At 36.9% G+C, this 72,089-nt stretch overlaps 4 protein-coding genes across 8 annotated transcripts; 1 reads left to right on the top strand and 3 right to left on the bottom strand.

Moving 5' to 3' along the window:
• Positions 1–1,310: 1,310 nt before the first annotated feature.
• Positions 1,311–26,224, top strand: LOC103707526 (hyperosmolality-gated Ca2+ permeable channel 2.1-like). Its single transcript, XM_008792053.5, has 10 exons — positions 1,311–1,952; positions 5,840–5,986; positions 8,102–8,165; positions 8,274–8,483; positions 12,591–12,785; positions 20,013–20,311; positions 21,380–21,656; positions 22,431–22,706; positions 23,271–23,504; positions 25,941–26,224. Exons 1-10 carry the CDS (start codon positions 1,522–1,524, stop codon positions 26,157–26,159), a joined length of 2,352 nt encoding a protein of 783 aa, XP_008790275.5. The 5' UTR covers positions 1,311–1,521; the 3' UTR covers positions 26,160–26,224.
• Positions 26,225–26,382: 158 nt separating this feature from the next.
• Positions 26,383–37,645, bottom strand: LOC120111139 (uncharacterized). 5 transcript variants are annotated; one of them, XR_015967125.2, is made up of 5 exons: positions 37,396–37,645; positions 30,299–30,396; positions 27,622–30,156; positions 26,924–27,355; positions 26,383–26,837 (listed from the first exon to the last, which is right to left on the bottom strand). XR_015967125.2 is itself a non-coding variant. In XM_039127655.3 (3 exons), the coding sequence occupies exons 1-3, from the start codon at positions 37,450–37,452 to the stop codon at positions 26,619–26,621; spliced, it is 732 nt and encodes a 243-aa protein (XP_038983583.3). In that variant the 5' UTR covers positions 37,453–37,624; the 3' UTR covers positions 26,383–26,618. The 5 variants fall into 5 exon arrangements, 2 of the variants coding, with proteins under 2 accessions (XP_038983583.3, XP_089780267.1); XR_015967123.2 differs by having other exon boundaries at positions 27,622–30,396; XR_015967126.2 differs by lacking the exon at positions 30,299–30,396 and having other exon boundaries at positions 27,622–27,862; positions 37,396–37,622.
• Positions 37,646–45,958: 8,313 nt separating this feature from the next.
• LOC120110971 (transcription factor MYB1-like) lies at positions 45,959–47,697 on the bottom strand. The gene is made up of 3 exons (XM_039127005.2): positions 47,358–47,697; positions 47,131–47,260; positions 45,959–47,029 (listed from the first exon to the last, which is right to left on the bottom strand). The coding sequence occupies exons 1-3, from the start codon at positions 47,590–47,592 to the stop codon at positions 46,327–46,329; spliced, it is 1,068 nt and encodes a 355-aa protein (XP_038982933.2). The 5' UTR covers positions 47,593–47,697; the 3' UTR covers positions 45,959–46,326.
• A 5,387-nt stretch (positions 47,698–53,084) lies between these two features.
• Positions 53,085–64,309, bottom strand: LOC103707528 (branched-chain-amino-acid aminotransferase 3, chloroplastic-like). Its single transcript, XM_008792056.5, has 10 exons — positions 64,058–64,309; positions 62,994–63,082; positions 61,100–61,274; positions 59,951–60,127; positions 59,729–59,860; positions 59,375–59,473; positions 57,558–57,674; positions 56,183–56,278; positions 54,836–54,948; positions 53,085–53,484 (listed from the first exon to the last, which is right to left on the bottom strand). The coding sequence occupies exons 1-10, from the start codon at positions 64,190–64,192 to the stop codon at positions 53,367–53,369; spliced, it is 1,251 nt and encodes a 416-aa protein (XP_008790278.2). The 5' UTR covers positions 64,193–64,309; the 3' UTR covers positions 53,085–53,366.
• Positions 64,310–72,089: the final 7,780 nt, after the last annotated feature.

Here is a 72,089-nt window from a genome sequence, read left to right on the forward strand (position 1 = left end):
GATATAATAAGGCAGCCACCACTCATATTGATTCATAGAAATTAAATTGAGCTTGAAGGAGATTCATGGATGGCGAGGTCAAGCTAACAATATACCATCCTTTCCTCAAGATTGAAGATAACTCGTTGGCCTTCAGCCACCTAACTCTGCATGGAGAAATTTTTGCTGCAGATTTTGTGGCCAATCTCGACGTCAGAAAGGCTCTTCTTTAAGAAGTCATCGCAAGCATCTCCAACGGTGAGATCCCTCTCATGCAGCCTTTTTTGGTTTCCCTTTTGTTCTGAACCCCTTAATCAGGTGTTTGGAAGCTGACAACACCTTATCTTGTTTAGCTTGGGTTCTTCCGTTAAATCAGGTGTTCAGAAGCTATCATCAACACCTTAAACTCGTTTTAGTTCTTCCCTTAAATAGTTTTGGTGTGTTACTTTAGCTCGGTTCATGATCGTCTTACATGTTGTGGTTTCTTTATTCTCTTCTCTTGAACTTCTTCACCTTACAAGCAGATCACGTGTGGTGGTTCTTGCTTCTGTTGGTCCGTGCTGCGGTAGACTTGAAAGAAGGACGCACCTTCCTTCATGCTTGGAATCCGTCGGATCATCCACTGCACGGCTCTCAAAGCGCTCCCAACTCCGTCACTAATCCATCTGCACAAATCTCAAAGCTGCTTAATTGACTGACGCCGTCGGCCCGAGGAGGCGAAGAATAGCAGGCCGGACCGGTTTGACGAGTGCATCATGCGCGGAATCACCCTTTGGGCTTCGGCCTGGTCGGCCCACGGGCATCCCCGGCTTCGTCAAGTCAGCAGTTATAGGCGGTTACCGAAGGCGTCCAGCCTATGGTCTTCGCGATTGGCGAATCCCTTCTAAATACAGATCTCAAAGCGTCGTGTGCCGCCGTCGAATCCTCAACCGCAACAAACCGCGCAACCCAGACACCCCTCTTGGCTTTCCAGCCAACGGAGGGACGACGCGTGTCCTCTCTAGTTGAGACCAACCGTGTGCGTACCTCCCTCCCCGTCTCCGGGAGTCCCTCACCCTCTCTCTCTCTCGGCCTCTCTACCCCCACTTCCTTCTCCGTCGCGGTGCCGAAAATCGGCATTGCCCTCGTTTCCTCTCCAATTTCGGTCGCTCTTGATCTCACTCCATCTTTTTCGTTTTCTGGTAATTCTTTTCCTTTTCGATCTCGATTTTAATCCCTGATCTCTTTCTTTGAAGAATTCATTCATGATTTTGATCTCGACAAGGGTTCCATGGTTCATTCTTTATCGCGCATTTTTCTTTTCTTGTACGGAGACCAAGCGAGGCTTCTTGATCACCGTGCATTGCATCGCAATGGGCTTCTTGACGATGCAAATTGCGATGATTTTAGTAATAGCAATGCGTATTCTATCAAAGAGGTCATATGCATTTCATTCGTTCAGTAATTTGATGAATATCTTGAGTCATTTTCCCCCAAATTCGGTAAAAGAAGAACCTTTCTTGAATTATCTCATATATTTTTTCTTTATGTTAGTATGCACTGATGGATATATATTGTTATGCTTATCGTATTTTCACTGACAACGTTAGATTTTTTCCTTCTTTTCTACAGAATCCAGTGATGTTCGGTGCCGCCATGGCTCCGTCACCTGAAAATAACAAAATCGATGAGCAGAAGAAGGATTATTTTTCTATGGATTTGTCTCGTCTTCTGACTTCTGCAGGCATAAACATAGGTATCTGTGCACTGTTCTTATCGCTGTATTCGGTCTTCAGGAAACAGCCAGGGAACGTTTATGTGTACTTCGGGCGGAGGCTTTCCCAAGAGGATGGTGAACGCCGGAACATAAACGCTTTGGAAAGACTTGTGCCCTCTGCTAGCTGGATAGTAAAGGCTTGGCAGATTACAGAAGATGAACTGCTGTCATTTGCTGGAGTGGATGCAGTGGTATTCCTCAGAGTACTGGTTTTCAGGTGATTGGAACTATACATGTTGTCTCATTTAGTTTCTTTTCCTAATTATTACTCGTATGCTTAAATAATATATGGAGAAACAAACTTTTGCTTCTTTTCACCATGTTTGAAGTCCTTTATTAATCTAATCCTGCCAGATTACATTTTTCCCGAGCATCTGCTCTAAATCCTCCAGGGTTCTTATCGACATACATATATATTTCCTAGATATGAGTTATGCACAGTTTGTGAATCAAATGTGCATGGGGTACCAGAAGTTAAGAATAAGGAGAAATGTTTTTGACTAATATAGCCACCATTTCCTCTAAAACAAACAGATCGATGTCCTAAAATACATAATTATAAATGTTTTTTCAGAATGCAGACTGCATATTGGTATTAAGGGTCCTGATTGTGATTTCGTACATATCGAGGAAACACCCATAAAGTCCTAATCTACATTGTTTATTAAATGATGCTGCCCATCTACTAGAAGCCAAAGATGAGAGATTTCATATCAATTTTGATCAGATTTGGAACTGAACTAGTTCACAGAAATAACTTGTGTATAAGAGAAAGCAGAATAAAGAGATGTACAGAAGAATTGGAGGAATAAGGCCAAAAGGACTTGATCCAGCTGGTTGGTACCCCTCTCCTTGGTGCATGCACCGGGGATAGGTTCCAACTTTGATCCTGGAAGGTGGCATTCCAACCATATCTCTTGGAAAAAATAAAGGCTGAAGTGACAAGAATTAGGATATGAAGAATAAAGAGGGAGACATAATCCAGCTAGTTTCTGGAATAGCACTAATATTCACAGCAGAAAAAGGAATGATGAAATTTGTAAAACAGCAGTTTGGTTATCTAAATTACATTTGAACCTGTAAAGAAATTACTGTTTAACAGCAACAAACGTCACAGCAGGAAGTAGGGGAGAAAAGAGCCACATAGAAGAAAGTTAGGTGAAACAAGCCAAAAAAAAAAAGAGAAGGCAAAATTCAGGAGAATAATGACTGTAGAATAGAGAATAAAAAGGGAGAAAGAAGAGTAGTGAGAGAGAACACTTTAAACTTTAGAAAAATCCTTAACTGTTTTGCTTTTTTCCTCCTTTGCTCGGTATAAAGTTGTCTCACCTTTAAGCGGGTCCCTGTTTCACAGGCTTTTATAAAAGACTTTGTCAAAAAATTTCATTAAATGGAGTCCTTCTATGTTTCTACCAATTTGGAAAGACAAGTAAACCATGACTAAAGTGTTGTGCTCTCGAATCCATGGATTATTTTAATAATAAATAAAAAGTAAAAAGCTAAAAAGACAAATATCTGCCTGATAGCTACTACTGATTGGCTAATCAGTTGGCCTGATTTGCTGTGCCAGTCACAAATAGATGACACTTTTGCTTCATACAGCAAACTGGTAACTATTTTATTATTTGCTGTGCCAGTCTCAAACATGTAACAAGTTTGATTGTAGTCATAATCTCGCTCCATGGCTGGCTGCATCATCAGTTTTGGTGCCCACTAAATAGATGTGGTAACAATGCTTGATGATGTTAGAAGATGTCTTATTTTGTAGGGGGAAGTCAACATGGGAGCATTTTTTTCTTTCTATTTTTTCATAGGAGGAGGATGAAGGAGTTTGTAGAGGAACTAGCCATCATCATGCCTTTTGTTGTAATATTTTTTTTATTGGTAAATATTGGCCCCAAAATTGTGGAAGTTGTTTTCAATGAGATCAAGGACTGGGTGTGGTTTGTAATAAAGATATAGTTTGTGGTTCTAGCAACATGCTGACTTGTCTTTCATTTAGATGATTATGACATTTTCTGGATCCTATGGGAGGCCCTTTTAAGTTGTCAGTTAAAAATCCATTGTGATTAATTATGATATCAAGTGGTGTCAGATTTGATAGAGATGTTGCTTGTGAAAGATGTTCGACTTGTAAGTCACTACAAAAAGTTGAACTGCAGTATATTTTGTATGTGGTTTACCTAAAGTGAGTTGTTTTGTTGAGTTATAGATGCATGTACTTATTGGTAGCTGTTACTATTGAAAAATTGAATTTGGGTTCGGTTGAGTTTTTTGTTTTCTTTCTAATTGCAGTACTCATTTTCAATACAAGTCATCTTGTAAACTAGAGCAAGGTAGACAAATTACTTGTTAGAATTTGAGTAGTTGGTTCTATTTTCTAGGTCCAGCAATATGGATTTTATTTTTCATATTGAACTTGCAGTCCCCTGAGGGGAAATTTTGAGATCTGCAATTTATTGGAAAAAATAAATTAAAGGGTAAAAAGAGAGTGAAAGAATAGATGATGGAATAGAAGTTTCTAGATTTAACCTTTACTGGCTTGGGGCATGCCATGCCATGTCAACAAATATGCCCTGCCATTGTGAAACTAGAAAAGGAATTGAGAGCCATTTGGCTTCACATTGAGCAGTACCAGGCCTTATTGATCTGTTTTATACCAATATTACTTGTTATGGACTAGCAGTGCAGAATACCAAGCAGCTCTCTTGGTATCCTATGCTGACCTGATGCTGGTTGCCATTATTAGACTAGCATGATATATGTCATCCAAGAAAGTTACGGTACCTATTTTGTACCAGCTATGCGACTTTGTAAAGCTGAAAACAAGTGGGATATGGATCGGATATTGGTGTATCTATATTTGTACCTATTTATATTTTATGAACACGGATATTATTAGAATATTAATTGGATGTTAAAATTTATATTTATTTTTATTTTATATGTATTTGGATAATAATTGAATATTGACAAATATGGATATAAATCAGATAGTTTAATTTTATGAATAATATGTTATTATATATATAAGCCTATCCTAATAATTCTGCTAAATTACATAACTTGAATTAAAAAAAACTAATTACCTAAGATGTCATCCAACAAATTGAAAATGTCATTATATGGAAGAAGATTAAACCAAAGATATGCTGATGTTTTAGCTTATTCTGTTTGAAGTTTATGACAGCAGTACAAAACTAAATAGAAATTGCAAATCGAACAAGATATTCGTTTATGGATCAAACACTGGTGTATCCATATCCATATCCACTTTTCTTTGATGAATACTGTATTGATATGGATATTAGTTGGATGTTGTAATTGTTATATATTATGAGTTAGATTTGGATAAAAAATGAATCTGGATGGATAATATTTGGTCCATTTTTATCACTAACACTTAGGGTAGGTTTGGGGCAAGGTTTGGGAGCAAGATCTGACGCCTTAATTTTTACATATGGTGTCTATTTCCGGTGTTCTTTTTCCCGAAATTGGGTATTGTAACAAAATCTACAATATTCCAACCAGTTTATAGGCTTCCTAAGGTTGTGAGGGTCATTATTTGAGTTTGTTAGAGATTCCAAAACATAACAAACTCGTTTTGATATTTTCGAAGTATAGGCCGTGCACTCTTTAGATGACCTGAAATACAAAGTCAAGCTCATTTTACTATTTTTAAATAGGCATTGTTTAAAGCTTATCTCCCAAGGTTCATTGAATTGATACCGGGTGCCATACCAGTTGGCGATTGATATGGTACAATACTGATTCGGTCTGTATTGAAGCATGGAACGAGATGGCATTCCAATCATCTGACCGATACACAATTTTCTTTATTTTTTTATTTTTTATTTTTTACTCTAAGTTTTGTATGTCAATCATTATGGTTGGTTAGTTTATGATTTTGATGTTTTGATGTTTTTTGGTCATGAAATGAATTTGAAGTACAATTAAAGTGCTTATAAAATCGTAGTATTTCTTTATGTATTGTTAGTAAACCTGCACTGTTTTAACTTTCATGTGCTTCAGTACCATATAGAATTGTATTATTTCTTTATGTCATATTTGTAATTAAATTTTTTGTATATCTGATTTCTGCAGCATCCGTATCTTCTCCATAGCTATGGTGGTGTGCATATTTGGAGTGCTTCCTGTCAATTATTTTGGCGAAGTAAAGAAACATATGGCCATTCCTCCAGAGGCATTATTTGTATTTACCATCGCAAATGTCAAAGACAAGTCTCAGTGGTAAGATTTCAAATTCTTCTGATAAGTTAACCACAGAAGAGGAAATATGATTGTTGCTGCTTCTTGGCGTTATTATTGCTGAAATTGAGAATGACTAATTCTCTTGAAAATTTAACCTGTTGAGTGCATGCACATTCTTAGGAACTACATGTTTAGTGAAAAGGAAACAATAACTATGTAAAAAAAAAACCATGGTGCCTGGCTGCAGACGCACTTGGTTTGTGCTATTGTTCAATTTACATTAGTGGCCAGGTGGAGCTTTTAGTATGGTAGAAGTAGTGATATATGCAAATTTGCATACTTGCATTTATGCATGTTGTATGACTTCCTTTGTTTTAATTTGTTTTTTGGTGAACTATGTATCATATTGCCGAAACAGTCTTTTCAACTTAAGATTTTTCTTCATTTTTGCATCCTTTGTCTTGCTGTGCATTACGAAATTTCTCAATCACAATGTCACATGCCTATTTTTATCTATTAATATGCAACTTCATTCATGAAGTACATAAGCAAGGGATGCTAAAGAATAGAATGACACTTTTTTAACTGTTGTAGTTACATTGTTGGGATGCTGTTGCTGTGTCATCTCTTTCCAGCCTTCAGCTTGTTGGCTCCTTTAAAATTCCTCAGTCATGGGATTTTTAGGGCATGATTGGACTCTGGATGTCTGATTGCCCTCTTTTTGAAATACTTTCTCTGTGGTAAGAGTTGCAAGGTAAGGAAAGGAAATCAAGAAATGGCAGGAATTGACAGTCTGTTGCTCCCCCAATTCTTTCTGGGATATCCAAGTCCACCTGAACTGATGATCATCAGTATGCTTAAAATTTGGGATTGTGAGATTTTTGGACTCCCAACTTTCCTTAGACAATTTATTCTTCCGCATCATTTTTTCATACTTTATTGTATGCATGGGAGATGACATAGGGATGAGCTGGTTGTCCATCCAAAGTGTCCCATAATTTATCTTTTCAGTACTCACTTAAGAAGTCCATCATTCAAGAGACTTTCTTGTTGTGCTAACCTGTGGTGCATGGTGTATTATTAGTTTGAGTCACAAGTATTGTATCTGTTTTGCATGCCTATGTTTTGGGATATGTACCCTAATGAAGTTGATACAGCAATAACACCATCTCTGATGGCATTATGTCATGTAGTTCAGAGAAGGAAACACAAAACATAAGAGGATATCATTTGATTTTGACGCATATATGGATGGCTTTTCGAAGATGACCATTTAGTTCATTCTTAAGCTATGGACTGAAATGGTGGTTAATTGGTATAGTGAGCTGTAAATCAACATGTATTTTGTTCAGAAAATCATTCTCTATGAAACAATGAATTTTTAAATTATCGTATGGGCATATTTGCATCCATGGAGAGTAATGAGGCTAAGATGCATAAGTTGCTGGAACAAAATCAGTAACATGCAGGTATGATCATATTTTCAGATTACGAAAGCTATAATTTGCTAAACACATGGTCTCAATGAAACATGATTTGGATGATGTTTTCAAGTTCTGTTGTCATTGATCTTGGTAGCCACTTGGTTCAAGTAGGTATAAATCAAGGTCCGCAATCTCGGTACCAGGTACCGTATCAGTACCTTATTGGTTTGGTATGGTACGGTATGGTACACTCCAGTATCGAAATAGCTCTTTAGCTATTTTTCTCAAATTTTTATCTCGGTATGCCTCGATACAGGCTAGTACGCCTCGGTACGGGCCAGTATACACCTCGATACGGGCCGGTATGGGGCTTCTACCGACTTGAAGTTAAGTTTTGTACCGATTTTTTTCCGAAATAGTATGGTACACCTCGTACCGGGCGGTACGACAGACCAGGGTATAAATGTTTATGATTTAGGGACCCTTTGAATTTGAAGGAGGAACATTTTCAAAGAAGACCTTTACTATGAACTTAAAAGGTGGTTGTTGCTGTTGTTGTTGTTATTGTGTCTTCAACTTGAATTTTAAGAAATACCTTTTTAAAAAAATGCATGTAAGTAAAGTTTCATTTTCAGAAGAAACTGAATTCTTAAAATAGAAAATTTCCACCTTGATGTCATTCCACATTGGATAATACATTTAAGAGATGTTTTTGTTTCTTTTATTGCAGGCTTTGGGTTCACTGTGTTGCATTATATATTATAACCCTTTCAGCTTGTATTCTTCTTTATTTTGTAAGATCTTGCTTCTGATATTTTCACATTCCTTTTGAATGCATCTGTTAGATTGAATTTCTTAAGTATTTGTTAGATATTTCTGATATTGATTTATGGCGGCTTCAGGAATACAAGAGCATTTCTGGAATGAGGCTTGCACATATTACTCAATCTCCCCCCAATCCTAGTCATTTTTCTGTTCTTGTCCGTTCTATCCCAAGGTCTTCCGATGAATCTTTGGATGATGCCATCAAAAACTTCTTCACAAATTATCATGGATTAAGCTACTTATCACATCGAACAATTCATCGAACTGGGAAAGTTCATAAATTTATGGTGCGATGCTTAATGCTTCTAGTTTGTATCATGTGTGAAGTGATTTATTTCTATGGCAAACTGCGCATTACTACTAATTATTTTCTTCTATGTTAGACATACTGATTTTATATACTGTTGCTTATAGTTATGTTTTCTAGCTAGCCTTTGCAGACTCCTTATGTATAAGTTGTATCTTCTACGTAATGGATTGGTTCATCATGATCATCCGAGCCTTTTCCCATCAAATATGGAGGAAGGTTGGTATTAAAATTGTAGATACTTTGTTTATTATAACCAAAGTAGACTGATTGTGATTGCAACATTTTAACACCTCACCTCAAGTTGCATGGCATAGTTGGGAGACAATTCTCCAAATTCGTTGTGACACTGAATTGTCTTTTGTTCTTCAAAATGGTAATCTATGCCTCTAGCTAGAGCCACACTGCATATTGGTCTCTTTTATCTCTCAACATGTTTTGGTTACTTTTTTCAAATGATAGCTATTAGCCAAAATTCTCATGTTTTTCTATCTTACACATGCCAGTAAAAACAATTCTAGCAATCTTGCTGACTCTAACTTCATAATTTAGTTTTCTTGTGCTGTTTGGACTCCTCACAGATGGCCATAGGATTGGGACATGCATGTGCAGGAGTGCTTTGCAGAGCATCTCAAGTTGTCCCCAGTTTTTTCCTTCTTTCTCTGCATTTTTATTATCATATAGTGTTATTGAACTCTGACTTGTGTAACCATTGACTTGGCCATCTTTTCTTCCCTTTGTTTCAAAGGCTGTTCCAATATTACTTTAGTTATTTTCCAGTCCTCTGGCATTTCTCCCCTTTTTCAACTTGTACAGCTGCTGGTTTGGTTCGAAGCATTTGATTCTCATGAAGCACATATGCATGTGTTCTGCAAAGACGAAGCACTCTTACATATGGAATCTGCTATTGAACTCTGTCATGCTTAAGTGATGGCTATTTATCTAAACCTCACCATTTTGGTCTGCATGAGATGGAATCTAGTAAAGATATGCTGGAATTCGATGTAGTTTCTAATTATTTGGGTCTTGTTTCCTTTTATTCAGTTCAAAATCTTGCTAATATCATTTTATCTAGTAAGTTAGCCTATGGAAAGGTATATAGGCATTATGTTTTCTTGATTTCATCGAATAAGATTGAGGCATTATATTAGACATTCAAGCTCTGCATTCAATTATTGTTTGATTTTCAGTTGGTTTCTCCCATTTATTGATTAGAACAGAGGGAGATATCTTGTTTTCTTGGCTTAAATTGATATGACAACACCAATAACTATTTAGACCTGTGAGATCTGCATGACTGCATTCATTTTTTATGTTTGGTTTGTCCTTCCAATTTATTGACTAGAACTATGGGTGCCATGCTATCAACCTTGTGCTTTGGCTCATGGATCAAAGTGCTGCCCCCTACAAGCCATGCCATAGTCATGCTAGTGCTGGCATTGAGCATGCATATATGCCATGATACCCTGCACATTGTAGGGTTCAACCTGTGCTGTCCTGTATAGGTGGAAGCGAAGTCTAGCAAGGGGTGAGGGCAGAGGCATGGCCCCCATATAACTCTAAAGAGTCTGTTGTAGATGCTCACCTTAGGTTGCATTCATTGGGCTCCCCTAGGCTCCATGTAATTGCATTACAAATTTTGCCCCTTAGACCCCACTACTTGTCCACCAAGAACTTGAGACCCCTTCTCTTTCTTTCATCTTTTACCATAGTCATCTCCAATTCCTGTTCCCCCAATCTCACTCCTCATTATAACAATGGACAATTCTCAGGGCATTGTGTTTACTTGAACAGCTGTATAACAGAAATAACTTATTTTTGTTTCTTGAAAGACTCCTGCTCGCTACCAAGTGACAACTGCCATCGGCATGCCAATCAGGAGCCCTCTCTCAAGAAAAATTGTGTTGAACTACCAATCTTTAGCATAACATTTCAAGACAGAAAAAAGAAATTCTAACTAAATCACGTCAAATCATGAACATGAAGATCATAAACATCGCCATCGGAAATCTCATGGTCCAACTTTGTTTTCCTTATCAAACTATTTTTCTCTATTATCCACTCAAGTTGTAACTACTTACGTCATCTTCTCCCTCCAATCTGCCACAAAATGACCACACACCTTCTATCTGAGGTTCTTGAATAGTGGTTCAATGGGCATAGGGGCCTAGTCATGCATGCCTATGCTTGTTTCTTGGTTGTGCTTCTTTGCAGGTCCTCTGCTTTTTCTTTTTTTTTTAAAAAAATAATTTTTGATAATTTAAAAAACTTAGTTTGATCATCATAACCATTTATCTGGAATGCAAAATCCATTTTACTTTTCACCAACTTGACTATTACAGAAAAAGTTAATTTCTTATATTGAAGAAAACTTTGATTATTTATATTGCAAAAAACATAACTATTAAAGGGTGTATACTTGGAATATATGCATTTTTTATTAATATTTTGTTGATATTAATTTATGATAAAATTAATAGGATGAAGTTATATAACTTCAGCTTCTCTCTGCTCCTGTTGGACTATGCTGGTATGAGTTGATATGGCTCAGTATTTCTTTATGTCGAGCATTTTCTTTTCTGTCTTCTATTTATTTATTTATTTATTTATTTGTAGACTGCATGGCATGTGCTGCACAAGCCACTGACCAGCATGCCTCTGGCACCACCACTTGGATCCCTACTCCTTTCTAGTCACAAACATTATACAGCCAGAAGGCAGTATTGAGACTAATGTCCGTTGTGCCGGTACCAGGCTCCGTACTGATTGCCCGATGACACGGGTCGGTACAGCCCTGCACCGTATCATGTTGGCCCAGTACCGACACAGTAGAGGTGGGGGAGAGGGAGAACGGGAGAGAGGACGAGAGAGAGAGGGGGAGGGAGGGAGAGGGAGAGGAAGGAAAGAGACACCGGCTGGGGCCGGCCGGCGAAAGCCAAGGAGCCTCCACGAGGAGGTGGAGGCCGAGGAAACGTGGAGGTGGGGCTCCACCTCCAGTCCGTTCGAAATAGGGGCCCGGAGGGGGCCCCTTTTGCCAACTTCACTTAATTTTTTTTAATTTTACAGGTGACCGGAGGTGGAGCCCCGCCGCTACATCTCCCCGGCCTCCGCCGCCTCCGGGCGGAGGCTCCCCGACCTCCGCCGACCGGCCCCGGCTGGCCTCTCTCTTCCTTCCTCTCTCTCTCTCTCTCTCTTTCTCTTTTTTCTTCTCCTTCTCCCCCTCCGGTGACGGGGTCTCAATTTCGATGACGAAACTGTTTCGGTAGGAAGAATTTGCAAATTGATGAAATCGGGTGGACGAATTTTCCATCTTCAGGGGAAAATGCTATTATCCCCTATCAAATAAATTCCTAATTCTCCTTTTGGGGCTTCTACTCGGTACGCTCCAAACTGGGCGGTTTAGGGTGGTTCCACCGACCATGATTGAGACTCCTAATGTTGATTCTAAATAGCTAAGTAGGAATTCATTACAATGTTATAATCTATGTATGTATGATTTTAAATATAGCATCTGTTTGGTGAGGATTTTTCTTATACAATCTCATCAAGGTAAATGTATAATCATGCTGATCAGATCTATGAACCCTGGAACATCTTTCTAGTGCTGGTTGAAATATAGTTAGGTGTGTAGTTTATTGCAACTAATCTAAACTATGTTGTTTATTGCAACTGATCTAAACTATGTTGTTTATTGCAACTGATCTAAACTATCTTTCTGTACTTGTAAGCAAATGGTTGTTGGTGAGGATGCCCTATAGTTACTTCCATCAAGATAAATATAGAATTGTCTTGTACCTCTACCAAAATATTATATCATCTTGCAGGATGCATGCTTTAGAAGTTGTGGAAAACAACATATTTTCATAGGACACCAAATCTCTTTGACAACTCTCCCTTCTCCTCCCTTTTTGTTCTGTATAGTAAAATATCACTTATTCTCTCACTGTTTTCAGTAAATGATCATTAGTATGACCATACGGAAGAAAATGTGGCTTTAATATAATTCTTATATTATGCAATCATTGACATGCTTTTGATGGTGCTATAAGAAACTTTTCTTATTATGGCTAAACTTTTCTACTTGCAGTCTACTGCAGAGAAGGTTTACAAGAAGTTTGTACGTTTAAAGGTTGCTCAGTTTGACCACAAATGCAGACCTAATATATACAGATGCGGCCTTTGTGGAGGAACGTCTAATTCTTTCCAGCTGTACCACAATGATTTTGAGCTTGATGCGAAAAAAAAAGGCCATGATCATTCAGAAACAACTGATGAGAAAAAGGTGACTCTTCTAGACTTCTAGTATAATCTGGGTTTCTATAATGAAGTTTCTCCTCAATGCAACATATCCTTTTAATGCTGCATACTTGAATGCTTTTGCTTTCTCTCAATGTTGTTGATGCCGATTTGTACTTTAGATTCTGTATCATATGAACAGTTTTCTTGGTCAGTTTCAAATATTTTTGACTTGACAGAGTTTGGGTTAACCCAAATCTGACCAGGTCAAGAATCAGTTGTGTTCTCAGTCAGGTTAGGTAGCCAGGGCCCTGATCTGATCTTAGGGCAAATGAGCGGAGGGAGGAGGGTGTGGTGAAAGGGAGGGGACAAGTTTGTATGGATTGGATTGCATCATAAATCATAGAGGGTATCGGATCAGATCATGGATTGGTTCACAACTTGTAGATTCTTTCTGATTTCTCTGAGTCATTTTAGTGAAAAGGGTACAAAAATATGAAAAGCATGAAGCATGATTCAATTGCAATATGAAAAGCAACCATATAAGGGCATAACCTCAATTTTTAACAACCATAAGCTCATACGTTTCCAAGAAACAAAGATAATATTGGGTCATGCAACATAGTTGCATGCCACCAAATAAATCCATAGATATATCTTGAATTGACCTAAACAGATGTATGGAGACATGGGCCACTTGAACCAAGAGAAGGATGCAAAATACCTTCCTAAACAAAATAAATCCTGATATAAAAACATAAAACAAAATATACAGTGAATTAACTTAATTCACCTTTAAGTTAAAAGATTATAGAAGCAAAAGAAATCCAACTTTTCAAAAATGGTAGGGGAGGTATGAAATCAATTGCAGGTTGTAGCTTCTAAATAATCTCTTTTTCTTTAGAAAGTTTGAACCTGAAGGAGATAGTACCATTTTTTTCAAAACTTAATTGATTGATAGGATTCTTTATTTTTCTAGGATTAGATTTCTTCTTTTTCAGGTTTGTCATTATGCTTTCCTTTCTAAATTAGTCCAATTATCTAGGATATCCAGTTCACCTAGGATTTATGTTGTTAGTCTTGTTGGACAAGTAATTGGTGCCTAGAAATATGTAGTGTACTAGGGGCCACAATCTAAAACAATGGAAGTTAAATTAATTAGCCTAAAGGCTCTTGGAGGTCCCAATGATCAAATTTTCAGTCTCTCTCTTTTCTATTTTCCATTTCTTTTAATTCAAAATATTCTTGGTAGAAACTTGATGTCCTATTAGCTTGGTATTAGGGTGACTTCAAGGAGTTCATCTCAACAAGAATATGATGGTCAGCTTAAGGGCCAAATTGCTTCAACTTATTAGCAACTCATGGAGTTGAAGAAGGTGACCAGTCTTGCCCAACAAATTGTAGCTTTAAGTGTCAGTAAGGCAAGGATTGTCGAACCGGTACCGGGTGCCATATCGGTCAGCACCCGATCCAGTTCGATATCGGTTCGGACCGAACCAAACTGGTTGGCTTGGTTCGGCAATCCTTGGCCTGGTTCATGCATCCGCACGCTGTATTTTTTATTTTTTTAAGAGTTCTCTTCCTTTTCGAACTTTTTCTATAAATTTAAGTCTAATTTGATGTTTTTTTTGTTGTTTTCTTATTTTTTTGATGTTTTCTGATGTTTCTATGATTCCAATTTAAGCTAGATGATGCCTCTTATTGCTTTAAAATGATACAAATCATAAAATAAACAACATAAAATATCTTCAAATCAAGATACAATCAATTACATACTTTTAAGGCACACTCGGATATCTAAAATCGGATCGAGTAGCGATATCTTTCGTAGATATTCGGATCATCAGCATAATAAGGAGGTAGATCAACCCACCCCTCTAACCAAGCGGCGTTGTAGTCTTGTATGCTCAACCCATGAGAAACATACGTCGGGTTATAAGCACTCTTGGATCTCTTGCTGAAGCTCTGGCTCTGAGAGGTGTCTTCTCGCTGTAGCAAAATTAACTAGACTCAGTGCGAACCGATCGGTTCGCACCGAGTCCTGTCCGAACCAGACAGAACCATCTGGTTCGCTCTTGTACTAGCCGGTTCTGGAACCGTTTTCCATGCACGAACCGACCCGGCCGACCCGGCGGCTCGGTTTGGCCCAAACCAGGCGGTATGCACCAAAGTTATGCCTTTTCTCTCTTTTCTATTTTCTATTTTCTTTTTCTTTTAATTCAAATATTATTGATAAAGTTCTGGGTTCCTATCATTGATGATAGCGGATCATAAAAGTCAAAGAAACTAATGAATCCAAAAAGATGGATGATATAATTGTTTTAATATGTTACAAGATTATCTGGATTTGGATCTTATGATCGAATGAATTGTATGATCCGCATTTTGGTCTTTAGGATCCAAACTGATCCTCATTTGAGGATTCGATCCAGGTTGTCTATAGATATTTTGATCAGACTATACAATCCAAGCTAGGGATCATTAGGTCCCCTCAGTAATGGATAGGAGGAGTATTAGAAGAGGAGAGGCAAAAGGGGTGACAAGAGGGAGGAGGGGATGGGCAGTGGAGGGGAGGGCTCGGTCAATGCTGTCACATGACTAGAAGGATTAGTGGAGCTGGGCTAGCTTGGGGCACAATCTCAAGTTTAATTGGGTGTTGTAGAACAGAAGGGTCATCTGGGCAATGAGAGTAAATGGGAAGGAGTGCATGAGAGTGTGGCATAATAGGGATAGAGATGGGGGGTTTAGGGGGTTATATGGGAGATTGGAATTTTCTTTTTCCATATTTTTGTTTGCTCTCATTTTTTATATTAATATAATAGTTTTTTTTTTGTTAAGATAGGCAATTCACATTGTTTTGGTATGAATGTATTTAGTTTTTATAATCATTGTTGGGTTTATTAAATACAACCAGAACCTAGATATATTAGGCATCAATCTACATATTACTAAACCATAGTCAAGGTTTGGTTTGAGTTGCCCTGAGCCACCTACATCACTAATTCTTATTGAGTTATTGTACTCATGAATAGGAAGCAAGGAAGTATTACGATAAGAGAACAGCAAGATCACAATAATCCATTAATGGAAAGAAAAAATTATGTCATTTGCCAATTCTAAACCTTTATACACATGACAACAATGCAATGACATTTCTATATATTTTCCTAAAGTAGATTACAAGTTACAAAAATGGGATTTTAACTTAAATTTGAAGCCTAGCGCGCATATAAGTTTCACTTTGATCGTGGATTGGCTGCAAATCGATTGGGTTGGACCATGGGATGCTTGACACAGACCCAACTTGGTTTCATGTTCGGGTGTTGATTTTGGACTCGGACCTAACCCATTGCTTGATTTGGTCGGGTCAGGTTAGGCCTATTGAAGAGATTTAGAACCAACGGGTCAATTGGTTCAGTTAGGGTCAAGTATGACGTAGTCCCAACCCAAAATATTCAAGTTTGTGTCAGGACAAGGTTGGATTGGGTCTATAGTTCTGGTCAAACATTTTCTATTATTTTATAACTAAAAATTATAATAGTTGATAATAATATAAATCATTAAAAAATTTTAAATAAAACTACAAGCCAACTTAAACTTGAATTTTTATTCAGAAGGCTTTTTTTTAATTTGATATAAGAAAGTTATCATTCTTAAGATACAAGTTTACAAATTATAATTTTAAAATAATAAATCTTGATAGACTTGAGAATATTATAAATAAAAATCTATGAAAACGACTATTGAGTGTTCAAATATAATTAAGTGAAAGTAGGTGAGAAGAGATGGGATTGTTTAGATGAACAAAGAGCGACTAGTTTATGTAAGGTTCATCTGATGAATTTAAAAGATATTTAGCATGAAGGAGAAAGGGTTTTATATAATTTAGGTTTCGGGACAAGTTGGATTAGGTCAGTTGGCTTAGAAATACAAAATCTAGAACTAACCTAATTTCCAAATCGAGTTCAATTTTTGACCCCGATCCAACCCACAGTCTCCCAAAATAGATAAGGTCATATCTAATTGGGTAGGACTAGAGTTGATCGTAGACCAGGCTTGGGTATAGAAAATGTCAAATTTTGAATAGGCCTAGCCTGAAGCTCGACTAAAAATGAATATGGATTAGGCCCGAGGCTCAGCCCACAATTAGCTCTAATTAGGACCAGGTAGGGTCATGCAATAGTACTTCTATATATTCCTAAAGTAGATTACATGTTACAAGAATGGGATATCGAGTTAAATTTGAAGCCTAATGTTATATGTAAATCCCCAAATGCTCCATCATAATTCTAATAGGGAGCACCTTTCTGTAATTCCTTTTCCTTTACTCTTTTCATCCCATATAAATTACATCCGGAAATGCCTAACATTGCTTGGTGGCCTTACCAGCAGATCTGACTGGGAACAATACAAAAGTAACGAAATTGTGCTAATCGACTGGCTGGTTGACATCCCTAGCCTCTGATGAACTCACAATCCGACCACCCAAAAGACATTTGCATAGGTGACTTATGAAATTAGAACAGATGGGATTTGGTTTTAGAGGTTTCACATGTTCATACATAAGATATAGCTCTATGGTGATGTGCCTAAGAGATGAACCCGATTCCCTATTTAAAATCTTGACTTCTTCGTTCTCTATTTGTACTCTTTGCTAAGTTTAGGAGGAATGTTTCTTGGTTGCATTAGCTTAAAATGTTAACTTGCACAACCGGAATGGTGAATGGCCTTACTTGCCAAGTAGCCTCCAAGGCTTCTAGGTAAGCCTAACCAAGGTCCGCCATACCGGTACCGGTCCGAACCGGTCCCGTACCGGTTCTTCAACAATAAACTACCGGTATCGAATTCCACACTGATTCGGTACCGGTCTCAGGCCGGACCGGTACGGCAGACCATGGGCCTAACTCTTATCCTTTTTGTTAGTTGTTCAATTATAGAACATTGAGAAAATATTGAGAAGCAATTGTATACATTCTCAAATTTTAACACATCATACGTTGATCAAGCCTTGATGGGATAAGGCTTGTTGTTTTCTATTGCAATGTACTACATAGGCCATTCTAGTTCAAACTCTCAAGAGGTGCCTAATTGTGTTAGGAGGTCTATAGAGAAGTTAGGGACTGTCAAAGATAATGTAGATGAAAGTATGATGGTTTGAGGAATCTTGAAACCATAATATATGACCATTAATGAGAGTATGTGATAGATATTTATTTATTTATTTGAGATGGAGGGCTAATCCCCACTTTCTACCTTATACACAAACCACCCCTCAAGTGCTAACACCAATTGGAATTGAACCCCTGTCTCCTTACCGAAGTGACAAGGGGGATACCATCCAAGCAAGCACTCAATGGTGATATTTAGATAAGATTTGAAATTTTTTGCTTTTTTTTTTCGATCATTGTTGCACTCAAGAAATGTTGAACTGGCCCGTACCAGTTGGTTCAGCCCGTACCGAACCAGTACCAGCTCTGACCGGTCTGGTTCGGTGTTCAAAACTGGCACCGGCCTGTACCAGTCGATACCGGCACATACCAGCCAACCTACTAGCCCGTACCGTTTCAAATTTTTTTTGGGCTTTTGGATGCGTAAACCAAGCCGAACCAGTAGTACCGGTCCGAACTGGTACCGGCGCCCACCGGTACGTCGGTATAGTTGGTACAGCGGACCTTGTTTACACCTATTTGAATCTCTTTTATGTGGGTCGATATCATTGTTGGTCCTATTGATCAGTCCCATCTAGGCAATGTGTCTCTTTGTCAATTCTAGTTGAGGCACTTGATTAATCTTTTTTATGTATGTGGGCGCACTTGATACTATCCTTGCTTATTTTCAATCTTAGAAATTTAGCAGCAAAAATCTATCAGATGTGTCTTATTTGGTGTAATTCATAAGGTAACAAGTGCCTTTGTTCTATCACTAGCTGGGCTTACATATCTTGACATGATTCTTTTGAACCATTCCTTTATCTACAGCGATGTATTGTTGCCTTGACCAAGGGAAGTTGAGCATTGGTCCTTTGCATCATGGTTCCATCTTTCAAACTCACTGCACCACTAGTCTTCCCTGTCAAGAACAACAAGCATTGATTTAATGCTTGCTACAGGAAAATCCATGTATCCAACTTGCCAAATTTCTTTCCCTTTGATATTCACCCACTTTCTAATATCACTTAAAGGCAATTGCATTAACAATTCCAGCCAGGATTCACTTTATGATTTGTCTCGGTATTGTGCCAGTTTCTAAAGGATAAATTTGCCTTCCCATAGGTGACATGGTTTTCTTTCCTTATTCTTCTCATTGTTTTAAGTTCTAGCTTCTAATCTGGAGTCTCCCATTTCACTATTGCTGTCAAATATGAGAGATAGAAATAAACCATGGATGAAGAAACTACTATTTTGCATCTAACTTCAGTTTGGTTCGGAATTCAAAATGTGAGTTAGGGTATGCGATTGATTGTTGAATTAGAGAGTTTGTGCAATCATCAACTAGTTTATGATAATCTTAAAATGTGAGTTAGGAAATGCAATCGTGTATTGAATTATATACTTGCACAATAACCAAGTTTTGCTTCTCTCTCTTTCTTTTAGTTGGATAGTTTGTGAACTTGACACAAAAAGGTTTTTCTTCATGGTTATCATTAAAAGGTGTACATTTGCCAACCATTGATAATGAAACTCCTATCATGCATCTTGATTGTAAACTACATGACTAATTTATTAGCATAAGCAATCACACGGAGCATGGTCTCCTTCAAGGTTTCCTGTACCAGGCATACTGTACCATATAGGTACCAGACTGGTATGGGGTACTATACCATACCGGCACTCGGTATATTGAATCTTACCGTATCGTACCGCATACCGGCACTGTAATAAAATGATAACGGTACGGGGTTCAATACCGAGAAGGTGAACCTTAGTCTCCTTGTTTTAGATTTACCTTCTATTTTATTGTTTTCAGTGTAGTTAACTTGATCCTTTGGAAGTTATTTAATAAGGCGAGGGAGTGATTGCTCTCTTAATACATGTTAAAGATATTGGTAGAAGAATAACATTCAGGCTGCAAATACTGAAATTATATGTTAACCCGCCATTTTGCTCAAGAAAAAAACCCTCAAATAATATGTTCCTAAACATCAAAAGTTAACAGAAGGGTAGAGCATGCATCATGTATTCTTTCTTTTTCCTGCACACAAGTGATTAGAGGAGGCTAACTGACAAATTCTTGTGATTGCTGGACTAATTTTTTCTTTTTTTCTTGCACACAGGAATGCTCAGCTGCTTTTGTTTTTTTCAAGACCCGGTATGCTGCAGTTGTTGCGTCACAGGTTCTTCAGTCATCAAACCCCATGCTATGGGTCACAGACCAGGCTCCAGAACCACATGATGTTTATTGGCCAAACCTTTGGATACCATACAGACAGCTTTGGATTCGTCGGATAACAATTCTTGTAGCTAGCATTTTCCTTATGATTATGTTAGTTCCTCCAATCACATTTTTACAAGGTTTAACCCAACTGGAAGAATTGAAAGAAAAGCTACCCTTTGTGAAAATTATAATTAAGAGGCAAGTAATTCTGGTAATTGTTTTTGCAGTAAGTAATGTGTATTCTTCATCAGTTAGTGTTTTTTGTTAATCATTGTTACTTAATTGTTCCTCTATGGAACTGTTTAGGAACTAAGCTAATATATGAAAAGGGCATCCTAAGTTCTTATAAATACATTAAATGTGTTGCTGACCTGATTCGCCTTGTATTCCATACATTTCTTCTAGGTCATGATCTATCACGGATAATGTGATAGTGCAACTTCCATTGTATGTCTTGTACTTAATTTTTTTCAATCTAGTTTTTCCTGACCATTTATCATAGCAAGATTAATGCATCTTTCCTTTAGGAACAAAGTAGCAGACCTTTTGAAACACTAAATTGATTTGAATGATGAAGCCTCTGCAATGTACCACTGATGCTAAAGTATGAGATATGTCGTAGATTATTTTCGAGAAATGTGAAACGTTCTCATAGACTGCAGATCATGAACTCAAAAATATTTTTGTTCATTACATGGAGGACCATTTTCCTATAACCAAACTTCGTATAGAATGTATAGTAAACTCAGATTTGTAAATCTTTTTGGTGCATGGACTACTAGAATAAAGTTTATGACATGAAGATATCATTTTCCTAAGATTATGTGGGCTTACTTTATATGTGCTTTTACTTAGAGTCCTTAATTTACAATACAATAGAGTTTAATCAATATGAGCAGTTCTTCATTGCAAACTTTGTTTTGATTTTGAATGTAGCAAGACAATGCTTTTTTAACGTGAAGTTATGCCTTGTTGATGATTTAACTTTGGTCTATCGAGCAATTTCTTTGTCGCCACTAGTTCTTGTGTCTTATATTTTTCTGTTTCTTATATCCTTTCTATGTGCTTCTTTCAGGTACTTTCTGTTTGCTTAGTAATTTTAGGAATGTTTTCTTTTTATGTCCATGGAATCTTGAAAAGCTATGAATTCTTACCACTTCTGGTCCATTTTTTGTGTATTATCTTGTTAGTGCATCCTTTCTTTTTGAGTAAATATGGAGCTTCTATATGGTTTTCTAGATAACAATAATTTATTATTTACTCCAGGAATATCTTGATGCGGCTAGTGTCGGGCTACCTTCCTAGTGTCCTTTTACAGTTACTCATCTATACTGTTCCTCCAGTAATGATGCTATTTTCTGCTGTTGAAGGACCTATTTCCCGCAGTGGCAGAAAGAAGAGTGCTTGTTGCAAAGTATTATATTTTACCATCTGGACTGTCTTTTTTGTTAATGTTATATCTGGTACAGTCCTTAACAAGCTGGATGCCATTTCTACACCAAAAGATATTCCTTCCTTGCTTGCCAAAGCTGTTCCCGAGCAGGTGATTTTTATCTCCAATTCTATGGTATATGAGATCAGGTCTTGTTGGTGGTTGTTACCTCCCTTTTCATCAAAAGAAGAAAAAAAAAAGGAGATCAGGTGTTGCAAGTCTCATTGATCCTAATTTTCAGTGTGATAGTAGGAAATTATTGTTGTGTGGAATGAATGTCATTTGTGCAAGGATTCAAAAACCACCCATAGTGGCCCTGTACCAGCCAGTCTGTCCCATACTGGCTACGGTCTCTGGTACACCCTGATTTTGGTGATGCGTACCAGAACCAGTCCATATCCCACCATATCAAGGCATATTCACCTTGTGATGCTTAGTAACTCTCTCTCTCTCTCTCTCTCTCTCTCTCTCTCTCTCTCTCTCTCTCTCTCTCTCTCTCTCTCTCTCTTGTTTGTTGCCCATTTCTACTGAGCCACAGTGAAGTGTATCAAACCTATACTACCCTCATATTGAGGTATGTACTGAACCAGCCAGTGACTGATATGGGTTTGTACCATGATATCTAAACTTGGCATATTGAAGCATGTTCTGTGATTGTTAAAAGAGTGATCGGCATCATAATTAAGCTTTAGTATGAACTTTTTAGCTTGGATGCTTTGTATTTTCTTTTTTTCGTATATCTTTTTGGTATATTCTCTTTCTAGGTTCACTATGACATGAATTGTTGCTTATAACAATATTACTTTAATCTGTGTTAGTTTGTTGTAAAATAATTTTTAGGAGAAGAATTGATCTTTTAGTGACTTCACTTTTTCTCTGATACAGTCAACATTTTTCATGACTCATGTTCTGACATCAGGCTGGGCAAGTTTATCTTCTGAAATAATGCAAACTTTTGCCCTAATATACAATTTCGTGGGAAAACGTATGTTCGGACTTCAGGATGATCCAGACTCTGTTCCATCCTTTCCATATCACACTGAAGTTCCAAGACTTCTCGCATTCGGCCTACTTGGTTTCACTTGTTCTATTTTGGCACCTCTAATACTGCCCTTCTTGCTGGTGTACTTCTTCCTTGGTTATGTGGTGTATCGCAACCAGGTGAGACAATTATACTTCATATAGTAAATGCCCAGGAAAAAAAAATAAAATCATAACAGTCATTATTGGTGCATAAATTGGAAACGGTAATGCTTATACGGGAATGCGAATTGGGCATTACCTTCATGGTCACACGCACACACCCCTCCTAAGAAGGGGACGTTCTAGGTTCAAGTCTTGGTTCTTCCAAAAGTATTTGAACCCGGGTAATTAACACAAGGTCTGTCTCCCTCTCTCTCAAAAAAAATTTAAAAATACATTAATGTGGTATATGGTTGTTCATCTTCATCTATGCGCATGCTCATACAATGGATGGTTTCTTTCTAAACATTATTACCTTGAACATTGAGTTTTGTATCATAACTTAAATAGTTTAATTAACTATAAATTTCATTATCTACTACTAGTATTATTGTCATACCGTTTGAAGGGGGGCCTTATTCTTGGAAGACCTTGCACAGGCATGTTTTAGTAGTAATTTCTGTTGAATTTAAATTCATCTTCCATCCCTAGAGTTGGGCATTTATAATACAATGTCTCTCGGTTCCCTCTTCAAATTTGCAGATTATGAATGTATATTGTTCAAAATATGAATCTGGAGGGCAAATGTGGCCCATTGTGCACAACACAGCAATCTTCTCTCTAGTACTGACACAGATAATAGCTCTTGGAGTTTTTGGGATGAAGAGATATCCAGTTGCTTCAGGTTTCACCATTCCTCTTGTGATTGCCACGATCCTTTTCAACGAATACTGCAGGCAGCGGTTTTACCCCATGTTCAATAATATATCTGCACAGGTTAGTTTCTGCAATGCTAGCATCAGGATGACTTGCTCAATAATGCTGTGTGTTTTTTCACCCCTCAAAATGACTCGAAAATGCTGCCTGTCAAGTGCAGAGGAAAATTTCCTCAGGCCTGGTAACGCTGGCTTAGCAAATTAATATTCAACCACCCTTGTGCTGCATCAATTTTCATGAGTTGCACCAATCCCCTCATGCAACATGACAGGATAACTTTTCATGTGTACAAATCTGATGCCCGATTGTCTTACTGTTAGGCCATTCTGAAGTGGTTATCAATTTCCCATTCTGGTTCATTTTAGTGTTTCATAGCTCATTCGGACAAGAGAATATCGATTATAATGGATGTTGGATTCCCAGGAAAACCGGTAAACCTGCAGCTAGGGCTTGGGTATTAGTTTACATAATATTGGGCATATGTAAGTAATAATGAAATGAAAATTCTTATTCCTTATATTTATTAACCTCTATTATATCGTAAACATATATAATACCAAAATACATTTATTATGAAATAATAAATATTATATTATGTTATATAATTCAGTAACAATTCTGTGAAAATAATGATATATAATTACATATACATAATTTATTTATAGTATTAAAAATATTGTATTATATTATCTTGTATTGTATTGTACTATTAGGTAGACTAAGATCTGACAAGATTTCCAATTAGATTTAGTTGGGCAAAATTGGAAGATGATGTCTGACACTGGTGATTGAAGCTGATGAATGTGATATACTATCTGTGAATTGCTTATAGGCTGAAAACTATAAAATTTGGAGATCCTAGCTTATGCATCAAGAGGCTAAGACGAATAATTTAAGTAATAAGATATAGCGTTATTTTTTAACTACTTGATGCATAGACTAGAACATGGTACACCATACTAGCCCAAATTGGGCGGTAAATGGCGTACCGTACCAGTTCGGTACTGGTAACTGATATGTGTGGCGTACTGATATTTGGTATGCCAAAAAAAATTTATACCGTACCATACCAATACTGTGCTAGTGTGGCATCGATATGGGTTCGGTACCGAGACGGTGAATCTTGGGCTAGAGGTTTTTAAATTATATAATTTTTACTTCATGTACAATCTAGAAGTAATAGATCAGATTCAATGACGCAAGTTATTAGTGCCGGACCATCTTCTGATTTTGCCTCATTGGAATTGACTTGAATTTTTCTAGACCAAATATCAATCTCATATATTATATTATTTCATATTATATATTTATATATAATTATTTTAAAAAATTATAAAGATATTGATATTAGATTATAATATATCATTAATATAATGCATTTGTGCATCATTATGATATTTCTAGTACAGTATTTTATCCTAACTAGTCTATCATCAAAACTAATAATTTGTTTCTTATAATATATTCACAAAAAAGAGAATTTATGGTATAATTAATTTAATATGATATTATCATATATGTGTATTATATTAGCCATTATAAAATACAATAGGTAATCATAATGGTTATATTACCAACATTTTAATCTTATAGTTGATGTTACCAGATTATATTATATTACAATACAAATTTATTGAATTATTAATATTTTTTATATAATTACAATAACTATACGGGCTCGTTTGGTTCGCGGGAAGTATTTTCCCTCCTAGGAATATGATTCCTGGGAATCAGATTCCTAGGAAGAGGATACCTAGGAAAGTACTTTTGGCATGTTTGGTTAACCATGGGAAAGTGACAAATTTCTAAAGTGCTTATGTTTGGTTGACCATCCACTTTCCTAGGAAAGTTATGTATAATTCCTATTATGCCCTTAATAAAAATTAGGTCTTTAATGCCTCTTTAATGCTTCTTTAATGCTGAAGGGTCTTTTTGGGAAAAAATAAAAAAGGAGTGATTCCCACCTCATGGGAAAGTAACTTTCCCATGTTTCTCATAGGAAAGACTTTCCCATGAAATGTGGGAATCATATTCCCATGGGAATACAACTTTCCCATATCTCTCCTTTGAAAACTCCAACCAAACAAGAGGCATTTCATTACTTTCCCGTTGACCACACTTTCCCCCCTCCTTTTCCTGCGAACCAAACGAGCCCTACGATATATTTTGCAAACTAAAATATGATACAAGATTTGTTTTATTCACTCAAGATTAACTTATACAAGCATAAAAATCAGAATTGGTTAGTGATGGTTCCCAATAATCGATAATGTGGAAAGCTAAATAAAAATCTTGATTTCAGTTCCTGACAATCAAGCACGGCTTTAATGATTTATTCGTTGTATTTTGGAGCACCTCTGGTTTTGTCACAGGTACTGTCTCAGTGCTACCGCTTAAAGTGGCCATCCTGAGAAGTGCTTTTTGTCCATATCTTTGGGAACTTGTGGAGATGATCAAATGGATCTACCTTCTCATGCATGATTTGGGTGTCCTCAGGATCTTATCCAGATGGACCGAGATGACGAGCAATCTGACAGAATGGAAGAAATTCATCAACTGCTGCTCACAGCTTATTGCCAGTCTGCACCACCCGCTTCCTCTCAGGATACATGTGATGATGATGGATCAAGCATTAACGAAGCCAACAGAACAGATTTCTCGCAAGAAATCATAGACAGTATCACTCCACACCAGACTTGGGACTGTCGTACCTAATATTTTTGCTGAGTGATTATTCATCCATGTAAGTTGCCAATTTGACTCTTCTTTCTGTTGCCATCAACCACAGATAGGATAGGCATTTATGAAACAGCAGCATTGTTTTGTAAATATTATTTATTATTGGCATCTTCTCTTTATACCACTGTTACCAATGAACGTTAGATGAATCAAACAGTTTAAGGATTCACGAATCTTAGTTCACTGCTGAAAAACAGAGTTGATTTGACCTGATTGACAATCTGACTTAATTCATAGCTCATTTTTAAAATTATGTAAATTACAATTTGCATGCGAATGATGCTCTACAGCTTCAGAAAACTGGTACAACACAAAATTTATTACGAAGAATTCAGACCCTGGAAGAAATCATCACTCAGCAAAAGCCCAAAATAATAACTCATGATCCGGCTCACGACAGCAATCTCTTTATGCGGTAAAGTCGCACATTTCAATCTATTGAACTTCTGACACCGAGGCATCCAACCTTTGCTCTTTCTGATTCCCAATATCCTCAGTGTGCTGCAACTCTTTTGACAACCAGAAGACTTGCATCAAGCCACCATTCCCAATATGAGAAAAAAATACCCGCCTTGGAATTTCCATGCATAACGAGATAAGCTTAACGAGCACAAAAAACAATCCAATGCCCACGAGATGCTTAAAAGAGTCATCCTGTCCGACAGCCAGTAGAAGCAATGTAAGTTTGTCGACTAAAGAATAAAATGCAGTGATAGATTGCAAGTAAGCAACAAGTTAACCTTTATACTTCTCTGAAAATAGTCGTGAAAGAACTCCTTTAAGAAATCTGTCAGTGCAACACCTATGAATAAACCGAGTGGAATCATCAGCTCTCTATTTCTTGAGATTGCCAGCAAGACATCTGATACAGAACTGACAACAAGAAGCACAATAGTGGACCATTTCAAAGCCTTCTGTCCAAGAAAGAGCAAGCGCTCTATAACCTTATCTTTAGCTTCCTTCCATGGGAACTTATTCAGTGGTCTGGGAGAAGTCTTCCACAAGCTCTCTACTAAATCGTGCAGGAAACCAGTTACATTTTTTGGCTCACCAAAATGTTCAGCAGCTCGTATTTTAATGGAATGAGTCAAAAAGTGCCACCTAGAATGAGATCCTATGGATACTGAGGCTCTGTAATGGGCTAGAGTTCTGCAGCTCTGGGAAATCTCTATCTGCAAGGAAAGATTGATGATATGCTGAAGCATTTGAAACAACTTATCAAATTTCAAGCAGAAGCAGGAATGTATACTTCATAACATTGTGTTAACAAAATGCTACAAAAAACATTGTGTCAAAAACTATAAGTTGTTCATGAATCAGGGATTGCTTCAGATTTCATAGCAAGAAACTAGACAAAATAAATGTTATTGTTACAAACATCACATGTTCAGCAATATCTTTTGCATGTTATATGCTCGGCGTTAGAATATCATCTTACCACATGTTGCCCAAGTTGTCAGCATAATGGACTTCCTTAGAACTTGGCTTACTAATTCCATCCAGCTCAGCTTAATTCTGCAGCAACCTTTAGTTTCAACTAAAAAAAGCCACTTTCTTTGCAAGGTTTCATCTTTCATTGGTGCTCCCACCTAATCTCATTTCAACTCGTGCAGCCCTTTAGTCTCATGGATATTTTGTGAAGTTGGTGGCTGCTCCTAAATCACTTTGATTCTGCTGTTCTGATTATGCAAAGCATTCTCAAAATGCAACAACAACATGAACATCAATCTTCTTAAAATCAAAGCACTCAAATATTGGACTGTGTGATGTTTCTTGAATTAATATTCAAATATCAACCATACTGCAATCAAACTATTGAGTTGTGATTATTCACAATTAGAACCACCCAGCCAATTGAATACTGCAACAAAGGTTCAATATGATGCATGAATACTGGCAGGGAGATAAGTGCTAGACAGCCATAATGAGGTGTTTGTTCTTCATGTACTTGAAAATTAGGACAAAAAAAATGAAACTAGGGATATCCATGTCTATGTATGCATGTTCATTGTTTTGAGTTCCTATCAGTCTTCATATAAAAGTTTTAATGCTTCTTCCAAGAATGTAACAATGGAGACTGAGAGTTCAATCACTTCTAAACTTATTTGGAATTTTGCTGAAATTTCAACAACCCAAGAAAAGGGTATGTCCAAATTTTATTAGTATACCTAGCCAACAAACTCCTAGGATGCCAAACAATTACCTTTCCATTGAAATGTCTAGCACACTGTCTCATAACTTGTCTGTTCAGATGAAAAATTAGGAAAGAATCATATAGAGTTTGACATTTGACATTGTTTGGCAAAAGAACTAAAATGGTTGACCTCTTCTTTTCTGGTGTGTGTGCTTCTGTCACTATGTTGAATATTTATAAAAATTCTATGTTCCATGTACTTAGGAAAGTTGAATATATTCAACAGAGTTGTTTAGTAATAATAAATAATCCTATAAGCATGGAGTTGAATGCTGTCCAGAATATTACAGTAAATATCTCTCAAAGACTAGGGGGATTCTATTCTCAATTAGGGAAGTTTGGTAATGCTTTAAATCCCACTTGCACAATTGTTTCCATGAATGTGTCAAATTGTTGTTAGTAAGAGCAAGAGTTGTAGAATAATTCCCCAGAAGAGCATGAAGTGATTCAGTAACCTACTTGGAGCAAGTACTATGAAGCATATGTGAACCAGTTGAAGAAAATATTGGATATTGTATTCAAGGATTAAGTGCCAGCTAGACTAGCATGTACCATTCCAATGATGGATTAGCATGGGGCAAGGCTGCTTGACACTGCATGTGTGTGATGTTAGGGTGGGATCCAGCTCATGTGGACCCCCTGCTCCTAGTGTTGATCCAACCAAACCTACGCTTCTCTTTTCCCAGAAGGTTAGAGAGAAAGAGAGAGAGAGAGAGCGGGTGTTTGGGAAAGTTAAAAGGCCATAAGGGTTTGCTAAGGTGCATGGCCAATAACAAACATGATTGGGAGAGCGAAGAAAGAGAAGAGGAGAAACGAAAAAGAAGAGAGAAAAAAATAGGACAGAGGATAGAGGAAAGAAAAATCCTCTCCTTAGATGCTCCAATCTCATCTCCAGATCTCGTCGTTGCCATGTGGCACCAGTCCAGGCTTGGCACATGGCTTCACATCCTCTTACTTGGAACTAGTTTGATCTCTTTGTGTTTTTCTTGTCATCCTCCCTTGTGATTGTGTCAGTAATACCATGCTCAAGTTGTGCACACTGTGGTAATCCTTGGACAGGATTGATTGACCTAAGAGGTGAAGTTGTAACTCTCCATGGCTTAGTGGATTGCTTCTTGTTGCCCGTAATTCTTCCCCATTGAGGGTTTTTCACGTAAATTTTATGTGCCTTCCGTTGCAGTATTTTTTATTCTCTTTGTAGCTTGGTAATCCCATAGGTTATACATAGAAAGGAATGCATCTTTCCCCAACAAGTGGTATCGGAGCACATGGTAAGGATCCATTATTCATGTGTGCATCATGGACGGAAAAAATAGACAGGATGATCAGCCTGAACAGGAGTAACTGTTTTATCTGGACGGCCCGGATAGAAAGTCTATGTACTGCAATGATCTATATGCCCCTCTTAAAGGAGTTGAGGCCAAACCAAAGGAGATGTTAAATATGAAGTGGAAGCAATTAGATAGGAATGTTATCAGGCACATTTGGCAATAGTTGGATGACAATGTGTTGCACCATCTGTCGCCCGAGACTTGAGCACATTGTTTGATGGAAGAAACTAGAAGGGCTCTATAGGAGGAAGATGGCCAAAGTTAAAGCCTGCTTTACATAGAAGCAGGTGAACCTGAAATTTCAAAAAGATGGATCCATTGCAGGAAATACGATGTCAAGCATTGTGAATTAGCTCACCTCCGTGAAGATGGTGCTTGATGACAAGTTGCAAGAATTGTTGCTGCTCAGTTCGTAGCTGGGAGATTTTGGTGGTGTCTTTGCCTGACTCTATTCGAAGATGAGGTCATGATAATAGAACGAGTCACAAATAGTTTTGCTCAATGAGGAGACAAGAAGAAAATCCATTGATTCCTCACACTTACAAGCAAATTGGTTACAGAAAATAATGGGAGAGCCAAAGACAACAAACCTCACAATCATGAGAAGTGAGAAGATTGGTCCATATTCAAGGAAATCGCTTGTTACCATTGTGGCAAGACAAGGCACTTGGAAAGGGAGTGTTGCAAGCTGAAGAGAGAATTAAATGAAAACAAAATGAAAAATAGAGATAAAGACTGTTTATATAGGAGATGTTATGACTAGACTCTCAATTAGCAACTAAAGTTGTCTAGGTGTTGCATGCCAATGTATTGATTGGGTGGTTGACAACTGTGCCTCCCATCTACTTCATGAGGGATCTGTTTGTATCGTACAAGACAGGATTTTGGCTATAAAAAGACAGTAAATAATAGCACTTCCAAAATTAATTGCGAGTAAGTGAAGTTTGTGTTGAGACTGATATTGGCTCAGGTTGGTTCTCAAGGATATGAGGTATGTACCAGACGTTCAAGTGAACTTGATTTCAGGGCAAGTTGAATGGACATGGCTATGAGAACAACTTCGGGGATGAGTGCTGAAAGATTACCAAAGGGTCTCTTGTGGTGGTAAGAGGGAAGCAATATTGCACTGTAGTGAAACTATATAAGAACAAAGTGAACACCAGTGGGTTAAAGCCTTGACCAAACTTGCAGCATAGGCAGAGGAGTCATTGCCTGACTAGCACGCAACACAAAACATCTTCTGCAAAGAATGGAAATCCATTATATTTGATGAGTCAGACCTTACTGAAGGATAAGTATAGGCAATGTTGGAGCTTAGTAAAGGTGGGTTCAATGTAAGCATGGTGTTTATTGGGCAAGAGAACTACTAAGCTCATGAGCTGGAGGGGTAGGTTGTTAGAGTGGGATCCAGCTTATGTGCCCCTCGCTCCTAGTGCTGACCCAACCAAACCCATGCATCTTTTCCTAAATGGGTAGGAGAGAGAGGCGAAGGGGGTTTGGGGATGTTAAAAGACCTAAAAACTGCTCATGGGGTTTGCAGCCAAGAACACACTCAAGTGGGAGAGCAAAGAAAGTAGGGAAGAGAGAAGAAAGAAAAGAAGTGGGAAGAAAAGAGAAGAGATAGGAAGAGGAGAGAAATAAATCTTCTCAAGTGCTCAAATCTCGACTCCAAAAAACATCCTCAACACAGGACATTTTTTTACTTGGTACTAGTTTGATAACTTTGTATTTTCTTGACATCCTCCCTAGTGATTCCTGTGGGGGTGATTACTAATACCGTGTACAGTTGTGTACACAAGTGATGAACTTTGGGTCACGATTGATCAGCTTAAGAGGTGAATTTGTAACCCCTCATGGCCTAGTGGACAGTTTCTTGTTGCCCCCATGGTTTTTCCTTGTTGAGGGTTTTTCATGTATATTTTATGTGCCTTTTATTATTGTGTTTTCCTATTCTCATTATGATTTAGTAATCCCATAGATCACGCACAGAAGGGAAGGCATCGCTTCCTAAAATGCAAGTGCATGTCCATATATGCAAGTCTTCCCATGCAATAGCGCAAGATGGCAAATACCATGCCATTGCTAGCCAGAAATGGCACGGGCATGCAACACTGTAAGTCTTAATTTTATTGACTAAACATGAGCTAAGGGGCACGACGATGAAACAAAAATATGATTTTTTAAGGATTTTTATGCACGAATACCATCCTAAATATGCAAAATTGCATGAATACTCTTGCAAAGTTACTAATTGCATGAATACCCTCATAAAACACTTGTTTTGCATATATATACCCTTTTTTTATTTTTCTATTTTGCATATGTACCCATACCATCTAATGCTGTTAAAAATAAATGATTTAAAATTAAAATGACTGAAATATCCTCAGAGGTAGATATGCAAAAAAAAAATATAAGGGTATACATGCAAATAGCAACTTCGCATGGGTATTCATGCAATTTTGCCTATTTAGGAGGATATACACTCAAAAAAATCATTAAAAAAAAGTGTAAAACTTAGTTGAAATTTGCTGAGTCTTTTATGATTCAGCTGGATTGACAAGTCAGAAAAGGCCAATTCACATTGCCAATATTCTTTGTTTAAGATCTTCACTCAGTCAAGTTGGAATATTAGGTGATCATTTTGGTAATACTATTCTCCATTTGAGTCTATGACATCCATATATTCTTCATTATTTTTAAAAAATTAAAGCATATTGAATTTAAATTAATTGTAGATATTTAGATCGGTAAAATATTTTTTAGTGATTTATACATGTTGAATTATTGTTTGTTTGCTAAGATGAGAATTTCATAAAGGCGTCATGACTTATTCCATAAGAATTGATATCAATTTGAGATCATGCAGCATGATAATATTGATCTTTTTTGTCACCCTTTTCAGTTAAAAATAACTAAACTATCTTCACTGGATTTGACTTCTACCATTTGAGCATGTGCTCCAAATTCAATATAATTCAATCACATGCTTTAAGGCATATACTCAAATGGTAAAAGTCAATTCCAGTGAAGATAATTCGATCACTCTTAATTGAGGAGGGTGACCAAAAAAGAATCAGCATTATCATGTCGCATGATCCTATGTTGACATCAATTCTTATAAAAGAAATCTTGACATCTTTGTGAAATTATCGCCTCAACAAATGAATAATTCACCATTTATAAATCACACAAAGGCATTTCACTGATTTAAACATCTATAATTAATTTAAACTTAATATGCTTGAATATTCCAAAAATAATGAAGAATATGTAAATGTCATAGACTCAATAATGATAATCAAATAGGAGAATAGAATTACCAAAATGGTCATCCAATATTCCAACTTGACTAAGTTAATATCTTAAACAAAAAAAAAATGACAATGTTATTTGGCCTTTTTTTGACTTATTGATTCAACCAAGTCATGAAAGACTTGGCAAGTCTCGGTCAAGTTTTGATCATTTTTTAATGGCTTCTTTTGAGTGTATACAGTCCTAAATATGCAAAATTGCATGAATATCCTCACAAAGTTGCTCTTATGTAATTGCCTTGTGCATTTTTTCTATACACACTTGAAAAGAATTGGTAACCAACTAAATATGAAGCTTGAACATTGCATAAAGCTTGTTAGGATATACTATACTCTTTAATTTGCACAGATCTTAACACCTTTCTTCTAAAGAAGTTACAAGACATCAGGCAATAGCAAGAGTTTACTTCTCAATATAGTAATGTGGTACACAAACTTCAAAATAAACTGACTAAAAAAGAAGATATCAAATTCTGTTACACACTCCTCCAATCCTCTTCAGACTCTCTATCTCATAGATGTATATGAATGGTAGAAATATAATGATACTCCCTCCAAAGCATCTTTTAAGTTGCTCCAATCTGCAAATGACAAATTTATCCTTCATGGATTGTATCAAATAGTCATAAGTGCATGAGGGTGTTTTTGTTATTTAGCCATTCCATCAAAGCATCTTTTTCTGTAATGACTGTTTCGATGATTATTTCACTTTTCAATGCATTGGTGGCATAGGCCAAATGACAAAAAGATACCCCCACATATGTAAGACTATTTAGTCCAATACATGCGCATATATTTGTGATTTGTTGATAGGAATAACTTATTAAGTTATCCATACAATACATACATAAGTATGTACATGCACACATGTGCATATAAATTTACTTATATGATCGCATAGAACCTAAAATTAAATATTTTAACAGCTAATAGGATCACTTTCATTCGTTAGATACTAGTTCCCTTCAAAATCTTCATGCAAATAACTTGGTGAAATGTTTCATATCAATTAAAGATGTCTAATTAAAAGAATATATGATTTGAACCAATTTATTGGTTGATGGAATCACAATGAATTATTAAATTATTCATCTTTTCTAATCAATCACGTGTATAATAGATGATGGGTTTATTTTTAGTTAGATCTATATTAGCTGACCACTAATCACATCAAAAAAAATAGAATGCAACCCCATTCGGGCAGAACTTTCATTAACTAATGATTTTCTGAGAATTAATTAACTAGTTACTGTAAACTAGAAATGAAGGCTGCAAGGTTGGGGAGCTAGTCCAATACATAATAAACTCCCCTTAGACATCATCTAAACCAAACTACTTACTATAGTCAGAGAACCAAATGAAGTGGGCTCTCCTGTCAGTGGATGGTCCAAATGTGGTTCTAGAACAAGGTGGTCCAATTTCTCTTGCATTCAATGTGGAAGAGTGACTTGAGGGAACAAATGTCCTATCTGCTTCCCCCTCCTCTTCCCAACCCTATCTACCCTTCCCTTGCCCCGCTACTCTCCCTTCACATTCACTCCCTTAACTTCCTACCAACTTTGCCGAAGTCTCTCATTCGAAGTGGCAGCAATCAGCCACAATGACGGTAGCGATGAAGGCTGAAACTAGCTGCCACAGCCACAACAATCAGAAGCAGAAGCATTAATATTCTCACAGACCTGCGCCTCCCCCCCCCCCTCTTCCCCTCTCTCTGTATGAACTCAGGGCCAGCCCGAGCCTTAGGCGACCGAGGCAGTCGCCTAAGGCCTCGGGCCAATGGAAGGCCTCCAGGAGGCAAAGGAAAGATAACCACAGAAGGAAGGGAAAAGGCAAAAAGGCACCGACTTGCGATAAAATAAAGAGAGGAGAAGAGAGAAAGAGATTGAGAGAGAGAGAGAGAGAAGGGGGGAGAGGGAGGTTCCTTGCCCTGTTTTCTGTGTCTGACCGTGACCAAAAGGAAGCAAAGGCCCCCATATAAAACGGGAACATGAGCTGGCTGCGAGTCTTCCCCCTTGATGGAAAGGAGGTGGAGAGTTTCCTGGCCTGCAGGGGGGCAATTTGGGAAGTTGGGGACGGTAGTTTTGTTTTGGGTGGAGAGAGAGAGAGAGGAGGGATTTGGTTGGCTTGATACACGTCTGAAGCCACTCTTATCTTTTATCCCTTCTCTTTTTTGGTTTTGGTCTTGGTTTTCCTTCCCTTACATTACTCCTGATCCAGCTGGGCCATCAGGAAGAAAGATAGGGGGATTGGAGATGGACTTCTTGGAGGGTGGAGATTCTTTTAATTTTCTCCTCTCTGTTTCTTCTCCCCTCTTGGGTGGTAGAGAGAGAAAAGGAGGGGGAGAGGGTTGGCCCTTTTTTATCTTAGTTATTTAATCAGTTTCATGGGCCTTCTTTTAGCGTAATTACTTTTCCATGCTTTCATTCAAAAATTATATTAAACTGAAGAGGCTTTTTGCCTGTCTTTGTTACATTCATGTATCTTTATTGGAATAATGTACTTGACAGCTATCTATTTTCATATCTTTGTTTAAGTATTTTATATTTATTAAAAAATTTATTATTTAAATAATAAAAAAAAAAGGCCTCATTCACTGAATCTGCCTTAAGCCTTCAAATGTATTGGGCCGCCCCTGTATGAACTTGACACGTTTGACACATATCAACCCATCGATATTTGTTGATATGCAATTCTTACTTCAGTCTCATGAGTTCCAGAAACATGGATAGCAATCCAATCTCAATTATTCATCATTTGCTGGAACTTAGGCAACCATCAAGTGCTCTTTCCTTTGGAATGATTTGTATATTTTACACATGCTAAGTGCCAAGATATTCATGGACATGCAACAAAATCACCAGAGAGATAAGAATACCACCAATTAAACACAAAATCTTATATACAAATTCAATAAATTATCTATATACACTTTAACATCCCTTACAAACCCAAGGCGCATAGTATATAAAAAGTTTGTCAAATTCACCAAATACTTAGTTGGCGCCCAAGTAAGATAACAACAGCATTTTAAATGACAGTCAATCTTAAAATGCTTGGTATTTCTATATAACACTCAATTGTCAGGATGGAGTGCAAGCACAATTATAGATACCTAATGTTGGTAAGGAAGAAAGAAGGCCAGACAACTTCAACAAATGCATTAGTCATGGTATAGTACTCTGGCTTTCTAGCAGGAGACATCATCTTCCTTTCATAAAATGATAGAATGACCAAGGAATTTCTCATATCACCAGCCCGGTCAGCATCTACATAGGTATTATTTTCAGTTGTGAAAATGATGAGAGGCAAAGAGCCTAGAAATGGTGCCACAAAGATTTATCACTTCTCCTCGGAATGGATATAAACAATATAATGTCCAGCAATTTGGCACTGAATAGAATATTACAAAAAATCATAAAGATTACTAGTGACAACAACTAGAAACTCCTCTTGGATGACAGAGTTGGAGATTGACTAAAACTACGAATAATTAGATGGTCAGCAAACAAGCCTTTTCAAAAAATAATGTTTAGGTAGTAGGAAAATATGCAACATGGTCATCAACAGTAGAATCTTGGAGAATGTACAACTTAAGAATATACACCTATTATAATTGTGTAATGTTTTAATAATGTGAACAGCACATCTACATTAAGGAAAATTCAACTCACATCAGCATCACCACTTTTTAAACAGACAGTCTCAGGATTTTCGGCTGGTTAGGATAGTTATTTTTGAACTGAGCCACATTAATCAAATGATCAAAGGATCAACTTAACCAATGCAAATTCTAGCAGGTAGTCAATGTTTTAAGAAACAACTCATGCTGCTCAACAGCATGTATAAGCCAAAAGACTCGATATTGCTTATCAAAGTAGGTCCCTCCAAAAAAAAAAAGAAGAAATCCAAGTTGAATCGGAACAGCGAGCCTCAAAATACCAAAAAGATACATTTATTTTCCTAAATCCGATTATCAGCTTATGTAGGCATCTCATTATTTATGGCCAAACTTCAGAATCTTCTAAACTTTTTTTTATTCCTGGAGATTTCATACTTTCATTGCCAACCAGGACTATGGGGATCTTTAAAAGTAAAAAGTAGATGACATCGTTTAAGGATGGAAAGCAAAGCCAAATCCTAAACTTATCTTTCTTCACCATTCTCGAAACCCTAATTCCATCACAGCCAGCACGCGACTCCACGCAGCAGTTGGTATCAAAATTCCGCAAAAGGCATCAAAGAACCAAGAGAAGTTCAACAATTAACAAGAGAAGTGCATACAATCTCCAAATCCTGAGAAAAGATGGTCGAAAAGGAACTCAAGAAAAAAAAAACGCAGAGGGAGGGAGAAGACGGGGAAATCTCGCACTTGCCTTGCTCCTCAGAGCGATGGGAGGATTCGGAAAAGCCATCAGCGTAGCCATTCCCATCGACTCCACTGACTCTTGCCTTCTCTCTTCCTCTTCCTCGGTGCACTCTCCCTCGCGGCGCCCTAACTCCACTGACTCTATGTCCCAAGCTGCGACGCTCAAGTGGATTTCCTTTCCATACAGAGCGAAAGGAGTACGGTGAGAGTGAATTTTATGTTCGCTATGATCAGACCGTCCGTTTAATGCACCTACACTGCACAGCGGGTTTTAACCGAAATAAACGAAGAAAATATCAATCTTGTTCGCGAGAACTGAAAAAAAAAGGGAAAGATTCTATTAAAGTACTATAAGAAAAAATAGTAATAAAATACAAATAAAAATAATTAAAAAAATAACCAATCCAATGGTAAGAGCACTTAAATTGGCTTGGTCGTAATCCCTTTGCAAGTGACATCCTAAATGATTTTTTGTATAGATGATTGGAAGTTATTTCTGAAGTTTTTAGGTACATTTAGATCGTAATACATGATTCTGATTTTTGTTAAATATAATATTGTAAATTTCTATGTCATAACCTGCTTTGGTACCCTATTATTTCCAACATCTCCATATCCATGTAAAATCTTGGTGCCAAACATGTTTGATAAGCATTTTTTTTTCGATAGATACAGAACAATGTAAATTATTTTAATAATTGCAATATTGATTTCCATAAAAGAAAATATTGTAGAGAAAAAATTATCTCTATATATTCTTATAGTCATGCTTGTCAAAATAGCAATAACTGGGCCTTTTCTTTCCTTTTCATGATAACATTTTGATCACTTCAACAAGTTTGGCTCAGAAGGTGATGGATACTTCTTGCATGCTACAAATTAGATAAAATAGATATGGATATTTGATGATGTTATACTATGTAAAGATAAGAAAATACATATGAATGAAAATATTTGCGTATGATGATAACTGAAAAGAAAATTGAGCCGGTACATGTTACTTTAAATTTTTTATTTTAAATTGTTTTTATAAATCAGCTTTTGATTGATATATGTTTGTTTAAGAGATCCAACAGCTATGATATGACTAATAACAACTGCAATAGATTAATATATCAAATTATGAATAATGGTAAATAAAGTTTATGCGTACCTATCAAATATATTTCTAACCGACAGTTCATCAAAATCAATAAAATTATATTTTTGAAGCGGTATGGAGCGTTGTCGCAATCCGCTTGTTGTACAGTTGTCTATCTATTAATATAGGTAATATATTGATGCACAACAGTTTTAAAACTTTTTTTTTGTTCAATGCAACATTGATTTTTTTAAAAAGATATTCCTTCCCTTCAATGAGCAAGCTTTGTATTGTGCAACATCTTATCTATGGATTGATGCTTGAATCGTAGTCCCTATATAAAACAAAATTAGTAGAACTATAAAAGTAGAACGCATATATATAAAAAAATGAATAAGATGTTATAAAAGTATTGGTATAACCTCTGCATCAATCAGGATACAATCAACACTCAGCAACTAATTATCAGTCTTGGGATTTATTGAACCCCAAATTATTGCAAGTTTGACCATTATTTTCCAATTCTATTTTTTCGATGATAGATGCAAGCGCAAACTATTTTACATGTCTTTTGCTGTTCTGTTTGCAAAAACAATATAATACGATATGTATACAAACATGAAAGATTAGATAAAATAGTGCTATTTGATAAATCATAATATATTAGTATATAATGAAAAAAATTGTGGTGCTTGTGATAAGATTTGAATGGATTTGAACTCTTAGCCTGACGAGGACGTCAAGGCTTAAACGAAGAGAGTATGTAAGAATTTGTGTGGGCGTGTATTTAGTCCTACCTCAGTTATTCGTACGATTGATATTGGGTACTTTTACGGGATCGAGATATCTAAATAATACCTTCTAGCTAGCCTTTTTGAATGAGGTTCTAGGTTGTTACAAAATGAAATCAGAGTGGACTCGACCTATAACCTATATGGACTAGGGGATACTAAAGCACAAGTACATCGAGGCTGACCACGAACCAATCGTAGTGCTTGTGATTAGATTTTAATAGATTTGAATTTTTAGCCCGACGAGGATATCAGAACTTAAATGTGGGGGGGGGAGTATATGAGGATCTATGCAGGCGTGTGTTTAGTCTTACATCAATCATTCGTCAGATAGATCTTGTATACTTATACAAGATCAAGAAATCTAAATAATACGTACATTTCGACCACTTTTTTTGAATGAGATCCTGAATTGTGACATATGCCTCTCCGTCTCCGGTGCTCTGTTGCACCAGTGACACCTACATGGCTCTAATCTCTCCCGGTTCCACCATCTTCTCTACTCTCTTCTCGAGCGAGATATCACCCTCATCTGAATCAGCCACCTCCCCACTATGTAAACTTCCTCCATATCCTCCTCACTCGGCATCCCCCACTCCGAATTCTAGCACTGACAGTCGTCCCCTTTAGCTCTTCTCTTCCCCGCTTTCCTCTACTTCGTCCGGGCAACTACATGGGAGGAAAAGAATATGCAGTTACCCACACCAACCCCTCCCCATGGGCAGAATCGCCAAACAAGTGGTTGTCCCTACATAGAGCATCTATGTGGCTTTTTCTTTGAAAGGGAATCGGTCACTATATATCTGCCATCTGTTCCACTCACAGGAGTAGCAGCAACCGCTCCATTCATGCACCTTGACTGAGACACAGGTACAATAGCTGCAGGACATGCATCCCATTCACTGCAACAGACACTGTTCCCCACTTTAACCAAAAAAAACCCTAATCCTAGAGCTGCCCTCTTCCCAATTCTCAACAGTAGCTCTCCCCTTTCCACATGATGCAGCACGGGAAGAGGAAGGCTGTCGATTCCCCGGCAGCAATCCCCCGCTGCTCTGATGAAAACAAAGGGAGAAAGAAAGCAAACAAACCTCGAAGCAGCAGAATACTCCCTTTCTCAGATGATGCACCAAGGGAAGCGGAAGGCTGTGGTTCACTTGCAGTAACCCCCCAAACAATCCCATGAGTTCTAAAAATGGAAGGATAAAACATGGCTGAAAAAAAAGAAGAGGAACCTCACCAGAACATTTCAGCAGGATGTTTGCACAATTTGGATGCAATGCCGGTCCTGTGAAAAGAGAAGAGGACCCATGCTGCGGACTGGGTGGGATCCTATGTGGCTCATTACCCCGGCGAGTTTATCTGGAAGACCCACGCTTCTATTTTGTCTCCCCTACATTTTTTTTTATTGTCTGATGCTTTGGGCTGTAATCACATCCGTTGTGTGTGGGTGACACGTGACATATGGGTGACACGTGTAGGCATACCCTATGTTCGACACTGTCACCCTAGGAGGGCGTTTTCGTCTGCCTTCTGGTTGGCTTTATTACAAATCTCAAGAAAAGCATGAGAATTGATACGTCACTAAATTGATGCAGTCTTTGTTTACTAATATATAGATTCTCTTAGATTTAATTTTACTCCTTATCCAATTTATTCCGAGTTTTAAAACATGTTCTACCCTTGTCGGTTGCGTTTCTCTTGGTATAACATATTATTTTAAAAGAAGAAAAAAAAAATGGTCAGTTGCTGGTTCTTCTTCCACATGCACCATTCCATTCTTGATCATCTTCAATTTTTATGAGCAATATTCCTTTCTTGATCGTCACCTCCGATGAGATTACCTTATGGCCACTTGTAATCATGACCAACCTAAGAACAATATGTTACACCGGCATATCCCTTCTCCGGTAGGTAAATTCATTTATCCTCCACTAATACATCTAAGATCCTCCATTCAATCCATGAGCACAAGATCGAAAAGACAAAAAGCAGGTATAATAATCTATTATAGTAGTGACGGAGGAGGACGCAAAGAAGAAGACATTGTGCAGACCATCTTTATCCCTTTATCCTTCCTTTGACAGCTCAATCAGAACCATGCTAACAGCTTCCTCTTGGAAGGAGAATCATTTACAATTGCATCGATCAAGAGACATGCGTGCTGAAAAGCACTGATCATATCGTCAGACCAAGTTAAAATATATGATGATTTAAGACGGAATATGACATGAAACTAGGCTGCTGAAAACAAATCTCCCACCTCAGTGACTGTCCATGTCATTAAATAAACAAACGGGATTCCAGATACCGCACGCCTAAGATAGTAGGAAAAAGATGGTGTTAAGGTTGTCGCCTGGTTTTTGTCTTAAACTTGTCGATGTTATTATATGGTCATTGATTTGAGGGCATGTGCCTTCCAAGTCCAACTTGTCAAGCTTTGACGTTTAGCATGGGGCCCTTTCTTCCATAACCCTGCTGGTTTAAGGATATTCTCACTGCTTTACAGTCATAATCATGCTCAGAGCCTCCTCGCCCGACCAAGAAAGTAATTAATTGTGAGAAGGTACTGGCTGATTGTTTGCATATTAAGATCATTACGGAATGTTGTAGCAGTTGTATATGGTGCCGTTGTGCTGCTACAATTATTGTATCAGATACTTACTGAAGGAGTTACAGATAAAAGAAATTAACTAGTATTGGATTACATTAGTTGCTTAGTAACAAGTCTTTAGACCATGAGGTTAAGAAGTAGAACATAGAGTTAAACAGTCTCCGTGCATCTTCCCTGTCCTTAACTCTAGGGTAAAGGTGGCAACAAGTCTGCTGGTGAAGTCTCTTGGTGACAGTATTGGTGACCCGAAGCCTGCCTTCACAGAGGATCATTTGGATATAATGAGAGGGCTAACCTCCAAGCCTTCTCTACCAGATATTCTTTGAAAGAAAAAATTGAGTTTAGCACTTATATCAGTGATAGTAACTGGTATTAGACCAAGGAAAACATGCTGCTCAATTAGAGACATGTTCTCCTTCCATCGGCATGGGGGACTTGGAAAAGGGAATGGTTTTTGTAAAAGGGATGGTTGAGCAAGTCATATACCATTCCTTCCATTAATGCCATGCTCACAAAGACATTTGCAATATATACTCAGAGAACCTTGAATGCAAGTCTCCTTATGACTGGCCTTCTCTGAATTGTTCTGCTAATATACAATAAGTTCAAATTCTCAGTCTAGGTGTTTTCCAGAAGATGACTGTACTGTTGATTCCTTAAAGAACCATTGTGCTCTGATTGGGGCTTGGAAGTTGAAGCAACCCTTAATTCCTACTCTTGGTTTGGGGGCAATTTTTAGATGGAGATGGTATGGGCCATTTGCTAATTTGTTCTGCATTATATACATGTGAATGTACATGCCTTAACAGATTTCAACATGAAAAGGAGAAAAACCCTCCTGTTCTCATGTGCATGAATTGTTTTTACAAGCTTTGTGAGCCATGCTGCATTCAGTTCGCATATTTTCACTTTTATTCTACCAAGAACTATCTTACTGCTACCAAGAAACACACAGATCGTGTTCGTCCCACGAAGGCAACTTATCATCCACATATATGATGCGTTTCAGGCAAGTCCCATCTATTGAAATATTTTAATTTTTTAGAATATTTATGATTCTGAAAAGGTTCAAATCTTAAAGTCTGTATGTTTTGGAATTATCCCATATTGGATATTTCATGCAAGTAAACTTGCATTTAATGAAGTTTAATAATTTCAAGATGTTGTTGCGCTTTGTGAATCTTTGGCTAATGACTCTCCCAGAAATATTCTCTTCTTTCTCTCTCTCTCTACTTCTCTTGTGGGTGACTTTAGGAAGCTTGTCACTTTTATCATATTATTTTAGCAAAGTTTTGATTTTAATTATTTCAAAGTATTTAATAGTATTGGCATATTATTTTTCCAACACCATCATTATCATTATCATTCTCGTGCAAAACAATATGAGATTTTGTCTCATATCATAGTTTATTGTTAATAACTAATAATTTAGCAATTTCGGGTCATCGAATCATATCTAGTTTAACTTGAAGGACCATATTCCCAAAATTTACTAACTTGGAAACGGGTTATATTGACATAAAAACACATCCACATGGATGAACTATGCATTGCAGCCACTACTTTTATTATGTGACGAAGCTATTCAGAGAGAGAAGCATATGCAAGCATATGTATAAAAACAAGGAAGGGGTTTAGTAGACTATAGAGGAAGGAAATACAAGTTAGGCGTATATAATAGGATAAAAATGATTTAGCAATGGAGCAGGTATATGCCCACACTGCTAGAATTAAGAAGGAAAAGAATCGACTTCCAGTTTGAAGTTTTGACAGCATATTGATTCCAACCAATTTGTTCTTATCCGATAACTTTCTAGATGAGAAGTCACTTGTGAGAAGATAGGATAACAAGTCAGCCATATACTGCAATTAACTAACAGAAGCTATTAGACAATCAAGTTTTTTATATTGGAGTCCGAGAATTTCAACTTGTGGATAAGATTCTATATGCCTTCACAGATCAAATGCTAGTAGCATGTGGTTCTTTGAGCATTATTACATTAAATGAAGACATGCTTTATTGTTCATGCAGAAAATTAAAGGTTGGGTCCTCCTAAATGTTCTGTATTTGGCACAGAAAAATATGTAATTCTGAAATAAGGAAAACACATAAACTCATCACGAACATAAGCAATGCCAGATCATAGCTTTCAAAAGTTTACTCTTTGAGATGATCCTTGTTGATAAGTTTGAGGTATTATAAATGTTAATGTTTATTGTTTACGTGATAGCACACATTTACATGTAATTGATATCGTGGAGAGATTTTTTTTGAATGGAACATCATGGAGAGATTGCTAATGGAATTTGTCAGAACTGGTAAGGTTTCAATAATGAGTCTAAAAATGCATCATATTAATAGTGTATATGAATGACACAGTTCTGCAGCCCTCAAGGATGCAAACTTCTTTGTGTAAACCATCAAGCATATTGGAAAGAAGTATAAAATGTCAATATCTGATAAACGAGGAAATATGAAGTTGGAAATATATATGGAATTGTTAATGATATGATAAATAGTGATTAGTTTCCTCAAGAAAGAGAACTTAAAGTAACACGACCAACATTTGTTGTTACTGAAGTATTATGGTGATAAACCAAAAATCTCAACTATAACAAATCAAGAATGTTGTGTTGATCATGCGTAGTATAAAATGTGAAAGATTATTTAAACTTGATGAAATTTCATGAACTATTCTTATTGTATTTCCATTTACCTTTAGTTTTCCTTAAATCTTTAATCATGTGATGGCAATTGCAACCATAACAAATTTTTAATTAGATAATGAGCTTTCAGTGATAACATAATTAAATCCAAATATAAAGTGAGTATCAGAATGAAAATCGAGCATTATTTCATGCCAGTGGAGAAAATAAGCATTAATTTCTTACAGCAAAAGAAAAGAAAAAGGCATTTCAAAGTTGCATTCCAGATGTTTGTCTTGTCATCTGTGGTTATGAGTTTGTGAAAGATGAGATGTAGCAATTAATAGTCAAATTAATTATATCAAATTCAAAAAAAAAAAGGTCTAGGCATGTCATTGTTAAGGGATACTAGAATGTTGCACGGACTTTGATGCTTATAGAGCTACAATGCAAATACAGGAGAATGTCATCTACAAAAATAGGTAGAACCAGTGGATTTAGATTATTCTTGTTTATATTCTCATCTATCAACTTATTTTACTACTCATTTTACTATAACAGTTAGACTTGAAAGTTTCGATCATTATTTTATATTGTCGAGAAAAAAAGCTTCAGATTTTGACAGCAACTTAATGCAATATACTGCTCATATATATGATACTTTGATCAGTAAAACATAAGTGATTATCAGGTAGTCTTGTGGCAAGGATGACAGACCTTCATGTTGGACATAAGCAGTTCATGATGTAAATTTGCTCCACACTGGACTGCTATTATCCCTCCGCCCTTCTAAACATCCTCGATAGTAATTCCCATCATGATATTAACATAATGATGAAGTGTAATATGTCAATAGAGGACATGAAACATTATTACAATGAAATTGATATTAACCTTAAATTTCAAATGTTTACCAGACAATCATATTCTGAAAGAGAAAACAGCTTGAGAAATAGCATGGAAACAAAAAGGTACAGAACCTTAGATCTTTAAGTAAGAGATGAAATTAAAATGTGAAGTTAGGCTTCAATGGAGATATAGCGAGTCTTCCATATTCAAGTACCAATACTCTCAAATAATAAGTATACTAACTTCATAAAGAAAAAGTAGCAATTGCGTCAAGCATGATGTGGAACACAGCACATCCAGAAAAATAAATATGGAATGACAGAGAAACTTTATTTGGTAAGTAATTTAACAGATCCTGCTTAATTTGTTTCTGGACGTGAGATCCCTACGAAGGAACGAAGACATCTCGAGATGCTCTACTTGCTAGAGCCTAGGAATGCGTTGCCAACCTCCTCTTAATTAGTGCCTTCTGGCTTGGTTTCCAAGAACTTTATAGCAAGGAATTATCATTTCATAATAACCCCATGCCTGTGCATGTTAACATGCAAGGGTCTGTGAGCGCCTTTCAACACAAGCAGCAGTCCTATTAGCGCATGGGAGCATCCCAAGGTAATTATAACAGGACAGGCCAAATGTTTCCTGACACAAATAAGAGCTTTGAGCTTGATAAGTTCTGAATCAAAAGGACAACAAATACAGTTCAGGGATTGGAGGAAGATCCCAACAGGAAACAAACCAACCACTACACAACTAATATAGGTGCTCTTTTTACCAAAAGAACTAACCTAATTAAGTACTCAATTAAAGAAACCAAAGATGAGGAAACACTAGTATGGGGGTTGAAACCAAAAGCACATCAAACAAACAACTCTTCTGAAGAGTGTTTTTATTGGGGTATAGCTGAATTCCAACATCACCACCTCCACTCAAGTTTACGCAGCTCATGTACAGCAGCAGTCATATTTGTGCCCCAAGGAGGTGCACGAGTTCATCAGGAAGACATTGCTGCTGCATCCCTTGATAGCTAGTGACCGCAGGCGGATAGATCAACGGGCTTACGTTATTCCAGTTCATGCTTCGTGATGTACTGGTCCCGTTGTTCTCAGCCACCATGTTCCAGGCTCCAAAGAAGCAATCCAGCCCTTGTAGTTTTACTGAGTTGCCGCAGAACATCTCATCAAGCTCATCTAGACCTTGCGATAAGCGGTAGCCCGATGGAGAATAACCATCGATGAAATATTTGGCTTGTTCGGGGAGTGCAATTGAACCCACAGAATTTCTATTCAGGTGCTGTTGTTCCAGAGGGGAAGCAAGTGAAATTCCTTGCTCAGCTCTCCCATGGAAGCAAAACTCCCCATCGAGGTTCGTTAGAAAGTTTTTGGTCGATCCATGGTCATCGCTAGCATGGCGATCCACCTGGTTGAATTGGCCAGTGAGAATGGGCGGCATGGGCCAGTAGGAGTTATCGTTACCTTTCTTAGCACTCATGGCGTTGCCATCTTTAGATTCCTTGGTCCTTTGATTTCTTCGGCAGACTCGACGAGCCTGTTGTTGATTCTTGTGCTGCTTTCCCAGGAGCTTCTTCTTCAGCTTTGTGTTCCAGTAGTTCTTTATATCATTATCAGTCCTTCCAGGCAACTGTGCTGCAATTATGGACCATCTGATCACACAAAGAAGGCTAAGCTATTATTGATGCCGCTATATACAGTCATAATATTGAATGATCGCATGATTGCATGCAGATATAACTAATTTTACCACCTGCTCCCAATAGCAAGATATAGGCTGCATATGATGTTATCTTCTTCTTCAGAGAAGCCACCATGCTTAATATTTGGTCGGAGATAGTTGAGCCACCGGAGGCGGCAGCTCTTACCGCATCGCTTGAGGCCTAATTGCCAATAGCAGAACTCATCATTGTTTGCCCTAATAGCAGTAACAGTTCAACTTGTTTAAGAGATTTATGGTGTGTTAGAGGAAAATCATACCAATCTTCTGTGGGAGGGCGATCCAGTTTCCACCAGTGCCATGCTGCTCCATGTAGGACTTGAGCTTGGCATCCTCCTCAGGGGACCATGGGCCTTTTTTCACGTTTTCTTTGTCACAGCAAGGAGCTCTTCCCATGGTGAGGACTCCCTTCTTCTGAGGTTGGGGCTTCCTTCTCTCTTCTGCACTTGATATTGTACTTAGACCTGAGGTAGCCACTAGAGTCTGTCTTGCCATTAAAAAAATGTTGGAGGGGATGTTTTTCTATTTGCTTTCTCTTGGACTAGAATTTACAATGTATCAGTTCTACCGCTGTCCCCCTTAGTTTCATGTCACAGAGTTATATGTGACATATTAAATAAATAGATGGAAATATATTAAACATAAAAAATGGATACTTCATACATCTAGATGGGTGAAGATCAGCTAATAATCCTAGCATATCAAGAGCCGGTCACTTTGGTCTAGTACCTCAAGCCCATGTCCAAAATATCAAAAGCTGGTCAAGGCGCATGCATTGCCACTAGTTCCTTGCATCCCCCCAAAGAATTTGTGTGCTACCACATCAACCCAAAGTTTCATTGATTCAAGTGATGAAGAAAGTTTTGATATACCAAAACTTGGAAAATAGAATACAATGAAAATTCAATAACCATTATGAGGGGAAAAGATCACTAAATAACTATAGTAAAAGAACCGGATAATTCACATATTAATGTACAAGTGCATTATAAACAAGCACTTGGAGACATATATAACTACAATAGAACACAACACCAATAAGCATTAGACATTAACTTTTCAAAAAGCATTAATTATTATCCTTGTAAACATAAGTTTCAGTAAAAGTAGATAGAAGTTTTTTGCTCGGAAGAGATTTTTTTTTTTTTTTTTTTTTTTGCGGATTGCTCGAAAGAGATTAAAATAAAAAAAGAGATTTAGTGATGATCTACGGGAATAGACTTTTTGTGTTAGCTAACCAACATTGAATATATCAACTGAAAGGTATCATACCTTTTTGATTTCTTGCAAGAGCAATTAATAACGTACATGTTGACACCATTTCATGAAAGACTAGGTTTATTTATACTTTTCTTTTGTTAGGTGACCAAATGAATAATTTAAATGCTGCACTGAGATCTTGGAGGAAATGAATCCTTGAATTACCAACATCTATGGGAGGGGGACATAGTATTAAGTTTAAACGTAGTCAAACGTTAGACTACGAAATCCTTAACTTCTGGGATCTGCTGAAGCCATTGTCAGAAGCAACGCTTGATAAGACCTTCCTTAATTTTAGTTCTTTGTCCTTCTATGAGCCATCAAAAGGAAGAGGAATGAGTCTAATTTATAGGAAATACTTTATAGGAGACCGATGCTTCCCAGGTAAAAAATGTTAGGAGATTAATGAAACCCACTGAAGAAAGAAGGTAGTTTCATGCACTTATTAGAGGACTAGATCAAAATTGTCTCTTAGTCTTCCCACCTAGTTCCCTGTTTCGATCACTTTGGTCAAATGAAAATATCTACATCGTTCTCCTCAATTCATCAGCTTAGTGAACTTCAACAAAAATATTGTCCTATTGGCTGCAATTTTACAGCATTAGATTGTCTTTTCTGCTCCCAGATACTCGTTTTAAAAGTTAGAATGACGCGGCTCTCTCTCTCTCTCTCTGGGAGAAAAAAAATTACTCCACCCACTTCATCAAAGGTAATGAAGGAATATAAAAAGGAAAATAAGGAAAGAGAGGAGGAGAATGATGTATAAATAAGCAAACTTAAAAATCGTCTACCAAACAAGCTGATGAGAGGGAGATATGACCTGAATTGTTCAAAAACGTTTTCATTGATTTGCAGAATCTATCTGCGATGATTTGATTTATTCATGATCCAGCAGTTTTTATGGACTTTGCAATGTTTGTGAATTGTCCATGAGTTGTTCATAAAAGAATTTGGATTTTAAAATGTTGTGTTGTTGATGGTGATGAAATCGTTGCCCCTGTTTGGTGCAGTTATTCTCACAATCTTATTTCTGCATTAACAAACATAAAAATTCAATATTACAAATACATTTCTTTTTCCATTAAGTTTGTGCTTATTGAAATTTGCCGCAACTCTTTGAGAAGTTTTTGTCTCCTTTTTTTTTCTCTGAATTGTAAAGCTATGGTCGATCGCGAACCTGTCTGGTATTTCTTTATAAATTCGAGTATCTTTCAAAATACTACAGACATGTATAGAACCAAGAATTATGAGATGCACAATCTTTTTGCTCATTTTAACCATATAATTCTGGTAAAATCAGCACTTCTTTTTTTTTTCTATTTGAGCAGAGAATAATTCCCTTTTTTCTGAGAAAAGAGAATCAGCACATTCTTTTTGATGTCTTATATATTGTCATGGTTAAAAACATGTCTCTGTGGAATGCTCATCAATTTTCTCACCTTTGCTTACCTTGTTTTTGTGCGGCTGAGAAGGAAATTTTCTGGCAGTAATGGCATTAAGCAGTTAAATTAGCAATGTACTGAGCCAGGCCTGGGGGCTGACTTGACAGCGAACCGGATCCCACGTCCAGAGTTATAGTGAGACATGGCAACTCAAACAAAGGTAGAGTTGCAGAGGAGGGAAAGACAGAGACTGGAAAACGAGAATAAGACAGTGGCACGGGCCAGGCCGCTTGGATTGCGTCCTCTTACCATCTCCACCAGGATCTATTACTTTGCAGGACAAACTCTGTAGTGCTTGGAAGGAAGATTTATTCAATCCATGAACAAGTTGATGTCAAGTAGATACTAGCTGTGAAACCTAGTCAATCCTTTCATGTAGCCATCTTCTTCTGATTTGTGATCAATTGTCACCCACTTCTTATTAATTTTTACTTATTGTTGTTTGCCACCAATTTTGAGGGCTCATTCCATGTAGAGATAAGGCTCCTCAAGTAGGACAATGCATGTTGCTTATCGTTATCATTTTGGTTAATTAATGGGCTTAAGGGTAGAATACTATGAGTAATACATTGTCATTGGTATTGATTCAGAAGGATTACTATACTCAATATAAACCATTGTGGCCACTACGGAGAAGGATGGATGGAATTTAGAAACGAGATCCACTGCATTGTGAAGCTAAACCCTTTGTCAAATTTCTAAAGATTATAACTTGCTCGTACAACGTCCAATTGAAATGCTTTTTTAGGAAATCATGTGACAATTTCGAGCTCTATAGCATGGCACCATTCCCAGAAAAGTGTGGTGCAACAAGCAATCAAAGCCAAATTCTATCATTTGGGCCTCGAGAAAAGCTGGTCAAAGCAAATTTTTTTCGTAAAAATTGTGGCTGAGCATATTTCCCAATCCAGCAGTAGAACAATTGAAAACAAAGTCGATATAGAAGTTAAGATCTACCTCTTATAGAATTTTTACTTTTTTATGGTTATTCCGTTAGTCATGTCTATTTAGGAAAAGTTGTATTCTCTTGACTACAAGAGGAATCCAACACGAATTATACATGCAGGGACCTCCATAATATAAATAGAGGTCACGTATCTTGGTTTATTATTTATTAATTAAAAAAATAGATTGAGACCCTAGATTCACCAATTTTTTTTATTTTTTTAAATTTTATTAAAAGATTCGAGTTAACCTTTTTAACTAGCCTTTCTAGATAAGATCCTGACTTGTTTCTAGTGGTATCAGATTGAAGCCAACTCATGGCTCATGTAGATTAGGGGGCTTGTTGTGATAAACCATTGGTTGATCATTATATTTGTGATTGAATTTAGCTGTGAGGATGTGGGTATATGATTAATCTCATATCGCTTGTATATTAAAGAGATCTAGCCTTTTTTAAGTAAAATCTTGGATCATTACAAATGGTATTAGATAGGATCCGGCTAATGGCCCATATGAACTAAGGGATAATGTAGCATGGGCCCATTTGAGGCTGACCATGGGCCAATCATGGTGTTTACAGCCATGGTGTTTATGATTGGATTCGGTCTCTTAGTCAAGCAAGCATATTAAGGCTTAAAACGGAAAAGTATGCGAGAACTCAGCTTGATATATATATTTTGTCTCATATGAATTGTTCGCTAGGAAGATTTTAGATATTTATATAAAGCTAAAAAATTTAAATAATATCTTTCAGCTAGCCATTTTAGCTGCGGTCATGGATTATTACATATTACCTAGTAAATGTTTGGCATCAGTTTCGAAGTCACATTTCAAGATTTCTCATTTTTTTAATATGAAATGGATTTACTTCTGCAGAATTGCAAATAATTCAGTTTTAAACAGTGCGAGTCATTTCGGAAGTCCTCAATGTAGATTCTAGTAGCCGTAATATGTTTTTCTCGTTATGGCCTCCCTAACTCTAATCACACCAATTTGTTTACCAGAAGATCTTTTTTCTTTTTTCGGTCATACAAGTTTACCTTGAGATTTACCATTTCTCCACAGAAGGTAGCATAGACTTTGTCCCCAGTTTATATCACATCAAATACTAACTCTAATTTCTCCTCTATAAGCAGCATTGGTCAAACTCCATCCGACATTGGCAACCAATATAAACTCGGAATTTATTTCTGCAGTAATACTTCCAAGCTAGGGCAGGCATGGTAATCCTAGGATTAATAATCCTCCAATCCAAAATCAATCTCCTGAAAGAAGAAAAACCATATTGATGGCAAACTAGTGATCAGAGGAAACTAGAGGTCGTTGAACAGCCTAATGGGTGTGGGTGCCTAAGACTTCCAGTTTGATCTACTCTACTTCTAGTCCGGGAACGGACACACAAACAAAGCGTTGGTTTGAAGACTTGTCTCTCAATTGTCTTTCAAATCAAAATCGAAGAAAACGATTCTTAATTTCTTTTCATTGTTTCTAAAGTTGATAATAACAGGATTCCAAGCTTGCAATCCCTAGTGGAATGCTTGTCAAAATCCTAGTTTCAGTCTTCTTTTTAGACCTTATGTGCACACTCCATGTGGTCGCTTGCCTTCATAAAAACAAAAATTAGAAAATCTTTTCCAGCTTTTCTGAAGCTGTTATTGAGAACTCCATGCGATTGATGCGAATAGGAGTCTAATCCATGAAGACCACGAAGAAAGCAGATTAGTCATTTTAACGTTAAAAAAAATAGGGGAAACAAAATGTAAGCGCACCACAAGGAAGAAAAGAAAAGAGGAGAGAGCTCGGACTTGGGTTGTGGTTTTTGACTCCCTTGTATTCTCGTTAGAGGCTTACGTTGGTACTGAAAGATTAAAAACAAAAATTAGAACACACACAGCAAGAAGGTAATAGGATCAAAACTTGTTTACATCCATAACAAAAAAAAGCTGACCGATAGTTATCCAGTCCGGAGACTATAAACAGTGGAATCTAGCTCCAGGAGGGGAAAAAAGGTCAAGTAATTTGCTTATGGATACATTCCCTCTTAATTCTCCTTCCCAAGAAAATAGTGAAAATTCAAAATTATGTCAACTTCGGCGCTTAATTTTTGTTGCAATTATTAGAGGAATGCAGGCATGTATACATTACCAGTAAACCACAAATTCTCCAAAAATTTTCAATTCACGTTCTTTCCAATTCAAATAAATATCAATATAGATTGCAACTTTCCTTTTTAGACGGCTTCCAAACTTACAAATTATCGCATTTAACTATACACCCAAATACAGCATATCTATCATCTTTTGATTGATTAATAAAATTTTTAACATCAATGAACCATAATGATACAAGACTAGCACATTTCAATTTCCAACTTATTTTAAACGAGCACTGTGTTACCAATAGCTGGCATGAGGCAAGATGTTGCCGAGCATGGCCAAACTATTCTATGCAGGATGCATACAGACAAGCAAATATTTGGGCATTTGATCTGAGCGAGTCAGAGTACATCACATTATCATAGAAAAAAAAAACGCTTTCCTAGCAATGATACTGAAAGGAATCAGAGCACTAATATCAACAAAAAGAGAGCACAATTATCTGTCCTCGAGTACTCTGTAGCTCTTAATTTAACTGCACAGTCCATCCCATCTTATCCTCACTAAGACCCAGCTGCAGACTTGTTAGTGCAGAATAGAGTTGTTCAGATACAGCACCAACTCCCCTATTCCCATAATCCACCCTGAAACAATTTCAAATCAGCAAGATGTTACAAGTTTGATACAAATAGTAGCAATTCTTTGACACAAATTACCCCGCAGCTGTTATTGTTGCATTTTTTTACTACAGAAAGTTATAAAAATAGGTTCCTTAATCAGAAATAAGATACGTGCACTTCATTAAAAACTAAACCTTTCATAAATGAATCCATGCTAAGAATGCACACATGTTCCATGAACCCAAACTTTCCGACCAATAGTGAGTCCACTCTAAAGAAGGAAAGTTCACGTTTCACAATGCATGTGCAAAGTTCTCTCATACAAACGAGCAAATAAAGCATGTCTCTGTTGTTAATATATTAATGCTACCAAGTACCAAAATCATATAAACCAAACAAACATGTACAGCTGATTCAATAACACCACCACTGTAAGCATCTGTAGATAGATATTGATATGGAGGAACCTGAATTGTATAAAATATGTTCAAAAGGAAATATTCAGCCTTCAGAATAAAGAGAAGCATCCCCTCTAGAGAGTTATTTTTGTTTTAAATCACATAGATATCCTTATCCAATTTCATTCTCCAATTCGTTTTTCATTACCTCTGTCCAGGTAATTCTTCATATCTTCCTAAGAATAAGCCTCACATGATCACATGACTATAGGAATCCTAGAATATCAGGAACAAAACAGAAAATATAATAGTTATATTAACAGCACATTGCTACAAAAAAGGAAATTTCAAAACGTCATAATTGACCATGGTTCCGAATTTTATGTTTTGTTAAATCCACAAAGTTCACATGCACTGAGACAAGACATCATCTGGCTATACAGGATTTACATTTACTCTTCAACATTACAAGAGATTATTTTATAGCTTACGCTAAAAAGATAATTCCAGTGAAATTTGATTAGCAGCTGCTTCTAAAGCATCATGTTCCAATATGTAGGACACAATGATAAGTAGGTAACAAATAGAGAGGACAACCAACAGATTATAGATCTGTCATAGAAGGATTCAAACACCAATGCATACCAGTCCATAACAGCCATACCAGATCATCCTGGTAAGGTACAGGTACGAATACACCCCTGTACTGATACCATACTAACACATGGTATTTCACCTCTATTTTGCTATGGTAGCACCAAGAGGCATATCACACAGTTAGTATAGTATCGAACTGGTAATGTACCAGTCTGAGTATTGTCCCTGACATTTCAATCCCTGCTATCATGAGTTTTTGGAATCCAAATTCCATGTGGGAGAGTTCTCATTTGAGATTTCTTCCATCAATCGGGACGTGAATGATCAAATAATTAAGAGCAAAAGAATTGATTAGAACCAGGGCATGACAAAGTACTTACCTACTCCCAAGGTATGTTACACTTCCTACAGGTGATACAACAACAGCTGTTCCTGTGCAGAAAATTTCATCAGCATCAAGCAATTCTTCCACTGATACAAGGCGCTCCTCAACCTGCAATGTTTTGTAGTCACCATCAAGAAGTGTGAATATGAAAAGATAAAATTTTTATTAGTAGTTAGCCTTAACCAACAACATATTTGAGACAGTACTAGGACTGGAATCAGGTCTAAGTCAGGTCAGGTTTCTATAAAGCCCGAGCATGCTCGAGAAAAAAAAAAAAAAAAACAGACTTCAAGCCAAACCAAGGCTCAAAATTTCTTTCAGAATACCAACCCGAAGCCTGAACACACGCTCGGATTGGACTAGCCTGGATCTAGGCCCAAGCTTGTCCTCCGAGCTCTGACGCAAAATCTAGAGAGAGGAAAAGAGAGAGCGTGGAAGGAGAAGAGAGAAAGGAGAGATATCGGGAAGGAGAAAGGGAGGAGAGATTAGGAAGGAGAGAGGAGAAAGAGATTGCAAGAGAGAAGATCAAGAGAGAGATTGGGACGGGGGAGAGAGTGGAGAGTCGGGAGTGAGAGAGGAGATCGATAGAGAGATTTGGAGGGAGCAGGGAGGCATAGGAGAGGAGGGGAGAGAGAGAATGATCGGGTGGGAGAGACAAGGGGAAGAGATCAGGAGGGAGAAAGAAGCGAGAGAGAAGAGAGGGGAGAGAGATCAAAAGGGGGAGAGAGAGAGAGAGAGGAGATACGAGAGAGTAGAGCAGGGAAAGAGAGGAGAGAGGGGTGAGAGGGAGATTGGGAGGTAGAGAAAGGAGAGGGAGCAGAGAGAGGGGAGATAGATCAAGTGGGAGAGAGCAAAGATGGTGGCAAAGGGGAGAGAGAACGGAGAGGTGGACCTATTTTTGGGCTCAAACCAGGCCCATTGTCAGGCTTGGGCCAAAAACCAGCCTTAGCCCAGCCTAAAATTAATTCAGGCCCTATTTCTAGGCTAGAGCCCAATCCGAACAATCTCGAACCTAGCGCAAGGCCCTACCTAAAGCCGACCTGGCCCTATGGGCCTCAAGCTGGCTCAGGCCCATTTCTAGTCATAAACAGTACTGCAGAAACAAGTAGCTTCAGGATATGCAACAATCTAAAGGTAAATCGAATGCCAAGAAAAAATGCATAATCATATGATTAATGACAATTATGGAAATGTCAAACTAAGCTCTGCAAATATAGAAGTGAAAGCTATAAAACAAATCCCTATATAACTTTGAAGGTAATAGAACCATTTAATCAAGACAGACGGTGTGCTAAGAATATCTTCAATATAAAAATATTTATTGACCATTTAAAGCGAATACCTGGTAACCTTGGCCTCGAGCAACATCAATTATACTTTTCCTTGTAATGCCAGGTAAGATTGTTCCCTTTATAACTGGGGTTGATATAATTTTATCCTACAATAAAGATGCAGTTATTGCAATTCAAAGAATAGTAACAAGAATAGATAAATCAGCATATAAACTGACTGCCTAAACTTGAGAAGAGTTGAACTCCAAAACAAAGCATGAAAAGCTGCTGCACTTGGCCACAATAAAGGTACAACAAAACTATGTGTTCCATAGAAATTATGATGAACTTAAATATAAAAAATATAAAGAAAAAAAATTAGAAGCATCTAATGATCAAGTGCTAAAAAAAGGAGAGGAAAAAAAATCAAATCATTGTCTGTTATCTAGAATCATATCCTGAGACTTGTCCCATGTCAGATAGATCAAAAGTAGCCACACACACACTATTGAGATGGTTAGCAAATTAACTCCATGCAGGCAATTAGAATCTCTTATCCACTTTTTCTCGATTTACCTAATTCAATGGAGGAGTCTTGTTCCTGAGCAGGTGGTCTATGTTTCTTGATAAACCACATTCAATACATCATTCTTATTTTCAGGCAGGTGGAAGTTGACTTGAGAACAAAGTCTCATATCCTGGGTACCTGTATAGAATACTATGCCGACAATTTGGTCTGGATGGCTACTCATAACTCAGCATAGACAAAAGAGACAGAAACAGAAGATCAAACATCATAACTAATTCTAACATGTCTCTTTCTCAATTTTAGTCCGATGACAGTATGAGAACAGGGAAAGGAATCTCTGGAGGCAGTAATATTCCAACCATATTAATGGGATTATGAGATTGATTAATCATCACAATATTAATCACATCTTCAGGAATGACCAAATAAAATATATAAGCTAGATTAGTATCTTGTACATTATCCAGACAATAGACATGCTGCATGCGACAAACCTCAAAAGTTCAGTGTAGAAGGCATGTGCCATTGCTTGCCTTCAAGTTTCTAAACATGTAAATAGTAGAAACCTACAAACCAATATAGAGATAAAGACAGTACATGCTATCAGTTACTTTACAGTTCACCTGTGCTTGATACACTGGTCATTGGAAACCCTAAACCCTACAAACCCACATAGATAAAGGTAGTACATGCAATCAACTACTTTATAGTTCACCTATGACTGATACACTGTTTAGAGAAAACCAAATTGAGTGGTTCCCTTTACACTCTTCATCTTATGTGCAAATACTGCCCACTAAGAGCATCACCAGCTGCAACATTTTAGGCATTCCAATGCCATATCGTTTTAAGAAACAAGAAAAACGAAAATCACAGATTTCCATACCTTTTTTCTCGGTAGCTACAGATTTCCATACCTTCACGATAAAAACATTACAGGATGAAACTTCCTCCAGGTACTTTTTGTACACAGAGTCAAGATACAGAACATCAGAAAAGCCTTTGCCCTTAGCTATGTTCTGTGCCTTCAACACCTGTACAAAAATAAATAGATGAATATAAGAAATAAGCATACATGTGAAAAAAATATTAGTCAGGGTTTACCAAAGACTGAAAATCAACAATGGCTATATTTAATTGAATCGGCATATTAATTTTCAGCAAGAAATGAAAAATGAATCTCAACAGCAGAAAAACAACAAAGAAGTATATGATTAAACTTGACATTCAACAAGCCCAAGAGATCAGAACGAGGATCAATAAGCTAAAAATCAGCTAGAGAGAAAAAAAGTTAATTTCCTTGGAAGTGTAGCATCACTTATCATTACTTTTGCTAAGAATTTTTCTTGCCCTTTCTCCCGATGTATTTATTGCATAAAATAATAAAAGCAACCAGAAAAGCGGTAAAATTTTCTGCTTTATGCCTACCCTCCCCTTCCATAAAAATGAATGATTGTTGATACTTGATACAATGTAAGTCATATATTATTTAATGATAATTACAAATTCAAAATGAAGATATACAGTACTGATATACAAGAACTAAATTTTTATCCATAATGTGATCTTAAATTTGTGCATGTCATTATCCGACATACAAGCCAAAAAAAATAGATTGTTAATCTACACCATGCAAAAGAAGTTACCTGACATGGAAACTTAACTCCTGAACATATCTATTGCCCCTAAAAATGAGCCCAATCAATACCTGATTACTTTGATTCCAAATCTAAAGCAAACAAGATTAGAAAAAAAAAATACAAAAACAATCAAAGCATACCCTACCCATGATATGGACTAAACTCCCGCACAAGGTAATTCAATTAAGCGGAAGTATTTTGATTTCCATGTTACACTTGTTCATCTTCATAACTTGAATAAGCTCTCTACATAAATCTCTAAGATTTGGGAGGGAAATCAGACTTTAAAAAATTAAAAAGGTAATTTGATTGACAAAAAGATTTCTTACCATGACCAGAAGGTGCGATGAGGACATTCAGCTATAAAATCTTGTCAACTCTCCCTATAGTGCTTTACATTTCCTATAGGACCTACACCTCGGAACTCATCCAACGTACCAATTATGCACCACACTAGCACTTGTACAACTATTGGAATTATTTTGTCCTTATATATTCCTTCAAATGAAAGAAAGTGTCCAAGGTCATACTACTCAAAGTACCAAAGTTGTTTTTTAAAAAAAATATATTCTCTGTTCTTTGACCGCTGGCTTATTAATAGACATATTTCTGGAAATGCGAAGAACATAGTTATAAACCACTGAACTAATTTATTGTAGATTAGTTAAACCATTCTGAACTAATCTACTGTCAAAGTTTTTATATATCTCATGTGATTCTTCTCTTGGTTTCCAAACACACGAATATGCATGCATGCATATACACATCGAATGTTGCACACCAATATCAATGCCAATATTGCCTATATTTGTAGATCGAAATATCTGACATCCCTTAAACATGTGCTCCAACATCCATACCTATACACAAGAAACACAGGAAGCCACAAAGTGAAGCATACATGTGTATAGCATTAGAAGTAAAGCAATGCATAAACACACACATTATGGTCATAGCAATCTACACAAGTTTACTTGCAATGACATATGGAAGACATGAAGCACAAAAGGTTCTCAGATATGACAGAAGGATAGGACCCAATTACAGTTGATAATTATTATACTAAACAGACTTGTGTAACAAGGCTCAATTACCGAAGCATAATTCCCAATAGTCTTTATGCCTCCAGTTCCACCAGGGGTTGCGCGATGGAATTCATTTTCAACTATCAAGTTTATTGGTGCTAAACCCTCCTGAAAATGTTGTAAAAAATGTATCAGAAATGTTTAAAGGCTAATCATTGATCAAAACAGAATCCTGACAGAAGTAAATATAATTTTTGATGAGGTATAATTACGTCACAAAAGAAATCAACAAAAAACCACAGAAAACAAGTACGCCACACCAAAATCAATAGCACCACCATAATGTACAAGAGCATTTGGGTGATAAAAGATAGAGGTTTTGTGCGTCAAAAAGCAAATTACAAGAGAAGTACTTTAACCAACCTTAAAGTAGTTTCCAACAGGTGAAACGAAAATAAGAAATGTGTACTCGGGAGCAGGTGCAAGACCAAGAACAGCCCCACTTCCCATAAGTAGCGGTCTGATATACAAGGAACCCTTCCCTGCAGGTGGTACCTGCATCAAAGGATTAACGCTGATAATGACAAATTAGAATTACAAAACATGAACATATCCATGAATTGTAACATCGACATTGCACGGTACCCAGCGCTTATTTGCTAAAACAGTTAGCTTTACAGCATCTACAAATTGCTCGACAGTCGGTGCTGGCATGCACAGACGCTCTGCACCCATCCTCATCCGTAAAGCATTTTCTTCTGGGCGAAATAGCAGAATTGATCCATCTTCTTTTCTGTATGCTTTTAAACCTTCAAATAGACCCTAAAAAACAAGGTATCAATATTCTTTTAGATATAAGAATTGCAGAGAATTGATCTTAGAAGATATTGACGTCACATGCTATAAATAAGCAGTTTGAAATAATGCAAATGTATCAAATGTCATTCTCTATGCAATATGCAGATGGCCTTAAATGCTAGTTCTCACTAAAACTCAAATTTTTGGAACTCCATCGACAAGAAACTAATGGCAGAGCATGGCACGACAGAGGACCAGAGGACCAGTTCCTATTAGGGGTGAAAATGGATTGGATAATATCTGTCCAGATTCGTTTTTGTATCCGAAACTATCTATGGATAGAAATTTGAGCAACCGACTAATATCCGTATTCGTATCTATCAAAAAAAATGGATATGAATATGGATAGACAACTATCCAATCCGTATCCAAATATTCGATTCCATTTGTAACCTTACTTAATTTTATACAGCATTCATGAATTTTTAAGGAACACAAATGACCACATTAATATACTATTAACTTGATTTATTATCTACTTAGTGATATCTTTAATTCTGTGGTCATAAAGTTTAATTATCCAATTTATATCCATACTTTCGGTATCTAATTTGTATTGATATCCATTTAAAACAAATATTGATATGAATTTTTGCATCCGACTAACATCTGCATCTATATCTTTATTCGTCAAACAAAAAAATATGGATATGGATATACTAGTATCCGATCCGTATACAATCCATTTACAGCCATGGGAACCATGCATGGACTATAGATCTTGAATATGAAGAGTAGAAAGTCGTGGTGGCTACCAATCACATTTAATCAGAGCTCTAGCAAAAGGCACACGCATAAAGTTTCTTCCAAATATTTATTACCATCCCATAAACTATAAGATCCATTTCAATGGTATTGAAAAGAAATGTAGTGACAATTTGGATGAACAAAGCTAGACATGCTTAGACAAGTCATAAGTACTTCAGCCACACTAACCTGTCCATAATTTAAGACTCCAGAGGCTGGGTTTAAGTCAATGGGGCCAAAATGCTGCAATTCACCTTTTGCAAATGTTCCATCTGGAGAAGATTTTGTGATATACATGTAATCAGTTGGCACTAGTCCAAATCCAATATTTTCCCAGTCTAAATCAACTGTGGCAGAAGCTTCCCTGTTGAGATGCATTAATTACCACAAACATTTGAGATAGAGCAAAAGGATATATTAGAGGCACAAGAAAGAATGGATAACATAAATAATTTGTCAATTTGAATATCTCTGCTCTCAAAAATTTGAATATTCATTCTTCATATGGAAAAGGTGTGCTTCTCGAATAAAAAACAAGTTGGAAGGAAAAAATGTGACTGCAGCCCAGATAAAACCATTTCATTGACAACTTCACCATAAGTCCACATCACCAAAGTAGACAATTTCACAGCTCAAAATTGGAAAACCAAACGTCAGTATCCCATTAACCGAAAAGATCCATCTTCTTGACGAAAAGGGGAGCAAAAAGCAGCATAAACATGCATGCACATATGCATGCACATGTGCACTTTCATGCACACATGTCTCCACAAACATGCATACAGTCATGCATATATGCATGCATATGTACATAATTATTTGCGTAGATTTTTTACTAATTAAAGAAAAACAAGAGTAGAAAGAAGGTCTCTTTTACCAGTATATTTATCTTATATAGACCGTTGACTCCTCATTTTTCTGTTTTTACCTGTACCATGAGGTTGTAATGATTAAACGGCAACCTCAAAACATCCGAAGTTCTTTTATCTATCCACAGAGTAGTTCTCTAATCAGAACAATTAGACAACAAGAGATGTCACTTTTGAAAAGGAAAAATAAGTTGTTGAGAAAATCAGCACAGCAGCTTCTTGTTCCCCATATACCATTAGAGAAAATAATTCCTCTCCAACTAATTACCTAATTTTCAACTTTCAGTATACTCATGTTAAAAGATAATGAAAATTCTAAGCTCTTCCTTCACCAAAAACATGCATATGCTGCTTAATTTTGCCAACAACTGCAGATCTGAAGACTGATTTCACAGGCATATTCATTTAGGAAGATGTTCTATTGTTTGTGAAACCAGAGCCTCTTTAGGAACTACAGATCATATTTTTTGTTTCTTTTCGATAGGTAGAACTACCATACATCTTCTTATCAATTCTGATATCTACAGTATGAATATCTATATGCAAAGTATGTTGTTTGGTCATGTCCTCCGACAGTGATGTTTCCTGATTTCTCAGAATTCATCATCCTATTGCAATTGCATGCAGTAGGGGACGAGGACCTAAGGACGTCCACTAATGATATGGTGATGATTATTGTCAAGAATAACAACACCATGTGTTACATGGAAAATATACACTAAAAGAAATCTAAACTTGGCATTTAGTTAAAAGGATAGGCCTCATCGAGGAATCAAGTGCTCATATAATGTGTAAAGAGTGAATGTGAAGAAAATGCCATGGAAGTTTGTTATAAATTATTAAAAGGGACAGATGAGATGGCAATAACACTCATATTTTTGCCTATAAGGGAGCTAAGAAAGCAATCTGTCGAAATAAAATGTTAGAGCTAAATAACTGGAACGCATGGTCAATAGAGGGACTAGAGTAGCATGAGGTTGAATAAAATGGAATTATAGTTTGAAAATACATTCAGTAAGACCTTGCTAAACCATACACCCTGATACATGTCCAAATATCAGTTGTATGCATTTCCATGAGACACTAGCAGCAATTTAAGTTCAAGAAATTGTTTTTATTTAAGGTTTGCATACAAAAGAAAGGGAAAAACATCACAGATAGTTTGCATGCAATAATACTATATTCCATGAGAGCACCAATGCTCAACTACATACTTGTAAGTACTTGCTCCCATTGCTTGACATTTTGTCATGTTAGAACTCGCCATGCCAAGAGTTGACATGGAATGAAGCTGATTGTGAATCTGCAGAGATGAGAAAGAAAGAACGTTCAAACTTCTCTGCGCTGTAACATAAACTTTTAACATCTACCAACACTTTACATTGAGAATTAGACAATAATCATAAGCTTATGCTTCATCCTTAAACAAAATCTACAATCCTTTGGAAAAATCATCTCTCGATGCTATTGAATATTACGGGAAAGGTTGGTGTAGAAGGAGCTCATGAATTGGTAAAACCTCTTTACTTGATACACTTCGAGCAGAAAAGCTCAATATTCAAGAAATGCTACAGCACATGCAATCATAAAAAATAATGTGGGATGTTGATTTGGAATCAAAGTTAGAAACAAGAGCAGGTAAACCGAAAAATAACTGACAAAACGCATCAAAAACTTGAGATAAAAAAAAGGCTTCCACTGACCAAGAATAGGAATAGGACCAGCGTGAAGGAAAGTATTCTCAATTAGCTCATTTTATTATAGTATACAACAGATAAAGCATTAAAAAAATAATTTTTGATTCAGAAAGTATAGATCATTGGTGACTTGGGGGTTAAAAAACCTAACCAATTCTAGGTAACTGCAGCAATAGGTTGGTCCTAAAAGAGAAGTATAGCCATGCCCCTTCCTCACCGAATCCAGAATAGAACCAAATAGCAGCATGACTTTTTCTTTTAATATAACATTCACGAATACTACAAAGGGCATCAGTCTAAATCCTCTTGGATTAGTTAAAAAAAGGCATCGGTCTTCTATTCATCAAAATCATCACTCAATGTACTAGTTTTTTGCCAAAGATGCCTCCTTTAGCGCAAAAAAATCGAAGGTTTCGCGCAAGAAGACGATTCAAAACCAAAACCAAAATCATCAAAATCGAGTCTTTCATAAATCCCAAATGCCATCGCGACCATATCGCATCAAAGAAACGAAAACCATGAATCGAGAAACCCTAAGACGATTAGAATACCGATAAAAAGAAAGAAGACAGAGGGGATACCTTGAGAGAAGAGGAGGAGGGGACGTGGAGGAGTGTTCGGTGGTGACAGTCGGCGAGGGAAGGGGAGGGAAGAAGGGAGGAGAGAGAGGCGGCGTGGTTGGCGCGGAGGCGAGGGAGTAGGAGGCTGTATTCCATGGCTGGCTTCTCCTTCGCTGCCTCTCGCCCTTCGATTTCGGCGGGGGGTTGACAGAGCGAGAGAGAGTTTTGGGTAAAAAACGCTCTCTGACCCCGCTTTGTACTCGGCGGCTTGAACGCGTGAGTGGAGTCACCGATGGTGAGGCTTAGGGTCTCCATTGTTTCTTACTTTCTAATTTAGGCTCGCGGTTCTTCATTTTGTATAAATTTCAAAATTATTATAAAGTTAAAAATGTATAACCTTATATTTTGCATTTCTAAAGGATCCACAGCCAATGATGCTGCGGATTGGATGGCTGCATATGTAGCTTATCACTCCAGTGGTATATTGTGGACTGGAGATGGTGAGGTGTCTTTGGCACTCCGAGGTATCCTATTTTTTGATTTTATTAGATGTATTCGTATCCGTTAGATATGATCCATCCGTTTTAGCAAAAATAAAAAAAATAAAAAAGAATCTCAATTCTTATTCGAGATAGGTGAGGCTGTGTGTTATTGGGAACCTATCAGATTTGTCCAGCCAATTTTATATCCCAAATGCTAAGTTATCTTACTCATGGGCATTCTTGTGTGTGCATTTTAATCTCACGCAGCTAGATCATTGGTTTTGTCAATCTCGACTTGCATTTGCTTAGTATCAGATTAGGTTCTTGTGGAACCTTAACTGCAGCGAGAATCCAAGCATCTAATGGCAACTTGTGCCAATATGGTCGAAAGCAATCCGACTCCGCCAACTATAGCGCCACCACCAATTCAAGTCAAATTCCTAATGCTCTGCAGCTCAAGTTCACCTGTGGCCTTGCCATTAGCCCAAGTTATAATCAATCTCCAAACAAACAGAAGCCGTCCAACTATAGTCTACTTCTAGTAATGTTTTGAAGGTAGATGAACATGGGCTAGCCAATAAAGATTGGAAGCTTCTTTTGCAATGTCATTTGCCATGGGCATAAGGCTAAAGTGGCAACTGATGCAGATTATGTCGATAACTTTGCTTCGATAAAGCTTATCAACAAACTAGGGTTAAAAGTTGATATGTTTCGGTAGGTCTGAGTCAATATACTGAGATATGTGAGAAGTTTTAATTAAAAAAAATTTAAATTTTCTTATCTTCCAAATTTTAGTTGTTTTAAATATTTTAAAATATCATTGTCACACGTCTTTTTCAGAAGAGTTGCAACTCTTCGAAAAAGAATGTTAGTTTTCAAAAAGATACAATTATTTCAAAACATTATGTATCTTCGAAACCATCGTGTCTCTTTGGTCTTTCGGATAGAGTCTGTAAATAGACTCCTCCAAGATTAATCCAATACAATCCAATCTCTCTCCCTCACTGGTACTTTATCTTTTAAGAGTTTACACAGAGTTTTTTTTCTTTTCACCCTTTAATTTTTTGCATTTTATTTTTTTTTTTGTTTTTTAGGCATTCAAAGAAGTCGGTCGGATCAAGCCTCTCCAACAATCGTGCTTGTTAGAGAAGGATCAGGCTGAATCGAGTTGTTATACCTTGGGGACGAGATCGCTGTAGACCTGTATGTAGGGGCGAATCACGTTCTTAGGGCAGTATTGATCGCATGCTTCGATCCAAACAAAGTCTTCTCAATCTTTTGATTTTATTCTAGTATATTTTTTCTTTATAATAGAATAATAACAATATAAAAAATTTTAAGCAAAATATTTTAACAATATGCTGTGGCATTATGCTTAAAGAAGATTGTCAAAACCTCAGAGGAGAACTTTGGGTAAACTCCCCCAAGGACTACCTTGATGCCCGCAATAGCACTCGGTCCGAGGTGGGCGTCGGCCCAATGGAATGGGATTCCACCTTGGAAGCTTTTGCGGTAAACGACGCCAACTTATTCGCATGCAACTATGATCCTCCTGTAAACATTTTGGGGGAGAGACCCTACTAGATCGATTGGAGATTTGATCGTTTGTTGATGAGAATGTGATGCTATTTGAAAGTAAATAAATTTAAGAAAAAAAAAGAAAAAAGATGGTGCATGTTCCGTTCATTAAGTTTATGGAACCTGCAGCCTGCAAGATGTTGGTTTAGCTGAATCGAGAAATTGTTCTCTTTAAAACTAATGTGCATGTTGTTATTTATAATCGCTGGCGAGAGGTTTAAGTTTTCTTCGATGGGATGCTTTCTGATCTAAGATCAGCTGTTGCTGTTGTTAGCCTAGGTGCATAAATATAATTGTTAAATTAATAATTAAATATTTTTAATATTTAAAAATAATAAATTAAAAAGAATAAACTAGCAAATAATTAACTTGACAATAGAATAATAAAATGAAAAAAGAGAGAGAAGATGGTCTGTAGATCAAAGCACGCTGACGCGTTGTTTCAGAAAAATTTATGCCCCCACGTACGGGTCTGCCGGCACAGATCTCCTAGAGATACGATGATCCATTACAGAACCACGTCTTTTCCGTCAGTACGTCTCCAGAAAAAAAAAGAATACGTTCACGCTTGCAAATAGCTCAAAAAATTTTTAAAAAAAATTGAAATTATGAGGAGAAGAAAAATTTCCTTTACTTTTTTTCCATTCTAATGATTCCGAGAGCCCTTTTTATATAGGCTCTTAAAATAAGGAGAAGAAAAAATTTTCAATTGTATTTGAAATGATCCTTAGAGCCCTTTATATAGGCTCAGGCGCATAAAAAAAAACAGACTTTCCTCCTGCGAATTGATAACGTGTCTTCTTGTGCTCCTTTGATCTTGGAGCTTGTTGCATCTGGGTCGTCCAAGCTTCCTTCCTTCTTCGGGGCGTCTTTCCAGACTTGCTCTTGCGCGCGGATGTATCACACTTATCATGGCATGTTTCCTTTAGGGATCTTTCCATGTTTGCTCTTTTGTTTGTGCACGAATGCTTGCCACTTGACCGTTGATCAAGTTATAAATATTTGATTTTCAAATTTTAAAATATTTGATTTAATTCAACAGTTGTTTCTCAGAAATATCTAAAAGATTCTCATGAATTTGGTCACAGCGTACACGATAAAGAGAGGGAGCTTGAACCCTGGGGACATTTTTATTTTTGGCAATAAATCTGGCTGCAAATCATGTATGGAATCTGTATCCACGACATTTCCGACTGATATGAAACGAAGCGAGGACGGGGAGAAGGTTCCTGGGTATTGCATTTTGGGCCTCAATTCGACACATACACCTGGGTCGCCTCCTCTCTGCCATTGACTGCTATCTGCAAAGGGAGAGCTGGGCCTGGACATCGCTTCTGTAAGTACAGAGTTCCGGAGCCCAACCCATGGTTTGAGAGAGGGGGAGAGAGAGAGCCCATGGTTCTCCTTTGAGAGAGAGAGAGAGAGAGAGAGAGAGAGAGCCGGGCTCTAATTGGTCTAGTGAAGCAAAGCTTGGCCCAAAGTTGAGCTCCAGCATATATGAAAACGACTTTTTCAGATATAAGAGATGGTCGGGGCTTTAGAAGAATTTTTGGCATATAAGATTCACTGAATTTGACAGTGAATCTTTCCATGATATCTGAGTATTATAAAATTTGTACTCCCATTCATTTGGACTCAACTTGCGTTCCAATCATTTCTATTGAGAACTAAATCTTAGCCAACACATTTTCTTAAAAGAAAAAGCCTGATAATGAGAACTTTATTCTAGACGTAGGAAGGCTTTCGTGGGGCCTTGGGCACCTACCACAAAGGAATGTTTTCCAATCATTGCTATTGAGAACTAAATCTTAGCCAACACATTTTCTTAAAGAAAAGCCCGATAATGAGAACTTTATTCTGCACGTAGGAAGGCTTTCGTGGGGCCTTGGGCACCTACCACAAGGAAGGCCCAAGGTGTCATGGGCAGGGCTTGGTCTTCAGCTTCTAATATGTAGAACTTTAACCAAGTCAACTTTTGTCGCATCATGGTTTTCTATATTGCAGTTCAAAGAATGGTCTTATTTTATTAGATCAATAGGATTCTGTCACTGAATTCCTCTTCTGGTGATTGAGTCTTGTCATCATGGTAGATCGCTGTCTTAAATTGATTAAGCTTTTTCTTTTTTTTTGTGCTGCTCTCGTAGTAGGTAGGTGCCCTAACTTGACTAAGCTAATTTGACATATAATGTTAACAAGATTAAGATCTCATTACTCGTCAACATAACACTCTGTTGGACTTGTGTAAAAAGCTATCTTTATTCTACACTATCCTTTACCGCATTTTGATAGTCTATTCGCATGAGAAAAATGAACTGGCCTTTGATCTTCGTTTCGACCGAGTCAAGTCCTATCATATGGAAGGGCTAGAAAATAATAAAGACTTGGTCTTGGATGCTTGAGTAAAAAGATCCCGAAATCCTTCACCTCTATATGAAAGCTTGAAGTTATGAATTGCATTGGCTTGCATATTTGATCCATGTCATCCTTTTTGTTGCAATGGATATCGCATTTCTCATCTATGATGTATATTGCTTTCCTAAATATTAAATTTTCCATGAATTATAAGTTCCTCTATTTGAGGGTTCTTAGATTGAGGAACTCCCTTAGAAATTAGGATGGTGGATTTGATGTGACCTAACTCTCAATATTTTCAAGGATTTTTTCCATACTATATTCAACATGCAATTATTAAGGATCATTCAAAGTCACATGACATGATTTTGAGGCCACCTTTATTATGACCAAATTGTCACATTCAGAAAGGAGAACAAAATATCCTTAGGTCGTGATTGGAAGGCTCTACCATCACCCACAAAATCTAATCATGGGATTAAAACAGTTAAAAAAATATATATGGCTTTCACAATCAGACTAAATATATAATAAATTATGTTGATTTGTTAATACTTTGCCAAATTGCTTTTGAGGGAAAATACATTTACATTTAGGATGACAGAATCTACTTTACATACAAATAGATGAAAAAACTTCTCGTTTCCTTCATTAAATGCCTTTTCACCATCCAAGTTTGAACATATAAATCACCAACATAGAAATAATTGTAACATATAGAACATTTTATATTAGATTAAATTTGTTGTATATGAAATCTCAACTGCTTACCAAGAGACTCTTTCACTCCTCTTGAATATTCAAAACTAAGAAAATAAGTAAAATGCATTGCCTATGCATAAAGATCCCGACAAGATATTATTAATATCCCATCTTTCCATAAATATAGATTCTTATCTTCTATTTCGATCATTTTCTTACTTTGTTGCGCCTTTCTCTTTAGTTTGGTTTTGGTTGTATCATATAATATACACTCATATTTTCATAAAAAGATAAGTACATGAATAGTTTCAAACATACTTGCGAATCACATCCATCCATCAAATACTCTATACCTATATCTATATTTATACTCCATTTTATCTTATATATTTTATTTATTTTTATTTATCTCGTATTTTTTATGTTAATGTAATTTATTTATTTATTTTTTAATGTGCATTGCATATACTAGTTTGCTGGCTATTTCTCGAAGTACAGGTAAGCTGTCCCAGCTTTGATATCTTCTGGACCTAGGCATTAAGAGATATAGTTGTTTAGAACAAAAGAATATAATTATTTTTTATTTATTTATAGAATATATTTTTTTAAAAAAAAGTAAAAAAGGAGGAGGAGAAAGAAGAGGAGGTAGAAAGGAAGATAGCGGGCTTAAGAAAAGAGTTTTGTTTTTTGGTGGGAGCCCCCTTGCATGTGAACCCGATCCGGCGGCGGCTTCCACTTTCCGGTCTTGGAGCCAATTCAGCCGCTGGTGCAGGGCCCACCCACGTGGGATAATTGCGGTCCCGAGGTTGATCCAAAACCATAGGACGAAAAAAAAAAAAAAACTTTTCAAAAAAAATTTAGAGAAGTTGCATTCCTATTTTATAAAAAAAAAATATGAGTGACATTGGAACGCTACTCCGTCAGCTGAGAATTAAAATTTTTTTTTTCAAAAATACACTTAAGTTATCAAATCTATAAGAAAAAATATAATAAATATTTTATACAATTTATCTAAAAAATAGATGTTCAACCAAATATAAGCCAGTGTGGTATTTTTTATGGATAATCAAATATGCTAAAATTAGTTTTTCAAAAATTATTTTTATTTTAAAATTAAAAAGTCTTTAGTTTATATTTCTAGGTACTTTTGATTAGAGTCCTTTCACACGAGACTCTCGGATCACTATGGCCGACTTATGTCTCCGTTCGACTAGTCGGTCTCACAAATGGTTCGTGAGCCGCCTTTCATCAAATGGAAGCGTCCCTGCAGTTGCTTTGCATGGCAAAAAGGTTTGGGATAATTCCAAAGTTCCAACTATCAAGCAACATGCCCAGCCCAACTTGCAAGCTAAAGACACCTTCCACCTCCCTTCCCACGCGCCCACCACCCATGGTTGGGTCCACCACCATGATTGGCGCCTCCTCATCAGGAAAGAAAAAAACGTTTTATCCAAGTGGCAGGCATAATACTATTACAAAAATAGGCAATTACATCTCTATCATTAATTTTACTCTAATAAAAGTTAGATATGTCAATTAATAACCTAACTTGCCAATCTAATTCGAAATCGATTTAAATGGGTTTCAATTTAGCATAAAGATGTTTAGGTCGTAGATGGATTGACTTGACCTAACTAATTTATTAGATGAGTTGGTTTAATAGTTGGACCTGGCTGTGACTTGACTTGTAGACTGCCTACCTAAGCTATTTAAAATCCATTTAACACGTCTAAAAATTATTGGTTCGATTGGCTTATTAATACAAAGGTCTAGTCCAAGTTTGAATTTTTGATCCATTTCATAAATGGATCAAAATGATGGTCATAGGAGGCCACTATCTAAGCATTTTCTATTTCTACAATCGTAGCGTGGTTTCATGAGAAGGATTTGGATGGACTTTTGGTCACCATGTCAATATTCATAGATAAATTAAGTGGGGTGACGGGCCAAAAATAAAAGTCTGGTCGTGTGCTCGCATGGGAGGTGGGTTTTTTGAGTTACTGAAAAATTTAAAAACATATTCTTATATACAAGTTATAAGGTGCTATTGTTTGGTAGGCTTGACCTGAGAAGTGTAGTTAAATTACAAATTTTGGAGGATTTTTTTTTGCCAGGTTTATACAACGAGAAAAGAAGCACTATGAAAGGCATCGAAAAGTTCACTTGAATTTTAGAAATATTCTAAAAAAGCTCCTATGAATTAAAATATATAAATATTTTTTAAATTCCAACATAAACTTCCAAGTTTACACTATCATAAGAGAAGCACCAATCATCTATACCATCGTATCATTTTTGCTGACACCAATAATAGATCCAATTAATTAATTTATTTGCAACTTTACAATTCAAAAAATAAAATTTATAATAAAAAATAATCATCTAGCCTACGGTACCCACCCCAAAATTTCAGAATGTTTTATTCTTTCTTTCCATTGTTTGTGGAAATCCATCTACCAAGATTGGCTATGTTCAGCATATTTCTAGGTTTTTTTCTTTTTTTTTTTTGAGACGGATGATTCATACAGATCTAGTATGGATACATCCAATAATATCAGAAAACAGTAGGCCCTGGAGCGCTTTAGGCAACTCCTTTTCCTAACTCACAAAGTGCTCCCATAATGATTTGCCACATACAAAGCCATCCACTTTGCAGCTCCATTTACCTCTTTGAACACATGTTTGGCTTGGAAGGCCACATCGACACTCGTCATGACTCAAATGTCCTGAAGCAGGAGGTGGCCCTTGCCACCATCGTTGATGCCACTCTAAATCCATCCAATCATAGTGATCGAATCACTCTCAAGTAGGGCTGTGCTAGCTCGCAGTACTCGCCAAGCAAGGTTCGGGCCAGCCCATGCTTGTCCTCATCTTTGCTCCAGAAACTGAAATGTCGAAAATCTGGTAGCCACCGGCAACCATCAGGTCCGGGACTGCGA

This window comes from Phoenix dactylifera, chromosome 7, assembly GCF_051530095.1.
Source record: "Phoenix dactylifera cultivar Ajwa chromosome 7, Ajwa_hap1_PhDact_Kaust_v1.1, whole genome shotgun sequence".
NCBI classification, from domain to species: Eukaryota; Viridiplantae; Streptophyta; class Magnoliopsida; order Arecales; family Arecaceae; genus Phoenix; species Phoenix dactylifera.

Bases quoted from the DNA above. Each gene is read 5' to 3' on its own strand.
- LOC103707526 (XM_008792053.5), top strand. From the start codon at position 1,522: ATGGATATATATTGTTATGCTTATCGTATTTTCACTGACAACGTTAGA. The intron at 8,166-8,273 runs GTAAGATCTTGC...TGGCGGCTTCAG, and splicing joins CTTGTATTCTTCTTTATTTT to GAATACAAGAGCATTTCTGG. The intron at 8,484-12,590 runs GTGCGATGCTTA...TTCTACTTGCAG, and splicing joins GGAAAGTTCATAAATTTATG to TCTACTGCAGAGAAGGTTTA.
- LOC120111139 (XM_039127655.3), bottom strand. From the start codon at position 37,452: ATGGGAATGGCTACGCTGATGGCTTTTCCGAATCCTCCCATCGCTCTG. The intron at 27,380-37,395 runs GCAAGTGCGAGA...CAAATGCTTCAG, and splicing joins CCATCGCTCTGAGGAGCAAG to CATATCATCAATCTTTCCTT. The intron at 26,838-26,923 runs GTTAACTTGTTG...GCTGTCGGACAG, and splicing joins ATTTTCAGAGAAGTATAAAG to GATGACTCTTTTAAGCATCT.
- LOC120110971 (XM_039127005.2), bottom strand. From the start codon at position 47,592: ATGGCAAGACAGACTCTAGTGGCTACCTCAGGTCTAAGTACAATATCA. The intron at 47,261-47,357 runs GTATGATTTTCC...ATTGGCAATTAG, and splicing joins CGCCCTCCCACAGAAGATTG to GCCTCAAGCGATGCGGTAAG. The intron at 47,030-47,130 runs GTGGTAAAATTA...TTGTGTGATCAG, and splicing joins TATCTTGCTATTGGGAGCAG to ATGGTCCATAATTGCAGCAC.
- LOC103707528 (XM_008792056.5), bottom strand. From the start codon at position 64,192: ATGGAATACAGCCTCCTACTCCCTCGCCTCCGCGCCAACCACGCCGCC. The intron at 63,083-64,057 runs GTATCCCCTCTG...TCATCTCTGCAG, and splicing joins CCTCCTCCTCTTCTCTCAAG to ATTCACAATCAGCTTCATTC. The intron at 54,949-56,182 runs GTATTCGCTTTA...AAAACATTGCAG, and splicing joins CTCGAGGCCAAGGTTACCAG to GTTGAGGAGCGCCTTGTATC.